This window comes from Contarinia nasturtii, unplaced genomic scaffold, assembly GCF_009176525.2.
Source record: "Contarinia nasturtii isolate CC-2019 unplaced genomic scaffold, AAFC_CNas_1.1 Cnas_scaffold_533, whole genome shotgun sequence".
NCBI classification, from domain to species: Eukaryota; Metazoa; Arthropoda; class Insecta; order Diptera; family Cecidomyiidae; genus Contarinia; species Contarinia nasturtii.
The window spans coordinates 2,424,388-2,495,628 of NW_022197885.1; the positions used below are offsets into that span (position 1 = coordinate 2,424,388).

Sequence of the window (71,241 nt, forward strand, 5' to 3'; positions counted from 1 at the left end):
GATTTCATCGAAAATCCAAAGGTACCTTCTCTCCATCCGATTTTTTTATGATTATTTTTAGTTGTACGTGAATCAGTATCGCAGATATATTGGAAAGATTCAAACCAGAAGTGTTGGAAAAATTGTATTCAAATGAAACAATAGTGGTGCGAACGCATTCCAAACTTTATACACTCTTATACATATACATTTTCTAAGCACTCTTTGAGTGTAATATGTTTACATGTGTTATTGTGACATATATTGAATTATCAAGAATACAAACAAAATATTCAATACAACCAAATTCGTCCTGACTTTCATTTATTTCCATATCAGAAGATAACCTAACAAAGTAAAATCGCTCAATGTACCATTACCAGCTATCTACCACATTCCTGAACACTGACTTTAAACTAATAGATCGACACATCGAACATAACTCCCAAGTAAATTGACAGTTTATTTTTTGGAGCTTCATTTCATCGTTTTTTTTTTATTAATGTCTATTTATACAATACATGAAATATATGACCGATTCGCCTTATATTCGTATTGTAAAACTTTAATAATTTGCAAAGTTTAAAACTTTTTTCTTCTTTGTGATCTCTTTATCTTCTGTTTCATCTTTTTATTTTTTTGGCTGTTATTTTTCGATTTGGAACTAAATATAGAAAATGTACGTACATTAAGCACAAATATCACTTTTTTTAAAAATTATATTATACCTTTCTGGTAGCGAATCTATTCTTTTCACATCATCATTCAACAATTCCAGCAGCTGTTTTCTCGCTTCATTATATTTCTCATCGCTAGGATTTTCTCTATTTTATTAACAAAAATTTGATTGAAATAAAATTTGTATTAAAAATAAGTTATTTGAGTCATATATCATACGTGCACTTACGAGAAATGTTCTATTCCACATTGCAATATTGATCCACCCGGAATTGAATCGTAGATACCTTCTTTGACTCTAAAATTCAAAAACAGATTGGTTGGCATTCAGAACAAAGCAATAATAAATCATATGGAACTTGACGACATATATACCTATCTTTAATTGCAGTTTTTTTCTCCTTTCCATCATAAACGTCTTTCGCCAACACTGCTGTGCCTCTTGTATACATAGAATATTCTGGTAATAAAATTTTGTTCGTACTAAAATTATAAAAAAAAATTCCTTAATTAGTTAATTTCCATGTGCAAAAGAAATGATCAGCTATTATAAACCTGTCTAAAGCTGAAGCCGCAACAGCTTTTCCTGCATGCACAAAGCTTTTTGTTTTAGAAAACTTTCTCACTCCCTCTGTAACACTAAAAATGCCATTTACATAATTTTTAAAAACTGAAAAGCTTTAAAAATGTCAATTACGCTCGAGAGGTTCCAATCGCAATTTTCGCCTCCATGGGCACCAATGGATTTTCTAAAGCGTAGTCTAACCCAGTTTCTATCAATAAATCGGTTGCTTTTCTGAACAATTCATTATTATTTGGTGGCGGTGGTGGTGGTGGAGTAGGTGGCGGCAAACACGAAATGATGCCGATACAGCAAAAAAGTATTGATAAAATTGGAGTTGTTTTCATGGTTTCAATCGGTGGCAAAACTCAACTAAAATATATTGGAATAGCGGCCTATTTTTATATTCAATTCGCTGCGTAAACTCCAATATTTAAGATTCGTCAAAGATTATCATGTGAATAACGAAATTAGATGAAAACAGTTGCTTATGGCGTTATATGACAATATAATAATATTTTTTTTTACATAAGCTAAGAATTATCTGAAAGATAATTTTACGCACAAATTTCATTTTTAAAAGTGTAATGTAAAATGTCGCTAGCAGAAAAACATTTGTTTTCTTTTTCATTTCGAAATTTTGCAATTTCATCTATCATACACAATTTATTCCCCGAATTCGTAAAAAAATGCCTTTGAATAACATTTAAAAGTATTTCATTGAACAAATATAATAAAAGAAACATATTTCACTGTTTTTCACAAATAAGACGTCAATCAACCGGTGTATATTTGTATGAGATTGGAGAGCTATTTTTACGGGAACTTTTTACCCGCGCCATCTCTAATTATGTCAGTGAACTTGATTTATAGTTCTGTAGCATTGAAACGAACATGGAAACGAAGAAGAGGAGAAAAAACATCTGTGATGCATACATACACATATTCTTTCATTCCACTAGCATACGTATCTCACTGGTCATCTATGTAGCCGTGTTATTGTTGTTGTTTTTTCTCTTCTTCGATTCAATGCAGTGGAACTAAATTGAGTTGAACTATGGAATGAGAGATGGCGCAAATGAAGGGCTTCCGCATTTTAAATCTTCATAATACGGTCCGCTTGACGTCAATCCTTTGGAATTTATCATTTAATATCGTTATAAATTTGAACAGCTGGAAAAACAACTTGACTTGGTACTTAAAATCATAATATAGTATTCAACTAAAATTTAAGGCTTCTATATACGAATTTAATCAAGTATAAAAGAAATTCAACGTATCTTTTTAAAATTAGTAGTTTGCAACGAACGGACGAAACAATGAAGTTTTATTTAATTTTCACAATCATTTATTGCTGTATTGGTAGCATTTTGAATGCCCCACCACCCCCAATCAAAAATGAATTGGTGAAGAAGGCAGCAGGAACGGCAGTCGATACCGGAATAGACTATGTATTTGAAAACCCATTGGTGCCAGTTGAAGCGAAAGCTGCCATCGCAGCAGGAAAAGCGTAATGAGAATATAAAATTGTTTTACTTTTTTTTATTGTATTAAAAAAGATGCTTTTTCCACCATCCAGTATCGTGCACGGAACAAAAGAATTTCTCAGATCAAATAGCTTGGTGAATGCTGGAAAAGCTGCAATGGCTTCAGGCTTAGAGAGGTTTGCGATATGTGAATTATTTTTAAAGGTCAACAAATTAAAAGTATCAATTCTTCAGTACCAACAAAGTCTTATTACCAGAATATTCAACTTTAACCAAAGGTGGAGCTGCACTCGCAAAAGATCTTATTAGTGGAAAAGGCATGTCATCTTCATTTAAAGAAAGGTATGATTTTATGTTGGATCATTAAAATATGAGTTTGTCTTAATGCAAAATGATTGCGCCATGAGTGAGTAAATAATCAATTTTAATTTTCAGATTAAAAGAAGGTTTAATTGATTCTATTCCTGGTGGACAAGTAATGGACCTCTGCTATGAATATTTTAAGTGAGTGAATGATCACGCTCTTTTTATCTAAGAAAAATAATTTAAATGACTTATATTTTCCACAAACCTATATTTTACAATATTCTTTTTGAATCAGCCAAAATGACCCTGAATATGAAGAATGTCGAAAACAACTCTCATTTGATATGGAAGAGCTTAAAAAATCACTTCCAGGAAGGTACGATGTTATTATTTAGTAATTTTATTTCAATAGTATCAATTTTCTTCATTTTCTCAATTAGTTCAAAGCCTCAAACAAGTCAAAGCCAAAACAAGAAATTGAAGAAGCAAAAAAGTAAAAATAAAAAGAGCTGGAAGTAATAGAGTATTGAATGAATAATCAGTTTAATACATTTTCACCACTCATTCGATTTAATTCCTAACTACGTTCAAAATTCATTATCCAATAATCAAAGCACTCAATTGTTTTTTTTTTAGACAATGTAATTCAGAAATGAAATAAATCGACATTTTATCTTAATAACGTTTTTTTACTTGGTTCCTATTGTATGGAGAGATTGAAGCCTGAAAAAACTGAAACAACTTAAATTTAATAACAACAGTTTTCTCCAAAAAATTACCACAAAATAGTTATGATCAAATTCCAATGAACATTTATTTATAATTTTTTGCGTTACACGTGTACTTTCATACAAACCCAAAAATGTTAACACAAAACAGTCATTGTGCTACTGAAAGTGTAACTAAGAGACAAATGAAACGAATATTCAACAAATTTTTCTAAATATTATCTCGTCGTTGATAATAAACGTTTAATAAGAAAACTGTTTCAACCAAATAAATTCAAATATCGATAATATTTCTTTCTAGTTCATGCTCTAAATAAAATTTTTGTCTTTGGCCAGTAGTTTTTATTAATTCTTTGATTAGAAAAATATGTTTTTTTTTTTCATTCAAGATATTTCTATTAAATAATTAAGAAAAACATTTTAAATGTGAATATGTCATTTCATTATGACAATTTTTCGACCTATCAATGTTGCTTCAATCCTCTGGATCACTTTCGGTTTCTGGGGCCAAACAAGATGTGAAACTGTGAAAAATTGGAAAATAAAAATGTTTGCTTATCTAAAAATAAAATGATTTTTTTAAATCATACTGTTTATGAAAACTGGAACAAGTTCTTTGCAGTTTTGCATCTTTTCTTTTCTTCTCAAGAGACGTATTTGGGCTCAATCTAAAATATGAACATTTTATTGATTAATATCAATTGATATTTAAGTTTTAACAAAATGTTTACATTTTAACTTTTTTCGCTAAATCAACACCTGGAACATTTTGTTTCAAAGCTTCTTTGCCGCTGGAAATATTGCATTTTTTTTATGTGCAACAATCAAAATAAGAGGAACATGAAAATAGATAACACACCTTTCCGTAATAACCTGTTGGGCGCTTTTTCCATCTAATAAGTCTTTTCCTGCATCGATTCCAAGCGTCAACGCCTGTCCACCTGGAAGATTTTTAACCGTTTGTTTGCCTCTAAAGACGGCGAATTATTATGAAATGATGCTTTTTATTTTTTTTAAACTCATTTTCATACCGGTGTAAGACTGAAGCTTTTACATCCTTTCCGTCATGAATGTCCTTGACAAGACCAGCTCCATTTATGAACCCATCAGCAACACCAGAAGAACTATTTTTTTTACGCTTTATTTTATTCTTGCAACGCTCAAAGCTAAAATCAAATTACCTAGCAATGCCTGATTCAATGGCAGCTTGACCTGCTTCGGCCAAGTTTCCAGTCTCATGGAACTTCTTTACTCCTTTAACAGTACTGTGGAATGACACGATGAAATGATTTATTAATAAAGCATAATACATTCGTATAAATTTCATATGGAAATGTACTTACGCCTTGGCAGCCGTAAGTGTTACAGGATCTACTGCAAGATCTGCCCCAGCTTCAACAAGCGGATTTTCTGCAATCTGTGTTGCCGTTTTCACTGCTTTTGAAACTAAATGTTTCCCTTTGTCTGCAGCTTTACTACCTTTACCTTTGCCCGGTGTTGGAGCATTCAAAATGCTAGGGATAAGGCAACAAGCCACCACAAAAATGAAATAGTACTTCATTGTTCCGTATTAATGAAATGTAATTTGATATCAGATGTCAGCTCACTTTTATATCCATTGCGCTTAACGATAAGAATTCTCATCAAAACACATTATTTTCCACTGTGTATGGAATTCCATTGAAAAATATTTGTATTATAATTATTATGTCAATTATTATCAAGAGTTTAAAGAAAAGTATTTTATCTGCCAACTGTTTATACGTATTCATCTCGTATTTTGAGCAATTTTAACACGATTATTCAATAGATTCCTTTGTTGTTTTTACCTCAGAGTAGCATATGTAACATTTTGCAACAAAGAATAAAAAAAAATACATAATTTTTTCGCATTAAACGCTTCGGAAGAGGTCCAGTGAATATTTTATTTAGGAAATTTTGATATTAACTCCTAGTGTTCTTAACATTTTATAAAACCCTTCTTTCGAATATTCGACAAGAGCAACAATCATGACTGAGAGATTTCATATTGTAAAAACGCCATCTGGTGACGTGTGCGAATTGTGGTTGAAAACAACCGATATGAAAATTTAGTCAAGACACCATCCAACAATTCCGTCTTTGTAACTACATACATTGATAACCACGTCAACAGATGGCGCATTATTGTGCGATGTTTTTCTCGCCTATATTAATATACAGGGACTCATGGTGGTTGGACAAGAGTTGACCTGCTTTAAATGACGATGCCTATGGTCTTTTTCTTAATGACATGATTTTTTGCAGAGCATGAATGTGTCACTCACGTAGAGCGTGCTTGCTGGGAGCCGCTCCTAGCTATGAATGTGTTAGTGTGACTAACGTTGTTTGTATTAGTGTGTGCTGTATACCAATACGAACTCAGGAGCGGCTCCTGACAAGTACACCACGCTCTTCGCTAAACAAGTGCGATTTCATACTCTGATTTTTTGTCGCATCTGCTTCAACCATCAAGATGCTTTTATTAATATTCAGTCCCCTCATTTGACGACATTTAATGAGAAAAAAAATGTGCGGTGAAATAATTGAAATTTTAATAAGTTTTTTTAAATTTCGTATTCCATTGTAATTGGATTAGAACACGTCATTATTGAAACGGTTTTCGAAAATTGCTGTCTTATATTAAAATTTACAATCTTGCATGACAATTTACACCTCTTCACAATTTCTTCAAGAAAGAAAAAAACTTGGCCTTTTACATTTCAAATTGATCTATATTTCACGTATATATTCCATAAAGACCACAAATGTAAATGAATATGGTTTTGTGTCCACATTTCTTCACTATTTCTTTAGTCCAATTCTTGACATAAAACCTTTCTTCTTTCTTTCTTCTTCTTCTTTTCTCTTTTGCAGTGGGTGCGATCTAAAAGATTAATTGTAATCAATTGTTGTGCCATAAATCATTGATATGTTAGTTTTGGCCTTACATCCAACATTTTTTCTTTGACTGTATTACTACATCTTCTCGCGATCTTAAATGCGAATTAAAATTGGTTGAAAATATCTATCGATGTAACTCAATCATCTTGCTTTAATACTCACGTCGATATGTTTGAGTTTGTCTTATCTTTCAGTGGAGATCTTGATGATATTGTCGGTTTTACTGTACTTCCCTTACCTGCAGTTGGTTTACTTGGTGTTTCTTTCTTCGCAGCTGGCTTACTCGGTGTTACTTTACTAGCAGCCAGTTTACTTGGTGTTACTTTACTTGCAGTTGATTTACTCGTTGTTCCACTTCCTGTAGGCTTTGTTTTTGGTTCTTTTTTTGGAAGGAGATTGGTCACACTAATTGAATAAATTCATATTAAATTGAATTGATTAAAGGGAAACTTATCTGATACTATATTGATTTTACATATTTGGTAACGTTTTAACAGCTTGGTTCATTAGGCCTTTTACCATGGGATTATTTCCACCGTACTTTTCTATAGCTCCTTCACCACTATTTGAATAAAAAGTTCATTATTTCCACTCTCACATTACAAATGATATTCCAATTATACATGTAAAAATTGTTCTACGCACTATTTTTTTATTACTTCATCTGTCTTTCCATTCTTAATAGCCTGTCCCACTTGAATTGCCTCCACAATTTGGTTTCCGTTTGGTATATATTTTGTGATAGCGTCTTTGCCCCTAAAAATGTTTGAAGTATTTTGGTATTTGGATTAATTGGAAGTGAAGAAGAATTATGTGCATATGCCACACAACATACAAATCATCCAAAATCTTTTCAGGTGGATCTCCTTTGCGAACGGCATCTGCGACCTGAATTGCTGTAAACACTTCTTCTCCATTTGGAACATATTTTTTAAATTTCTCGGTGCCACTATAGGTGATTAGATGTTTCATTTGAAATGGTTAAAAATGCCACCAATTTAAATAAATATACACAACTCACACGTCCTTAATAACTTCCGATACGTCTTTTCCATTTTTAATATCATTTGCTACCTGAGCTGCCGTTAAAATTGCCTCGCCTTGTGGAACATACGCTTCGAAAGCTTCTTTGCCTCTGAAGAAAGTGTGATATGAGACAATATAATTTTAAACACTAGAAACATTTATGAAATATAAACAACATACAGATCTTTTGCAATATCCAGAGCTGACTCATTTTTAGTCATAAATCTGTTTGCGCAGTTTAAACCCTTCGAAACAAGAGCCGCTTTTTCTTTTCCCATTTGAGCCTCTGGTATTTTTGTTGTTGTATTATAACAAATAAACTATGTAAAAACAACTGTGTGTTCCACTTTTATAGACGTAGAAGTCGGATTTTTATTCTTACCCAAAGCCTTTTGTCCTCTAAAGATTCATTATTCACATTTAAAATCATTTTTATTTATTTAAATCATTTACGTACAGTTTCATAGCGGATTCAGACACAGTTTTTCCCTCATAAATGTCCTGTATGAATTCCATGCCTCCCGTGGCCAAACCCACAACAGGGGATAAGCTAAATTATTCAAATAAAAATATTAGAAATTCAAATGGAAAAAGTTTAATTTAAGACACATCACTTACCTATTCAAACCCGATTTAGCACCAGCTACTGCTGCTGAGGAAAAGCTTCCATTCGGCTGCGAATATGCGCCATATGCATCCTTAGCACTTTAAAATAGATAATAATTTCAAAATAAAACTTCAATTTAAGTATTTTTTTTTCAATTATTTATTCATTTACGCATTAAGTGCAGCCCCAGAGCCCTAAAAGTATAACAAAAATGAAGAACAATTTGATCAATACAATGTCAAAAATTTATTAAAACTAACCGGAAAAGCAACATTCGCGCCATAAGTAATAAGTTGGTTTGTGACACTTGTTGGAATATAGGAAACTACATTGCTTAAGTCCGGTAACGCCACACAATTGTTCAATACAGAACAACAAAGTATTGCCAAGATCAAATGAAACTTCATTATTCCGGCCGTTTCGTAAATGAAATAAAATGAAACGTTAGACGTTCTTTTATAGCAGTTTTTAATTTATTTTTACAAGAACAGAACTCTTTTTTGCAAATTTATGTCGAAATTGAAATTTGAATCTTATCAATATTTATAAGTTCAAATCGCCATTATTAATACAAAAGAATCATTTCGGATGAATTTTTTTTGAAATGAATGCTCAGTCTTCAGAATTCTCGGTGACAACATATTTGCTGAAAAATGACGATTCAATTGTTTAGCAAAATGATATTACAATGGTATCATATTATCAATAGCTCCAACTGCAATACATGTGCAATATCAAAGTTCGTCTAAATTACACCAAGAAATTAAAACTCCTTTACATCATGTGTTCATTTAAATTACATAGGCAACAACAAAAGACGTTTATTGGAACAAGATACGTGCGTCTGTTATAATCCACAATAACCTGTATAATATTCAAATTTATTCGCGTCCTTTGACTCATAGAAATAGAAGATGACGTTCACTTCTTTTTAGATTTAAATCATTTAAATACATCGGGTATGATTTTAGTAAAAAAAGTTAGAAAGTAGAGTATTTTTATTTTTAGCTTCTTTATATAATCGATTGATATAAATCATATACTAGATGTTTAGATTTTTTAATTGTTGAAGCGATTCCATCGGAAATAAAGTCGCGATAATAGATCTAAGATTATCTTGTAAAGTTACTAAATACATTACACTTAGAAGAAACCTTAACTTTGGGAACGTGTTATTTTCACACCCGTAAGTTGATACACTTGATAATTTCATGCTAAATTTCACGTTGCATGTACAGGCATAAATAATGTTCCAAACATCCCATCAACTGGTTAATCTTCCAAAATTGGGTTCCACTTTAGACAAACCACGGCCCAGCCAGTTTGAAACCTTTGAGCTGAAAACAAAGCATTTGATTTATTTTCGATTAGATAAAACATTTTTAGATTCTATACCGTAAGCTTGATCTCTTTTCATTGCCATCATTAGATATGCCAGTCACCATATTCTCAATATGAGTTAATCCATTTTCCATTGTCCTTTTATAACGTTGGGCTCTTTTCACCCTAATTTTGTAAAATCACACAAATTCTTAAATATATTGTGACACTTTTGATTGCACTGTTTAAGGTCTTGTTTGTAAAGAATTCAAGATGAATAAAATGAATAAATTATTTTGACTTTACTTTTTTCTGGCATCAAGAAATGACTTAAGAGACGATGGAACAAGAGAGCTGTTCATTGCACGGTCTATAAATTTTTCTTCTAAATCTTTTGGTTCCAGCTCATCAAATCTCTCCATTACACCAGCTAATACTGGTTTGTGATCGATGGTCAGGTGCATAACACAATAAAAACAAATATATAGTATAAATAAGTAAATTTTCATTTTCTTTCCAATGCATGGAACCGTTATATTCCACGTCAATTTTGTAATTATTTTGTTCTTCCCTTTATCAGCTATCACATATTTAAACGCAAACGCGATTACGTCAGTACGCTTCTGTCGATTAGTAAAGCGAAAACAGACAAACATTTGCGGTTTATTATTAACCCATTTTCGTCAACCGGACCAACATTTTTTCGTCTTCTTCAGAATTTAAAAAAATCGTTTTGTGATGCATAGTTTTTGTGGTTTTGAAAATATGACTCTTTTGAGAAATTATTTTGAGTAAAATATCGCTGAAATATCATTGTTTATCCTGTCAAGTTGAATATATTTCAAAAGTATAAAATATATTTAAAAAAATCTGTAAAATGTGAGAAAAAAATCAAAACAATCTTAGAAGTGAATTGCATATAATTAACATTTATTTTTATTTACATAGTAATATGTATGGATGTTTTTGTTAAAATTTCTTATTTACACATTGTAATGTATAATAAGTCATGATCGTATATCCATACGCGATTTGAACAAAAGTTTCAATGCCAAATTTCTAATGTTTTTTTTTGTTTCAGATTTAATGTAATATTATTTTTTGCATTTTTGTACGGAATTTATTCCAGATGAGACCATTGAATGATTGTAACCCACCTGAACAATATTTATTGAACTTGTTTCTGGGGCCAAATTGAATTCGAACACATTTTGTGGTTTTTATTTTGGTTGAATACACTATTTTACAGCATATTTGGAACATCTGTAATTCCCATGTAATGGTCTATCATATTATTTGCATTGACTTCAAACTATAGCAAAAGAAGCAAATTGAAATGTTTATATGTTTTTTCGTTGTTTTAAGTTGCTGCTTCGGATTTGTCATCAAAGTAAAATCCTAATAATTAGAAAAAAAGCTAAAACAAATGTGTTTTGTAACGATGTAAATGAATGTGTGCCGAAAATGAATGGCAAACGGAATGAAATAAAAACCAAACAAAGCGTCTATTCATTTCAATTTATTTGTATGTGTATTAATTCTTTTTTTTTTCAATATCATCATCGAATTTTTGCTCAATCAAAATCTTAATCAATCTTCGCATATTTCTTGTCTAACCGTTTTGTTTACACATTAACATTCATCATTTTTTTTAATTTTTTTTTTCAATATATTTTTTATTATTATTTTCATTCTTTTTAATTACATAATCATTTTTTACTCATTTTTTTGTGTTGGTTTTCAAACTAATTTTACTTGTTGTCGTTTTTTCTACAATTTTTTTTTATTTCAAGGCATTCTCGTCAGACTTCCTAGTACAGATTATATATTTTTTTCTCCATTTGTTTTAATTAAAAATTAGTTCAATGGTTTGTTGTTGTTAATCAATCCATCTTAATTTTATTTTGAAATTAATATTACTTATGTGTGTGTGTGAATCAGTGGCTGTGAATGTATATGAGAGGGACACCGTTTCATCGATGTGAGCGTGTGTACGTTCTCTGTGTGTATTTATATATGTATGTATGTATGCGTGGTTTCAAACACCGTTATTTAACTGATTCTTCTCTGTGTGTGTGAAAGGTACGTTTTCTACTCGTTTAATCAAGTGCACAATTTTATATGATGTTTCTGGTTCATATTTTTCTCCATATTTTTTGCTCCCCATTAATGCAATCATTTTTTTTCAAAAACAATAAATCTCTCTTGCGCTTGATGTAAACGTAGAACCGTAAAGATTTTGTTTTATTGGACAAAAAATGCAAGCAAGATGTTTCAATTTCTCCACTTTTTAACTTCTTCTCTCAACCAGTTTACCATTTTTTTCCAAAGTTTCTTTTTATTTCACATTAAAAGTTTATCATTAAAACTATTTGATTTTTGTATTTACTTGCAAGTATCATTTTTTTCATTTTCAAGTTTCTTTTAGTTTCGATTGATTGACATCGATTTTCTGTTAAAGGTAACTATATATTTGTTTAATTTTCCATTTCTCTGTCTACTATTATAATAATGAAACAAAGAGCAAGAGTGTGGTGTATGTGAGCAACAGAATAAAAAAAAGTGACAGATCTTATGTGTGAGAGAAAAACCATCGCGGTTTTCTCAATGCGAATGCTTGTTAGGCAGTTAGTTTGAAAGTCGAAAATTGTGATTAAAAATTAGTGTATGAAAAACAGGGAGCTTGAATCCAAGATCGATTGACAATCAATCAATATATTGAGTTTCAAGACAAGTCTTTAGGGTATTTTTTTACGAATAAACTACAAAAAAACAAACAAAACCAACATTTAAAGAGAAAAAAAACATGTGTATCTTATAAACGATAACAAAGTCAAGTGAAATGATAAGTTAAACTAAAATGCAAAAATACAGTCTGAATAAAGCATGATAAAACCAGGTGTGCACAATGAATGGACATCGAAATAGGTCCGATTTAATAAAAAAAATGAAAAATCAAAATGCGAATGACCAACATTTCGCTATTGACTGAAGGAATGGGAATTTGGTGTAAAGAGGCTTAATGAAAGTGGAATTTCCAAAGCATATAGAAAAAAATAGTGGTAGTTAAAATGCACAAACGTGAACAAAACGTTTCATTTCATTGAGCCTAGAAATAAAATAACTGCGGTATTTTACTTCGCACTTGTTCTAATGTGGTCTTTGTTCGATTTTCTATTTATAAATATAACAGTGAAAGAGTTTGTTAGTATACTTTCAGTATTTCAAAACAGACGATGTCTCAAGCCAACTGCCCAGCTGTTGCTATTGATGGCGGCTGTTCACCAGCATGCGTCTTCGACTACTGCATTGAACACAGCGGCAATATAACATATTGCGCCTACGATATACAATGGGTAAGGAACATTGTATCACAATATATCGCAACTGCTTTCAATGCACCAGTCGAATACGCATGTTAGTGAACAGAAGTCATCTATAGCTGATGTTGCCATCAATCTGTTTTAAAATTGTTAAACCAAAACAATATTGTTGCTGACTTGAAATATGTTTCTTCATAGATTTGTTCATCCATTCTTTACAAATGCGTTTTAATTATATCGGTAGTTTAGTAGCAGCTTTTAATGGAACCATAGCTATTCATGTTTTATTTAATGTTTTATAAGTAATAAGTCCATAGCTCTTATCAACTGTTTTGTTTGTTTTTGCTTAACATAAAGTGAATCTTTGCATTACATATTACATTTTCTCTAGATAATTCGCTTTATTTTACATATCATCCATAGACTTCTTTTTTTTTGTCAACGTGAAATAGAATTAAATCTGTGAGCTTATTTGCTTTTGTGTATGTGTGTGTGAGGAGGATCAGTGAACTGTTTTTTTTGTTGTTGTTGTTAGTGATCATAAAGATAGATAAATAGATAGAGAGAAAAGGTTTTTTTCCATTTGCTGTTTTTTTATATAAAGAATGAAAATGAACGACAAATATCGCCTTAAAAATACATTCATAGTTCAATAGTAATTACAATAGTTTTTTTATATCTTCTTTTAAATTAAAACGAGAAATTATAACGCAGTTTATTACAATGTTTTTTTTTCTTTTCAATTTATCTAAAAAATAAAAATGCTTGACGATGCAACCAAGCGATACGACTCGATTGACACGTCATTGTGTGTGTGTATGTGGGTGTGTGGGTGTATATGTGTTTGTATATTCTGCAAACATTTGCAAATTCAATATTAATTTAGTAAATTTAAATGTTATTATTCATATATCTCAACGTTCATCATGTGTGTGTATTTTTGTTGTTGTAAATCTAACGCATTTCCAATTCATCTATAAGATTAATGTTAGTCATTTTCATTTACTTTATTTTTCTCTCTTCATTTATTTACGCGACAATACATAACTATAGATTAATATGCAAAGTGTAAATATAGTCATTTTATAATATAATTCATATAATATATATGTATTTGTATGCTCTGGTAATCCTGTTTCCAATTGTTTCATATATTTTATTTGTTTTTTATCCCTTTCTTCGTCTTCTTCTTTATCAATTTTCTACATGCGTTTTGTGTATGTGTGTATCTGTGTGTGTGTGTGAATTTTATTTTAAATTAATACGATTTACGTTTAAAAATGATTTTAAATTTTATAGGTACATCTCGCGTTCATCGTTATTATCATTATTATATTCGTATAGTTTTCTTTTCCATTATAACAATTCAAATTGTTTTCATTTCGAAAGCAAATTCGATAGGATTTCTTCTTTTCTTTCTTCATTCATTCAGTATTATTTAATTTCTTTACAATTTAATTTTTGTTGTTATTGTTGTTGTTTTTTTTTTTTTTTAATGTGAGATGAGAACAAATCGATCATTGTACTGCCGGTGTGGATGTGTAAATATGTGAAAAAAAACTCAAGCATTTTTCGATGCGCGGCTAACATCTATATAATCGATTTTACATTCATAAGGTTTTGTGTCGGTTGATGTTTTGAACTGGTTTCACTGTTCGTTGAATACCACCGCTTTACCTTACGCTAGCCGAATTCAGCACAAATGGTACGTAAAACATTTTACTTTCAAGCAGTAAACTTGCAGCTGCTTGAATCTAAAAGAAGAAAATGACAGAGAATGTTTATGTAAATTGTGCAATTTTAAGCTGTTATTTGTTGGAGCACAATTATAAAAAGTGTACATACCTCAGGTATATGAGCTAACAATTCACCAAGTCGACCCGGATTATTTGGTGATGTGTGCTGCAAATAACTTCGCAATACTTGTATATATCGCTCCTGAATTCCTTCAAGTTCAACTTCTGTAAATATCAATCGAATTCAAATAAAATTGCACATTTAATGAATGAAAAATGGATTATTGTTGATTTTTTTACCTTTGTTTAGTAGAATATACACTTTAAGACAGACATATTCCTCCATTTTGAGCTTGATGCGTCTGAACATGATTGTGATTTGTGTCATCTTTTCAACCATGTGTCCGACATCCAGTCTTAATTGCTCCATTGAGATGGGATGACCCATTAGCGTAGTCAAGCATGTTTGTAGTGTTAACAAATGCGTGTTCACCTATGCAATCAATTGGTAGACGGTCATTTTATTGAGTTTTTTTTTTCGTAATTTTATGAAAAATTTACCTCGTGAACATATTCAGGATCGTCTTTTTCCAAAAACGGCGTTTGACTTTGATGCTGTGCACTTTGAATGATTTGAGCCGTTGATTTTTTGCCATGTAGTGCTTGATAAGCGGCTGTTGTTAATACTAAAATTTCATGCCATTTATCGGTCAATAATTTGGTATGAATTTCCACTGGTATTTCCAAATAAAATGGTAACTTTTTCGTCCACGATACCAACTTATGAACTATTGAATCACCGATGTTACATAATTTATCACCAATTTCCGATTTATCTTCCAGAAATTCTGGAAAATGTGGCAGTGTTGCAATGTCTTCCATTGCATCGAAATCAATTAATGTTTGAATCATGCTCATCGCATGCTCATACGAAACAGAACGATCTTTTGATGAACTGACCGCATTATCGAGACGATGTCGCAAATGTACAATTTCACTTGGATTGGTTAGAGCCGTTTTTAGAATGGTGCCATTCAACAAATGCGATGGGATGTTATTGACAATATTCTCCGTTTTTAAATTGTTTATCCGTTGCGATGCAAGCAACGAATTTGTATCACCGCAAATCATGCTGAGCTTTTGTTGTTGCTGCTGATGCTGCTGCTGCTGCTGCTGCTGTTGTTGTTGTTGTTGTTGTTGTTGTTGATGCTGTTGTGATTGTAGGTGTTGTGCTTGTTGTTGCAACGTTGCGGCTGTATGATTCACTTTCTGTCCAGACTTCTTGTGTTTTTTATATTTCACTTTATACAAATTGTATACGGCACCGCTGTTTCGCCCACCAGGCATACGATCTTCTCGCACCGCTGAAATTTACAAAATACACAATTTTTAGTTCAACGCAATACATGTATAAAACACAAGAAATGAATAAAATTGCTTACCTTGTAAGACCATGCCCTGTTCAATGCACTTTTTAAATCGACAATACTGACATCGATTTCGTTGCGCTTTTGTTATTTCGCATGTACCATCGGCAACGCATGTGTAGACTCGTCTATTTTGTACTGTTCGTTTGAAGAATCCTTTGCAACTGTCATTTTGAAAGAAAGTTTGAGTTAGTTCACGGTGCTGTTTCAAACCGGCTTGCACGGCAACACTTACCCTTCACACGTTATAATTCCATAGTGTAAACCAGTTGCTTTATCCTCACAAATCATACAAACTAACGGTTGTTCGTCGTCTTCTGGTGGCACTTCTTGTTCATTCTGTAATTGTATAAAAACCATCCAATAATCGTCTCGATTGTTCATAATTCGATGTAAATATATGTAAATTACCTTCATCGGTTGTGATGGATTCGACCATTGTTGTTGAGAGCTTAAATTCAAGGCTTGTATTTGTTGTCCACTGGGTAATTGACTGTAATCGCCTGCCCATAGGCGTTCCATATTTAGTGGATTTTGTGAACGAATTGTTTGCTGCTGTTGCATCGATCGCATTTCATTTGTTCGATTTTGTCCAAGACTCAGCAACAATTGGGCCGCTTCTTCGTTATTCGATGGTCCAGCCAATTGTATCTGATTATGATTTTGTAGATTAATTGAATTGGATTGTGATGTTTGTTGATGTGGTGGCTGTTGTTGTTGTGGTCCGGTTTCAATGCCCCATACCATAGTACGAACACCACAACTTTCACCCATTATAACGGTTGGTGTGTTGCGTGGCTGTGATGCATTCGGATTTGTCGTTGACACCGATGTATGGCCAGAATTTGAAACAGGCGATCGTAATGGTATTGGTCCACCGATAATTTCCGGTTTAACGCCATTTATGCGTGTATTTGAATTCCACATGATGCGATTTTGATTGTTTGTTTGAATCAAACACGGTAATTGAGCATCATTTTTAACCCGGAATAAAATGGCACCATCACGTCCGGGATGCTGTAATTGAATCGATGGATGCAACATTTGACCGGTTGATGTGACTGGTGTAACGGTTGTGATCGATTGATTCGGCGCCTGTGAATGCTGAACTGATGACATTGGTAACGATTGTGTTTGTGGATTGATTGACAGATTTGGAGATCGTTCACGTTTGATACGATTTGGATTTGGATTTGTGATGGCCGCATGCAAATTCACCGGGAATATGTAATTTTTCATCGGCGGCATTTGATGTTTGTTTACATCTTGATTATTTTGTATTTGCGGTGAAAAGGAATTTTTCGAGGCCGACATTTGAAGACCAGCCCGTGATGATGGTGGTTGATGTTGTTGTTGTTGTTGTTGTTGTTGTTGTTGCGTTGTTGTTTGAACAATTTGTACCTTTTGCGGTGATAATGGATTTAGTTTGGAATTTGTATCCGTGTCAATTCGTTGCAATGTGGTTGATTTTGTGTGATTTAAATTCGTCGTCGTATTTCCGTTACCATGGCCATTGCCATTGTTGCAATTGCTTAGGCTGTTACTCAAATTGTTATTGGTCTCAATTGTAACAACGGTTGGTACGGTATTATTTGTATTATGTTGCATCGATGGCATACCTTTTCGATAGTCTGACATCGATGTAATGGCAGTCGTTACTGAAGTTGAATGGTTGTTTGCATTTATGCAATTGTTTTGATGCGAATTTGCTTCAGTTTTAATCCGCAACGGGGTAACTAATACGGTGGCATGCGGTGACATAATTCGTTGAGACGGTGCATTAAACGAATTGATTGTAGATTTTGTGGTTTGCGGTTGAAATGCTTGTTTTGTTGGCGATGGCAAACGCTCTTCTCCCACCAATCGAATCACACTTGTGTTAGGCATCGAATCATTGTTATTGTTGCCGTTATTATTGTTGTTATCGTTAATATTTTCATTGGGCGCGATATGGTCACGGCGGTCATTTCCACTGTGATTACTTAAAAATACACTATTATTATTGGTACTGTTGATCAGCTTGATGCTTTTATTCAAATTCATATTTGCATTCGCTGCAGCGGCCACTGTATTCACAATCGCATTCTGCTTTTCGGCAATGGACATTTGAATGGCTTGCGTTGATCCGCCGGTTGACACGTTTTTATCATCGATTTTTGTTGCGGTAACGGTTATACTACTTTGTGGTGATGCTTGCATAAATGTATCCGAACGCACATCAGTCGCTAATGAAAAAAATAAAATAAAAGAAAAAAACATTTTTTTTTGAGTAAACACAATCAATGGAGTCATTTTCTTTTTCAAATGTTTTTCTTCTTTCTTTTTCAAAGCCAACAATTTGAGCTGACTGCAAATATTTGAAGAGTGGAACATTTCCCGAAAATACTTTTTCCTGAAAGATCGTTTTTTTTTTTCTTAGAAAAATTTCCGAATTCGGAAAATGTTCCGGTATTCCAAATATTCTCATATTTGCTGCTATCTTAACAGTTACTTTAGAGTTAAATATCAAATATATTTGACAAGTCGGTGAAATCTGTTTAAAATGATAATGCAACCAACCCGTACTGTCTGTTGATGTGCTATTGTAGTCGTTATCCAGTGCTGCTGGTGACACAGAGTTGCGATTTTTCTCGTGTGATTGTTGGCTGTGCAGTTGTTGAGATGAAACAGATCCACCATGATCGCACATTTTTGGTGAAAGTGGTACTATTAAATCGGGCGAAGAAGCATTCGTATCGGCTAATGATTCACCATCACTGCTGCATCGAGAATCAACTTTTCTTCGTTTCAATTTCAGATCCTGAAATAGGCTCATTTTATCGAGCTCGCTATACGGGCTTCGGCTTAGTGTCATAATTCCTGATTTCCGTTCAAAAAAAGATAGAAAAAAGCACATAGAACAAATTCTATTAGCATTGCGCATATACAATTCAATATTAGCTAACTGTAATTGGATTGACATTATTTTTATTTCTTCAAAGATTTAGTCAAAGCATAAGAAAATTCCAGTTGTTTCTAATTTTAAAATGGCGTATGGTAAATGATATTATTGGCATCTATTTTACTGGCTATGCAAAATCGAACGTTAACATGAGCAATAACCATTCAATTTGAACGTTTGTGTCAACGCGATGATGAGTCGAAGTTTGAGTATGAGTTAAATATTTGAAATGCAAACGAGTGGAAAACAATTCACTATTGAGCTGTTTTATTGAGTTCGAACTCAATGTTGCGCAGGTTCGTCGTTTATTATTTTCTTTTATTAGGAGGATAGTATGTAATAGAAAATTGCTGCTTTATTATCCATATTTCTCCGTTACAGAACCACAGTGATATTTGTGTTGAAATCAAGTTTTTTATTCATACATGAAGCGGGTATTTTACGCAATTGAGCAAGTGCAGCATGCATTACTGCTGCTGCTGTTGCTGTTGATTATTATGTTATATGTTTCAATGCGATTGCATAACTTACGGGAAAAGTGGAAAATTGTCTATACACTGATGTATCGCAGCAACAACTAGTGCGTGCAATATAGAAATTGCATACGAACTTTCATGCCGTTATTACATTAATATTGTGGCGTTTATAATGGCGTAGAGCATTGAAATGGACTTATGACAATATCTGTAATTCTTTGGCGCTACAATTCGATTTTCGTTACTTCTTTCGTTTCTGGTTTTCGAATGCAAAAACACACGCACATATATCAACATAACTGCAATGGATAAAGAATTAAAGTGGAATGCATCGTAAGCTTTTTGTACTTCAATTTATCATTTTAATTTGAATGCTTGCATGCGTACACAAAGCCAGGGTAAGTTATCGGTTTTTGCATTTACTTTCGTCGACTTATCTATTCGGTGCCGTACGAATCGTGCACGCATCTACACTCGTATAAGAATTAACGCTGTAAGTAGCAACGACAATGACGAACAAAAACGTGTGATTCCCGTCGCCAAACGAAATGTATGTCATACTTAAATATCTCTTTTCGTCATTTTGATCGTTCTTTAGTTCTACGTCACTTTTGTCGCCTATATTCAAATGTGTGTGTTTGCGTTTTTTTCTTCTTCTTTTTCTCATTTTCTATTGTATTTATTATTATTACTGCGTACATTTTTCCATTCGGTTGTGTTCACTATTTAATTGCATTCGCAAATATGTGTCACGAGTTAGCGCATATAAAATCCTCTTTTGGATGCATTTCGTGTGCCGTATTGGAGCGTATATTATGCAGTTAATATAATCGCAAAGCTTTTGCGTATGACAAACAAAAAATAAGGGGCAACGGATATCATACACAAATGGCGTTCTAAATTTAATCGCTGATTTCTTTTGAACTTCGACAATGACTAAACGTTTCCTTTTCTTCCTCTAATTTTTTTTTGCTCTTCTTCTTCGTCGTCGTTGTTCCACAATTTCATCAGAAATGGGTCTGAGATCGGTTTATATATCAAAAGAGGCATGCAAAATTATAAGATTTGATCGCCAGTAAAAATGACGCTCTCTTTTTCACTTTAAATGTGTGAACAGATTTGATTGATGTCGAAAGTGTGTTTATATTTTTCATTTGTTTTGTGTATAACATAAGATTTATGTTTAGAGAGAAATTAGAATAGAAGAAGAGTTCGAAAAATAAATTAATATGGGAAATATGGTGTTTATTTTTGTTTGGAATTGTTTCGTTTGGTGATGTTTCAGTTTTAATTAAATAAAAAAAGCTTGTGAACGTATCATTTGATAATCGATTCTGGCCACTTTAGATAGATTTTAAGCAGTTTTTCGAATAATTTTTTTCAGTCATTTTCGATCATTTTTGAAGATTTTTTTTTTTTTGAATTTTGGAAACACATATTTTGACAATCAAAATGAGAGTATAAAACGTTCAATATGATTCACAAACTCTTTTCATTAATTAAAAGGGGAAATAAAATGAAAAAGAAAAAGAAAATTATGTGTTGCAATTAAAACTTACATGATCTATTTTATATATATTTTTTACATTGATTTTTTGTGTGGTTTTTTTTATTGATTTATTTGGTCATTAATTTATGGTTCATTGTTTGTTTTATTTTCCAAGAAGAGATGAAACGATGAAATCCAACAAAATGAGAAACGAAAAACAATACACCAACGGAACCAAAAAAAGTAAACAACAACAAAATTTTTAAATAAACTGAAATGTATGACAGCTTCCAGAGTTTATTTTTCATGAATTAATCGCTATAATTGAATGTGTTTTTATTCTGATTGTATTTCAAAAAAAAAACAAGTTTCGTGTATCTTTGTATGTGTGTGTGTGTGAGAAAGGGGAAGAGGGAAAAATTTTGAGTTGAAATATCGTTCGAAAAAAATGCTCGCGATTATCGAATTTTGAATTTCTCTTTTTCTTGTGTCGATCATATGGTGAATTCAATGAATGATTTCGAATCTGATTTTTTTTTTGCGAGTGTCCAAAATTAAATAGCCAAAATAATGTGCCAATTCATCATCAAGAAATCAATTTTTTGGTGAAATGGAAATTTTCTTTTTAGTTAATTCATTGTCAATGACCCTTTTGATGAATTAAAACAAAAATAAAATTGAGTCATTCCAATAAATTAACAGCAATTTATGTGGTGTGTTTCGAGAATGCATTTAAACAAAATTGTGTGATGGTGTGATTTAAATTTTCTTTTTGAAAAAAAAAAATGAATTTTTAGTTTTGCAAATTTGTTTTTGTTTTTTTTTTACAAAAAAATTTTGTTGGTGTTACCTAGCGATGTCATTTTTACTTTATATACGAATCGAAATGGTCTCGTTCTATTGAAGCTTTTAGTTCTTTTTTTTTAATTTTTCAAATTTAATTTTCGCAACGGAAAAATCTAATCCAAAATTTTGATGACCAGGTTCGTGTGTTTTGGATTTCACAATTTATTTATTTAATTTTTTGTTTATAAAGCCTATCGTTTAATTTTTTTTTGTTCTTCAATTTTTTTTCTTTTACAATCCGAAATCCTCGACCAAAACGAAAGAGAATAAATAAATAATTCTGTAATTTTATTTTGAGTTTTTTTATGTCTCAATGTCTTGTTTGTTTTTGATGTCGTCGTTTTTTTTTTGTTGCACTTGTTTTCAATTTTTATAATGTTCACATTGTTTCGTTACTGGGTTTAATTGGTTGTGTCTAAGTAACTTTGTTACAAGATCAATCATGAAATCACTGGATATGGGTCAGTTTTTTTTCTTTGGGGTAATCACATAGGTCCTTCTATTTTTCTTTCTCTCTTTAAAAAAAATCACAAATTTCCGTTCATGTTTCCGGAATAAAGTCAAGTAATTTAATTTGATTTGAATTCATTTTAATTTTTGTTTATCGTCGGAATACCGATTGTCTTTATCTCACATGTGCCTTTGCTGTCAATCACTTTTTCTACAAAATATCAACACAAAATCGCCGAATTTGCGATTAACTTATCAAACTTAGTGTTTCATGTTTGTTGAATGCGTCTGTTTCAAGCATTTCCGTTGGCATTTGCGTTCACACGGAACTTATAAATTAATCCAATAGTTAAATGTCGGTAACGATGTGTACAATTTCTTTCCGCACATTATATTTCCATCATGCTGCAAATGCAATCACCAGAACAAAAATTGTTTATATTCAATAGTTATGGTAAAATCCTCAACAACAAAAAATGCATAAATCAGCTACAAATTGTTTATTATTATTTTTTTTTAATCCAATAGACAGTTCAAATCAAGCGAAACGAAAAGCACGCTTTACAGTGAGAGAGAAAAAAAAGTATACACCACGATCAAGAGTCAAGCACATAAAATATTTGGACAAAACACAGCCGAACAACAAACTACGTGCGAACTCTAAATCAAGTTGCACTTTAACAAAACCAGAAACAAGAAACACACTCAACACTCGGCTCACAAGCTCTCTTGTTGTCGTTGTCGTCGGTGCCTGTTCGCTGTGTCTATGCTTCTCTTTTGCGCTGTCGCAATTTGCAATCGGGTACGATTGTCTGTGTGCATGTGTATGCGTGCGTGTCTATATGTGTGTGTTTGTGTCGATGTGAGCATATATATCTACTGTACGAACATTGTTACTTTTGTGAAAAACTTTCACTTCTGATCATGAACTGAGCGCAGCACAACATGAGTCTTTACTTCACTCTCGCTAAACATACGCGCGCCACTCGTCAATTTTCTTTGGTCTGTCTTTTTTGTGCTTTCTTCAGCTTCCACTGTCTCTCTTACTTTCGTTCAGATCGATACCGCCGAATGATGATTATGATCAATTCAAATGTAATTACTTCACAGTGACTTTCGCTGAGTTTTCTTCTTCCGATTCTATTTTTCAATGTTTTTCTTTCAGTTTAAATGCACTTTAATGACTTTTTCCCCGGTGGCCGAAGAATGATTTTCCGTTATTTTTTTTTTTTAAATGATGATGATCACTTTTTGGTAACTCTGTTTTTATAAATATTTGTTGAAAACTTTGATCGATCTTGTTTTCGGGTTTTTTTCTCTTAAACTTTTGTCGATCACATTTTTTCAAATATATTATATTCTTCGAATGTCTTCACAAATATGTGATGATTTTTTCGCCCAAAAAAAGAAATTAAACATTCTTGTTGATAAAATTGATAAATTTCCGAATCACTTTTTACCAATGATTTAAACGATCAAAACACATGAATATTCACGAAACCGTTAACAGAGTGATAACAGTCATTCGATTGCATGAATTCGAGTTCGCGAACAGTTCAAGTCTTTTTTTTTGTCTTGTGAGGGGAAAAATTTACCGATGAAAATCGTGCGCGGAAAATTTTCCACCAAATTATTTCAACAGTTTAATTTGCCGTTTATTCGGTATTTCTTTTGAATTTTAAATTTCCTCTCAATGAATCAAAGGAAAAAAATTATTTTTTTTTCTTTTCAAATCGGTATCGAGCATAGTTTACATGTATGCGCGCGACTCGCATCAAAGTAGGTTACTAACTGAACTCCAATTTAAGCAGAGTTTAATCGAATGTACGAAACGAACAAACGAAAAAGCAAACATATCCGCAGATACACCAATACAGTTGTCCGCGTGAACACAAACACTCACATATACAGAGACAGCCAACAAACGGTGGATACATAAAATGTGTACTGAACTTTTATTTGAGTTCTACTATAGCGGCACGGTGTGAAAGAGGGAGAGAATGAGTGAACGGGTCGGTGAGACTACATGCAAATAGCGCGTTGAACATGAGAATTCCGAGACGAGCAAACGACATATATGTATTTATTTATATATGCGGATGGCCAAGAGTAAGCGAAACGCAAACAAACGCATTTGAATGGTTTACGGTGCCGCATATCAAGCATTTATACATTGGCACCACATGCACATATGCTAACATAAACACATTTTCATCTACATAAGCTTCTCATGCTAGATACGTTTTTCCCCGCTGTGCACAAATGCTGATAGGAAAAGCTAAAGCATAGCGAGATAGAGATGGAAGTTCAACATTATGTACATAACAAAATGATCGAAACTACATAAGAAAAGTGGCTTTTTTCTCACTCTCTTCTATCGTTATCCCTTGAAGATGCTGGCGGAGTGTGTAGTTTCCATAAAATATGACCGCTATTGTTATTACTTTTTTTATGATTTTTCTATCGTACATTGCATTAGATCACTTAAGCATAATTCTATATTTGTACAGTGTGTGCGATCTGTTTCGAAATTGTGCGTAAGCTACGGAAATAGATAAATTTGTTGTTATTTTTTTTTCTTTCATAGCAGTGCTTGGAAGAAAAAGAAATAAAACAAGTTCAATGTGATGTTCGCACTACATGAAATTTGCAATTGAAAAAGTCTCTTTTTTCTGTCATTGTTTCTGTCTTCAATTTGAAAAGAAACAATGGCTGGATACAAATTGTAATATGCGTGTGATAACCATACACCTGGTTGTTGGTTGAGAATGTCTGTTGTTTTCATTTTCTTTCATTTTGTTGTTGTTGTTGTTGTCTTTTGTATAAAAGATCAACAGAAGCGAATTTAATATGACTGAATTTCATGGAAACCAATTGATTATGCGGATGGTGATTTTGTAATTACATCAGCCACAATATGATAAAAGACCACACAATTCTGACTCAGAAACTTAATTAATTTTACAGGAGAACGCATACAAATGCGCGTAAAATGTAGAACATTCAAACATTAGATAGACTTGTGTAGTACAACTCAGTGATATGTCTGTCGTACAATTAACTGTAATGATGACACAAACGAAACATTAAGTCAGCTCGTCAAAAAAAAAGCGAAAGAAAGAATGAACTGAAAGTCGTTCATCAAGAGAAAGAAGATTAGATTTCATCTGTTCGTATTTGTTTAGTACTCTCGCATCTTGAAATGATGTACTCTTTCTCTCACTCTCTCTCATTCTGTAAGTCTTGGTGTGTTTCGTTGTTTACAATCATGGGCGTATATTCATGTATGTGCTCTTTTTTTGTTTATTTCATTGCATTTGGGGACGGTGCGATATATTGTACTAATAGAATTGTCGTTAAAAAAATGCTAAGTGCAACGAATGATCGTCATCATCATTGCCTTCATCGCAGTCGCGTTCGTTGATTTGAGAGTTTGTCAAATGCCATTTTTAAAGTGTATGCATGTCTAGTGACCTATTGTTATTCATAGCAGCGTAAAATTTAACGCAGTTGTGCGATGATAAAATTGTTCACTTTCTGTTTTGTTATTTAAACGTGTCTAAATGAAAAGTGAAAATGACTTGTTTTTGTCCTACTTCATTTTAGGAACGAATAAATGGCATAAATGTTCCTACCCCGGGTAAAATCATCGCAATATTTATACAATTGCTATTTTCAGTTATGCACAAATGGACCATTTATTGTTGTCGGACGTCAAAAAATAGATTCGATGAACCACCAAATATGGCCATGCATATGGAATAGAGACGACTTGGAACATATGCTTGTTGGCAATTAATAAACATGCATTACGTGTGCACATATTCTAATAAAATGTTACTTAATGTGTGTCGTTCTGCAATAAAATCGACTGATATTCAAGAGGGACAAGGCGACAGAGAGAGAAACGACTTGCAATGCAGTACCGAGCCGAGTTTTTCTTTTCGTTCAACTTTGTTTTTGTTTTTGCTCGTTGCAGTGACAGTTAGAATGTGTTGGTGTTCTCTTCAACTTGCCCTCTCTAGGCCCGTGCATAATGCAACTTGAATTCATCATTGACTCTGGCATTTAATTGCAATTGCAAAATGATTGTGTAGCTGTTCTTATATATATATGCATGCTTCATGTGTCGCTTTTGAGTATGCAATTCTGGTTTTTATTGCAAACGATTTTTTTTTATATAATAGATACGTTTAACAGCGACGACGGCTACGACGACCGTTCAGACATTCCACATCGTCGTGGTGCGGCGGCATTAGATTTTAGTTTGAATGCATATACATTATTATTTTTATTATTATGTGAGTGCAACAGTTTTCGATATACATGTATATATGTTTGATTTCATAAATATTACACAAGAGATAAGTATAATACACACGGCTGCCGCTAAATTTCGATTTCATTCGTTTCGACCCAGAAAATTGAGAAATTACGCTTAGCGCATTCACTTATTCGTTCGCATGCGATCTCTCGCTTGAATCGATCGAGTGCGCTTTTAATCCGCGCTGGTAGTGGTATCTATTTGTATCTTATCTATATTTCTTCATTTTAAAACGACAGACGAAAATCAAATTCAATGTTCAGAACTTGAGTATATTCTATACTGACGCTCTGTCGATCTCGCCGTATCAATTCGGAGGCGTACATAAAAGCATTATATAGATTTTACACACAAATGACAGTATTTTTACAAAAGCGACCATCCCCACCATATAGCGCATCTTATTCTACGACCAAGAAATAGAACGTCAAATAGTACAAGCGACAAAACATAAGAAGAAAAATGAAATCAGCAACAAATATGACAATCACGACTGCAAATCATTCTACGCTAAACATTTTCGTTTTTTTTTTTCGAATAGATTTTCCTTTTCAGTTGATTTGTTGGATTTTTTTGCGTTCGCGTGTGTATCACTTTTTAGCAGCTTCTTAGTTCTAGTTTAGAGCGATGTACTCATACAAGCGAATGACTTTGAATACAAAAATATGTGTTTTTTGCTCTTTATGTGACACATATGAATAACACAAGCCGTTGTACTCATTCTATGCTATTGGAGCGAACACACTGGTATGATGCAATCCATTTCAGTTGATTTTAGAAGAAAAAAAACAACATTCATATCATATTATGATGGTTTTCAACGTCAGTGAAGTTCACGCAAGAGAAACTGAATCCGAAAAAAAATGAATACGTTTCGATTTGGAAAATGGGTTTGGTTATCAGAAACTTGACTCGGGCGCTAACTTTCATCAGTTTATTGTTTTGTTTTTCTATTCTCTATTGATATATTTGATTGAGGACTGTTGTTTGTCACTTGAAACGAGTCTAGGACGGAAAATGTGATGCAAGATAACTGAAGTAAGAGAGAGAGAGAGAGAGAGAGAGAGAGAGAGAGAAGAAAAAACAATTACCGATCGTCGGTTTAATGTGATCATGTTGCCATTATGTGCGCGGTTTCCACAGAAATTGTCGACACTTAAACGGTAGTAAATAACATACAACAAATGAGTAACCAAGATTGTTTCGTGTGTGTGTTTTGGCATTTCTTTCACACGAAAGTCGACATTTCCGTACGCATGATTTGTGCTCATGATGATTCCATTCTCGAATTTTGATTTGCTCGCTTAACTGTGTGCCACGAAAAACAATGGCCAACAAATTGTATTTGGTATGGTTTGTGTGGTGTTAGCATATACAGACATGGGAGTGCGCAATCAAACGAAATGAAAAGAAGTAAGCACGACCTACGTTGATGGCAATGATGACGATCACGTTCGTTGGCACACCACCAGCAAACCAGCAACATTACATTGTGTTACCACGATTACTATGTTTCGGTTGCTTTGTAACTGTTATTTTTTTTCTCACTATCTTCATTCTTCTCGCTTCTTTTGTGCTGCTTTTCTTTTGGCCTTTTCGAATTTGCGCGCACCGACTGCTTGAAATGAATGAAAGCAAAAGTATTTTGTTATGTTTTTTTTTTTTTTTTCTTTCTCGTTAAGTTTTTTTCTTTCTCTTCCTCTTCTTTTACTTCTTCTCTGCATTTTATTTCTCCATTGTAAGTTGTCTTTTCCTGAAAAATATTAATTTACTTGAGCACAGTGTCTGCCACAGTGTACAGCATTGAAACTAAACGACTGAACGATCGAATTGCATGTATGGCAGCACAAAGTGCTGAACGAATGGGGCATTTGAGTATGTGCGCTACGTCAGAGAAAAAAGAAAGTTTTTTCTCTTCAATGCGGAAGAGTTTATTGTGCTCTCTTGTATGTGCCATTGCTGCTATTTTTCTTCATTCTCTTGTTCGTTTCTGTGTTGAATGTGCGCGCCTCTCTTAAACGCGCGCGCACACGCACGCCTCACACACATCGACTTGTTTCGGGTAAATCGATCGCATTTCTTTCCTCATATGCCATTGTTGTGCTGTGTATTTCGTTTACTGTTATTTATTCGCATACTTGCACCTCTGGCTTGAATTATGAATTTACCATTTATTTTCTTTGATTTTGACGTTGAGATAGATCGGGAAGCGTGTGCAAGCAATAAATAAGCACTTAAAGCGGAACACAAAACAGAATAAGATGATACGCGTATACTTTAGCCTCACCAAACCATCAATGGCCAACAATTTCAATTTTCTATGAATACTTTGAAGAAAAAAAGAGAGAAGAATGAATCGCAAAAAAAGGGCCAACGACCATCGACAAATGAATTTGCATTAGAAAGTCGTCATCGTCGCCTATGGTGATATTGACCGCATATTTTTGTTTATTTATCGATGGAGGTAAGGTTTTTCTTTTGCTGTTTACATTTCTTTTCCGCTTCTTTCGTTCATTAAAATGTGATGCTACAGAAGAGAGTGAATTTTGATCCAATTAAATGTTAACAAAGACCAGAGCAATGATCGAGCATTTTAAAAGTGCGGAAAAACAAAGTCACGAAATAATATATCGTCTTTTATGTATCGGGCAAAACATTTGCCAAAGCATATTTTAATGGGTGATTTTACTTTTACCGTAGCATTCCTGATTCGGAAAGGTCAACCACAAGCCATGCAAAGAAAGTAAAAAAGCCACAAACAGAAATGTGTGTGTATGTGCACAAAGCAAGAGAAACTAAAATGGCATTTACTGAAATAATGTTTCCTACATTCTCTCCTTTTCACTCTTTTGCCACTTTTCGCATCGCTTATTCGCACGATTAAGCATCAGCAAAAATCTGTTAGATTCACTCGGTTTTTCCGGCAAATTATTTTCGTTTTTGTTCATATCTGTCTTTTTGCATATTGTCGTTGAACGAAATCTTGATGACTTGCCGGCCTGCTCATGTGTGCCAGCAATTTTATATTTTGACAACAAATCATACCGTATGGGGTTGTACACCACAAAAGAGTGAAAGACAAAATCGCAACGTTGTATTGTTGTTTTTGTTTTCTGTTGCGTTTCAGAAATGTGTCATTTACCTCATTCATTTTATTTTAGCCGAAGAGTATCATGACACGATCAAACTTTTACTTTGAAACCTTTTGTACATTTGCAGCCATTCATGTGAATTTAGTTGAGTTTATATCATATATGTGGATAAAGGAAGCAGGAAACAGAAAACAGATTGCGAAAAGTAAAGGTATACCGTGTGGAATGAGCAACGAACACACGAAAAATGAAATAAAACTGGGCAAACGAATAATATATAAAAGCCAATTATACATAAATCGGTAAGAGTTCATTCAACCATATGGCATATACGGTTTCTATGTACAGTAGTTTATGGATATAAAAAAGAGCGAGAGAGAGAGTGATTAGAAAGAGAGGAAAAAACCGCTTGATTTATTCAAAACAGACATTACATTCAGATGATTTCGTAAGATTACTCGACTATGGCGTGTGCTATTTTGGAAATATTAAAATTGTTTTCACAATGACTGATATAAACAAACAAAAAAAGACCTAACATTCATAGACAATATAATCAATAAGTGGTGTTGATGAATAAAGATATTTGATTACCGTGTTTCAAATTTTCGATTTCAATAGCAACCACCGATGTTGACCGATGACCAATTTAAATTTGTCAATTTGTTTTTAGTGGCAACAAATGCAAGATCTGCTTTTGATCTTTTTTTCGCTGGTTTTTTTACCGTTCATTTTATTTCAGGTGAATCACGTAAATTTCTGCAAATAATCGACATATTGAGCATATACAAAAAAACCGAAGAATGAATGTTCACACACGAATCATCGCTTTACAACAACAACAACCACTTTAAATCTGCTACAAGTTTAAACACGGTTAATTCAATGTTATTATTGTCAATGTTAAAATTTATCGTTAAATGTGCATTTGCCATTTCAAGTGTGTGCTTTCGTCATCGTATTTAAGCAGTTGCTTATTTGGTTAATTTTATTTTGATCGACAACGAACAACACACACACACACATACTCAAAAATATTCGAAAAAAAGAGCCCTACTCAAGCTCTGAACCACGTATTTAGAAAGTGCGCAAAAAATGCGAACGAGAAATCTGAGCAAGGCAGCAGCAGCAGCAGCAGCAGTAACAATTCGCATTATATAAAGTTGGTGAAGAAAAAAAAAAAACAAGCACAACGCGCATTTATGTGCGTAATGAGTTCAGTGTGTGGTTTAGAAAACCTCTGTATCAACGACAAAGTAGTGGTCGTTCGATTTTGATGCATTCCTTTGGCGATATGCAATTTTGTCGCTGCAACACTTTCAATTTCATTTGAACTCTTCGCATGTAATCATCATTTTCTCTCTCACCCAGATATTATCTGGTTAAATATTCGCCACCCCTCCTCCCTCACACAGAAATAGTGTGCCGCACATTTTAAAATACATCCACGATAATATATGCGCTTCTGCCACAAGCAATTAACGAATATTCATCGTATCTAACGTGCACGAATGCTGACTATGTATGCATGTATGCGTCACACTTCTATATTGACTTTGCTGACGCGCTCGATGTCGATTTTGTGCATCTTAATTATTCATTCGGCACAGTAAACGAATTCAAAAGCCTAACCTACCGTACATTTTGTTTTTCTTCTATACAATTTAGAATTCTCGCATCGACCGCTTTAAAAATGATGAACATAATCACGTTTGAAATGCATTCGCATATTATTAAAAAGCTTTCAAATCAAAGATTTTCACGCCTTATCTTCAAAAAATCATTAAAAATGATGCTTGTTTTATTTCGTATCCAACAACAGAAGAAAAACACAATTTTATTCAAATACACCGAAAGCTCTCTATTTCTCTCTTGAAAATATGCAACGATAGACTAAACAAATGAAACGGCAAAATGTTCAATGTTTGTTGTTGTTAGAACGCATACATCGGCGCATCGACCTAGCTCAGGGCTTTCAGTTAACTTGCACAACGAATGCAATTAGAGAACAGCAGTGGCAGCAGCAGCATTAGAGAGAGAAAAAATGTCTACGATATAGTCGTTTTTTTTCTATCTTTTACACATGGTTGACGTAATTTCTTCAATAATCTCTCAATACTTTATGAAATGCACGCATGTCAACTAGTCAAATATTTCTAGTTTATTGAATATTCCGGGCGAATCGAAACCAATTTAATGAAATCGACCAATATATTTTTTTTATTCACTTATATATAAATTGCTTGTCTTTTTTCTTGTATTCTCTTTATCCAGTTATACAATTCAAAATGTTTTCGTTGCAATATCGATTTTGAACGAGTGCATGTCATTTCATACACACATCAAGCCAACGAAAGAGACATTAATCGGTCTAATAGTTTAACCAATGCTTATTTTTTTTCTTCTTACTATTTCGATGCATTTTTTCTTTTGTGTGACGGTGTATTATGTGCATTGGTTGCTGCTGCAAATTGTTCGACTTATCGGAATTAATATATTGAACACGTTGTATCACATTTTCTTTTTTCTTTCGCTGGCATTGTTTTCAGCATTAGCTGCAATTGCTGTTGTCGTCGTCGATATGATTATTGATGTTGTTGTTGTGCATTAAACGTGGAAATGTAGAAACATGTTCGTGATTTTAAGCTCGTATTGGTGTATGCATTGTGGATGTAGATGTGGCCGTGTGCGCATTCAATGTGGATATTTGCAAATACCAATACACCGAAACGAGGAGCGATATTTTGTATGATTACGCGAATAGTTTCCACAGTGTCCGACCTCCAGGTCTTTGACCCGCATACTGAAAGTAGGTTATTTTGTGCGCTCACTCTACAGCACAATCGTCGACAACACAACGACGACGACGACCGCAGCAGCAGCGTTGTCGTCTTTGTTCATTCGTTTCTTTCATAACATCGAAGCAGAGCGTGTATGGCAAACGAGAGAAGCGAATGGCAAATAGCAGCACCGACTACAACGACGACATCAAATGCTCTATCCAATAGATTTCGTTATTTTCGCTTTTAAAGTTTTTTTTTCGTTCATAATATTGTTGTTGTTTTCTAGCAATATTCATGTTTCTCTCTCTCTATCTCTCTGTTCTATTGCAAATAAATACATTCAATTCACAATAGTTATACAACGTTTTCATTTGGCGTTAGAAACGCATACGCATGCATTTAAATCGAATGCACTTACTCGGTCTGCCATGAACTATTATTAATTTCGTCTCTTTGTTATATTAATAGATAAAATAGCTAGTGTATGCATTTTGAATGCATGGCTCTGGGTCTAGTGTTGTTGAAGTGTGTGTGTATTTGGTCGTGCAGTCGAGCATTCGGTGCTCTTCGATGTGTTACATGCATACCAGATTTCATGGTTTTCGAATTGAAATCACTTTTTTTCGTATGTGCCTATGAAAAATGAACATAAAAAACAACAACAACAACATTAGCAGCAGCAGCTATGTGTCTGGCGATGTATGTTTTTTTCAGCCACACCAAAGTCTTTATTTTATTCTCTTCTCTCTCTCTCTCTCTCTCTCTCTATCCATCTATCTATGTGTCTTGAAATATTCCCATTTTGTGGATGCAATTGACTGTCATTTTGTAACACTGTTTTCTAAGCGCGTTAATGCGTGCATAAATTGTTAGTCTTCGATATTGACTAATATTATACCACCAAGTATATAAGTATATATCTTAACCATTTGTATAGTTTTGTGCATCGGTCTTGACGTCGAAGACTCGACCCGCACTAAACCAGTGAAGCTGTGTATTTTATTAATTTTTCTATTGGCTTTGATATTGTGTTTGCTTGTTCGCGCACACCGATGCAATTGTGCATTGCATCCACATTCTATTTCACACGAAAAAAAGAGCGCAAACACACAATTCTGAGGCTCCATATATTCGTTATCAAATTCATGAACTCATGGGCGAAATATGTGTGTTCATGGTGGGGCATTAGCATTTGCTAAACACATTGTGATGGTAAGCTCGTTTTTTGTTCGTTCGTTTATTTATTCGTTGCTGCATTCACAAATTTTTTTATTAGGCAAATCGTTAGAAAAGTTAGTTGAATGCAAATAGGTTTGTGTGTATGCGTTTCGTTCATCCTTCATAGAAATCGCATGCCATAGACGACTATCAGGTCCATGGTCTAAGCACACAAATAAATATGGATTTTTCACATCGTTCTTGCCAATGAGCTTTTTCTATTTGCCACACTACTTGCACTTTCATGCACACTTGCCTATTCAATGTATATTATTTAATCGATGCAATGATTTCATGAGTGCAATCGAGACACAGCGCTTTTTTTTCGCTGAATTTGTTGTTGTTGATTGTTTTTATTATTCTATGGTTATATATCGTTGTATTTGGTGAACTACACATTTTCAGAATTTGTAATTTTGGATTCAATAATCATGTTTTTATTTTCGTGTTGTTATTTTTTTTTTATTTCGCGCTATTGACCTAGGATTGTCAAACTATACAATGGCTCGAATTTTCGCTGTAAGCAACAATAAATAAATTGAATCAAAAGATATACAAACAAAAGCCAAAAACTGTTTTGCAACTCTTTTGAAAATTGAAGTAATAACAAGCATTCCACAAAAACCGAAATATATAATATTACGTAATCAATTCGATTGACTCGAAAATTCGACGGAAATTCGAATGATAAAATAGCGAAGAAATTCAAATGTTTGACAAAAAAACAACAACATTAAGTAAATTCGAATGCGATTTGCTAGCGTCGCTTAAGAGCAATATCGAGAGTGAAAAAAAAGCGGATCGAGAGAAGCAAACGTGCGTTACCATTTTGGAGTCAGTTCACCAACACGATCAATGTTTTGCCTGCATAAAATAATATTATGTGCGAGAGCCAACAGAGAGAAGAGGAAAAAGTGAATAAGAAAAAAAAACTCAACAACACAGAAACGCGCACCGAAACAACACTTCAATTCAAATGATATTCACATTGGCCTTGAGTCTCATGCATTGTTGTTTTTGTGGTTTATTTTTTTTCTGTTAAAAATCGTACAATTTTCGGCCGATTTCGTTGCAATACGATAAAAATGCAAGCGCCGATGATTATGATTGGATGGTGTGACCGAAGAAAAAAAAAAGAAGTCGAATCATTTTTCTTTGGCATTTTGTCATTTATCGCAATTAGAAATGGGGAGCACACATAAAAGCTTTTTTCTTGCGATTAATGTTGGAGTGATCAAAATGGAATCATTCGTGCTGGAATTTGCTTTTATAGAGTTGTCATTTATTGGATCCCTTTGACCGATTGGACACAACAATATGTATAAAGAGAAATTGAAAGCTTTTCGCATGAGTTTTTTTTTCTCTCTTTTGAATTCGAATTAAATTCAACAACGTGCACAAAAAAGTGAATGGCAACATCGGCAGCAATAACAGCAGCTTCTCGGGTTCAGTGTTAACTTTATGTAACGACAATATAACTTGTTATGAAAAATTGTCTGTCTATGTTGAAAGAAGAGAGGAAAAAAACAACAACGAGCTGCTTATATGAGTGCGCATGTGGCTTTTACCGTTGTTTTTGTGATTTGGCCGAATGTTATTTCTGTTTCGGTTTTAGCCGTATGTGTGCTTTTTTTTATTCGTTCATTATTCACTCTACTCTATTTCGTGAATTTATTTGTGTGTCTTATTGTTAATTCTGTTATTATTGCTGTTATCTCTTCGCCTGCCTATCTTTTCGTGTAACTGTTTTTTTCTTCTGTTTTTCATTTGCAATTCACTGTAATTGTGTGTTTTCGAGAGAAAAAAAAGAAGAAAACTGAATGAACGAAGAAAAAAACCTGATCGACTAACTCTTTTTTTCTTTCTCACTCTCACACACATTTTCAATTTCATTTGTATACAATACACATTACATATTGGTTGCTTTTTTTCTCTCTCGTCAACGTCTTCTGCTGCTGCTTGCTGCCGTTTGATTTGTATGCGTTTGCGTGTGATATCGTGTAGTTTGCTCATTACTTGTTACATCATCACAGGCATTCAAGCTAACTGTGACTAGTGAACTTCAAAAACCTTACGTAGCTTAATATAAAAAAAAGGTAACGTTGTGAAAGCGATTTTATGCTGATTATGTAGGCTGTTGCTCTACTCAACTCGACCGATGCTGCTATGTTGGCCGGCTGCTGTAGCACATAGCGAAAATCATCACATGCTGAACGTACAAGATCGACGAAATGATTGAAAAGTGAGCGATTCGAATTTCGTTGTCAGTGAGATATCATTGTTTATTTTTCATTTAAATGGGCCATTAATATATCTCTCGTTTTTTTCGCGACTGAAACACTTTTCTTTGTAAATGTGTTTGCTATTGAATGCATGATTTTAAAGGTAGTGTCGATCTCATTGCGAAAAATGTCAGATGAACGAGATCAGTGATCGTAAACATTTTTCTATTTTTATATGGGTACGATTATTTCTCAGCTGAAGTTTGAAAGGGTGTCGAACTCTCTAGCATACTGGCTATTATAGATGGACACCATATATCACCTCTTTGCATTCCAATGTGATTTCATGTTTATATTTTTTTATGAGCTCAACATTTTGAAAGAGGCACACAAAACTGATGTGCTATTGCACATCGAATGATCGTGCGTTCAAAGGCCTGACGTGCTTAAAAATCAGATCTCATTAAATGATTGCAAATGACGTCCACATTTTTCAGTATGGGTGTTATTTTTCATATTGGTGCACAGTTTCGTCATCACTTTTGTTTTTCTCGCGAACACTTCGCATACTTTCTAACGCCAAAAAACATTTCATCAGAACGAAAATAAAAATAGTGGAGAAAACATAATGAAAACGTACACGGCATACGGTGTTTTGTTTTCGTTTTTTTTCTTTTTCATAACAACACATGCACACGTTCCAAATTAAGAATGAGGAAGAGAGAGAGAGAATAAGTGAACGAGAATATTGATAAAGGAAATTTCAAAGAAATAGTAAAATAGTAACGAATAGACACATCGCTTGATTGATATTAGTGTGTTGTGTGTTGTGGCTGGCGATTGTGAAATTGTAATGTGCAATAGCTATTCCTAGCAATACAGAAGGAGAGAGTGAAGGAATGGAAAGAGACGAAAGACAGCGAAACAATATGGGCTAGAATTAGATTATATAATCGATGTATGGGTCTTCTGAAATTATAGTCTCGCGCGCTCTAAGCGTGAATGCAAGTGATGGCAATAGAAACAGCAACAGCGCTAGTAGCATTCGGTTAAATATAGAGTGCTACTGCTATGCAATCGGAGAAAATATGTAACAGTTGTAAGATGAATGCGATGTTGCGTTCTCGCTGCTACATGATCTTCTATCGAGTATACCATATTGTCTGTCATGGTGCTCCTTCGCGCTCCACACATACGAATATCGAATCGCGTGTGCTCTCTCTTGATTGTTGCTTTGTTTTTTTTCTATTTACTATTTGTGTTGTTGTGTTTTTTATAACTTCAGTTTTGTAACATGCTATTTTGTTGCTCATCACTTATTAAACTACTTTAGATTATATTGTATATTGAAAGCGCAACACTTTTTTTTTCTTCAAAAAACCGTTAGTGTGCTTTGGCGTGCACGGCCACTTCAAAATACATGGATACATTTTCACAATACCATTTTCTACAAACGTTGCCGTTTTTTTTTCTCTGTGTTTCGTTCGACATTTGTCTATTTCACTTTTTTTCACACTTTTCGTCTCTTTCTCTAGCCTCTTCCTCTTCTGCATTAGTTCGTTGGTTTTTTTTTCTATTCATATTTCTTCGTTACTTTTTATTCATTGCCCACTAAACTATACAGCTTTATATTTAAACTGCTTAACGGTCGCATACATACATAGACGAGGCAAACATTGGCAGCGCGCTTTGCACTATACACGTACATGCAGTGGTGTGTGTATAGATGGGAAAAAAGTGGAGCAGACGTTGAACTCGTTCGTTCATTTCATTTTATGTTGTTAATATACATCATTTTCTACATACAGCTACTTTTTTTGTGTGTTGCTTCTCTCCTTTGCTTAGTTCGGCTTCACAGTATACCAGCAAATTTATAATGAAATATGTACACATAGCGAAATGGATCATAATGTACTCGAGTGAAACAAAATTTCCTCTTCTATTTATTAGGTTTTTGTTCAAATGCTGCCTGTGTGTTGTCGGTATCTATATTTTATTGTTTTTTTTTTAAATTAATGTTTTTTTGTTCATTGTTTATTTTTATGTGTACACTCTTTTTGGATTCTTCACACTAATTTCTTTCGGTGTCGATAGATCAGTCGTTGTCATCGTTTTTAACACATAACCAAATTACAATGTCGCATTTAGTAGTATTTATTCATCGAATTGTTGTCGTTTTTTCTTTTCATTGTTCGACTGTTTGAAACCGTGAAAGTATTTGAATGTTAAATGATTTTTGCGATGATGATAAAACGACAAAAAGAAATGACAAACAGGAAAACAAAATCCAGAATTGTATTATAACTTTCTGAACGCTTTTTGAAGCGTTAGAGAGAGAGAAAAAAATATGTAAAACCGATCCGGTAACGGACGCAATGACAAATTTAGTAGGTTAGTATCGTACAGATGATAATTATAAAATCACATATCGAAAACCGTTGCGGTTACAGACAAACTATTCATTTCTCTTGCATTGTCGGAAATGACCCGAAAACAAAACTCATTCATCTCTCTTTTTTGGATAGTTGATTTAAAAAAAACATGAACTCTTTCCCCGTATCACATCCGAATTGAACGCCTCTTTTTATAGAATTTATGTCATTTCAGACAACAAAATTCTCATATTTTATTGCTTTCAGCCATTGTAAATGAATAATAAATGTGTGTAGTATAAAAGCTGCAATTAGAAAATTATAATGGCATAATTTCGACCGCATACCACTTTGAATATGTGTGTAAATTTATTTATTCACAATCCTCAATGTAATGTTATATTTGATTTGCCCTACAAAAATTGGAATCTACATAAAACAACAAAGGATTTGAATCTCAAAATATGATATTAGTATATGTGATTTGTCCATAAATTGCATGTTTTGTACACATCAACTGCATAAATTCGATTCAATAAATTCGAAGAAAAGAGATTCGAAGAAAAACACTTCAACTCGTTCATCAATCGATAAAATTTGTTTTCGTCTCAAACATATTGATGCATGTTTTCCATTTTCATTCAAATTCCGACTAAATTTAGTTTCCTTATGTTTCCGAAATCACTTTCACCGCACCGCATAAAATTCTATGTGCGGCACGAAGCGTTTGCTATTTGCGGAAACATATTTAAGTTGTGCCATGGTATTCCGTGTGACTTCATCCTAATTAATTCCTATATTCATCGGTCAATGTGCTGTCGGTTACGTGGTATAACCAGCTCGATTTATCATAAATCAAGTCTTGCAAGACATCTCTCTCGGTATAATAGTCAAAATGCAACTACGATTAAAACTGAACTAACCAGATGTGTTTGCGCTCGAGACTTGATTGCGGAAGAGTTTTTAAAACGGTTTGGTGAGATAAAACTTTAAATGATTTTACTAGAATCGCTTCCGCATAAAATGTGTGTGTTTGTGTGTTTTTTTGTATTGCATGCACGATTCCATGATTTAATGCTATCGCGTAACATCTAATAGTCAAATAAGTAGAAACAAAACAGAGAGGGAAAAAAATTGAGCATAAACGCTCTTTGAAAACTATGTGAAAATCTTTAATTGAACGGGCACCATGACTGAGATAGCGAAAGACTTCCATGTTGAAAAACATTGCGCGGCAACAATGTGTAGAGTAGAAGAAGAAGAGGAGAAATAAAACGGCGAGCGAGCGCAAAATGCCAATTGAATAGGTAAATCATGCAACATTGAATAGTGAGATATTTGCACTGGAAAATCGAATGTAGAGAAATACGAACAAAAAACAACATAAATTTTGCTAACGAAGCACAGTACTACTGGTGAACGACCGGTGAATAGCAATTTCATAAACTTTTTTTTTGCCTTGGGTCTCGCTCTTTTCATGTGCTTCACTTTTTTTCCTCTCTGTGTGAATAAATAGAGAGTGTGTGTGAAGGAATTTTTTTTTGTGTTTGACGCTGGATTTTGTGTACATTGTGTCCGAACATGTCATGTGTGTATTGGATTGGAGCATCGCCTATCGGAGAAAGAGAAAGTGAAAGTACCGTTCGAATGAACAAAATTTACTAAAAATAAACAGTCGACGGTCGATGACGACAACAACGACGAACACGACGATCAACTACAACAAAAAATGTATAAATCAACTGACTAAACTTTAAGCTGTACACATAAAATGTCATTATATCATACTTGAGAGACACACACATAAAGTACAGTTGACTCAGTTGACGGCTGTGCAAATGGAAATATAAATGAAGGAATAAGCGAAAAAAAAATACATTTATACTCAATATGAAATGGCATAACAAACTAAACCGAAAATCGAGTTCATGAAATATCGACGACGAAAAAAAACAGCAACAAAAAATAACAACAACAGCAGAAACTATAACGGAATACATGTCTGTATGATACGTGTAACACGGAAAAAGATTGTTTGCGTCATGGAACCCACAGCACAGAGAGAAATATATATATATATAACACAATCTTATATTGACGATAAATAATTACATGGAGTTTGTTTATCGTTTCGAACATGAACTGTTTCTAGTTCTGTGTGATTTGGCTTAACGACTATTTTCTTGCCATCGAAATGAATAGCATTTTCTTTCAAAATTAGATCTATGCTAATTGTTAATATGATGCGCTTTCGATTTGCTACAGTTTGCTTCGATTCAAGACGACAATGATGTGTACACCATTGACAAATCTTTCGAAAATTGGCAATTCGATTGAATTGCATAATATCATCGCATCCATATAAAACAATTTTCCGCAACAGTAATTTAATGGTTGCTTGTCTTTGTTGTTATACATCTTATTACCTCTTCTCTTTTTTCTCTCATCTGCTTGGCTTTGCTGCAAAATCAATGATCGAAACATTTGCTCGTTCACCGATATGCACACGGCAAAGTAAATCGGTGACGATGCGATTGGAATAGAAATGTTCGCAAAGCAACATGAAAAATGAATCGCAAAACACGAAATACGGAAAAAGAGAGTGAATGAAAAATAGCAGCAACAACAACAAATGCTTCAAGCAATGCTTAAATGTTTGACGATCTTGCGATTCAGTTTCGTTTACTTCACGCATAAAAAACCAGATGCATGTAACCCAATGGCCGATTGCACATTTACTGTTACTCACTTACTGTGTAATAACACAGAATGCAATAGCATTCGGTGCGCGCTGTTACTTGATGCCGCTGCTTACTTTGTTTCTTCTTTCTTTTTTCTCTTGCATGATCTCTGCCTCGCAGTGCCTGCACTATGTTCACAACGTATTTTTGTATTTCTTCTATATAAATCTATTCGAGGTGCAGATGTTTGCCGCAAATGGCATCAATGTAAGCGTACAGGTAAGCTTATGTAATGTACCACATAAGATGTCTTCCTGATTTTGTACAAACTTTTTTCTACGTCAATATAACCACATCGGTTGCTCTTTTTTTCTTCTGTCGTCTTTTTTCCACTTCGTCGGAGACTTTTACATCTGAATTCACCAAGGAATAAAACGAACAGTGAACGAATACGAAAAAGAAAAAAATTATTAATGTAATAAACCTGAAATACATATCATACGATAACGAGTTGAAAAAGGAAATGCAAAAACAAGTTTGACGCACATGTGAAAAATACATATATATATATGGTTTTAAGAAAAAAGAGTCACTTCAAAGACTCACTTTCACACAATGCGTGCATGCACAAATTGTTCGCATTCAACTGATGAGATGAGAAAGCACGAATCGTGTGAGCAAAGGAAATGGTAAAAGAAAGAAAGAAAAATGAGAGAGAAAAAAATGTTCGCGCATATAAAGTAGCCAAAATCGACTCATCGCCGACTTTAATTACAGCCAAAACATTGTTATTTACATTGAAATTGCGTTAATATCATTTCATGTGTAGATCAAGTGAATTTTCCACATGCAGTGCTTGTCACATTGTGCAAATGTCCATGAATAATCATCGATGAATATGAAAATTTTATGCAAATTGTCATTAAAATGGATAATGCAATTGATTTTTCGACAAAGTACAAGCGACTGTTTGCCATGATAATGCACATTTTCGGGGCAAGTGGATGGATTCATGAACCGAAATAATCGATAATCATAACAATAATGATAACAGTCAAACAGCTTAGGCTGTGCTTGGTTAAAATGCATACGAAATGAAGGCAAAATAATGAAAGTGCGTATCTTGCACCAGCACAAATGGCCATATAACAGTATATCGCGCGCGACAAACGTCAACTGACGAAAGTGTCGGTAAGTGGTAGCGGTGCTACTAGCATACATAAACATATAAAAAAAACGGAATGTGAGGATGAATAAATATAGAATTTTCTGGCGTTTTTTCTTTGTTCATCTGATTCGATAAAATTTATCGATCGTACAGTTGGTTTTAACTTGTCAAATGTTTGCGGAATCGAAAAATAGCAATTGACCAATGGCCAGTGTTGTGGGCATTATTTTCCCTTATCGTTACAAAACTGGGCAATAGCACAAATGGAAAATATGTATGTTCGACATGCAATATACCATATCATATTCAAAGGGAAAATAAAGCATTTCACACAAATACATACTCTATTACTATAGCACACTCGTGCACACCACTGAAACTCACACTTTTTTCCCTTCAGATGGCACACACACATACCTTACCGCTTACACACTGTTGTGCGCGGCTGCCAGGTTGCGTTCGATGTCATTTTTGCAAAGTGAATATACATACATCGAGCAAAGTCAATGCACCACGTCAGCATTTGATTAAATGTAGGTCAATAAGTGCAGCTTTTCATTTATTTATAGTTAAAATCGTACAACGCGTGAATACAACATTACAAAAAAAGTGGCAAACAAATGAGAGAAGAAGAAAACACCGAAAACCAAAATGCAAAACTTCCCCAACATACATTTCAGGCATGTTTTGTTCGTGTTTCATTCTCGCAATCGCATTACGTGTAGGAAACTACAATATATTCACTAAGTTGCACACGGGAATGCGATGCATATTGCACTTTACAGTGAAAAATCGTTTGCATACCGTTTTCCAAGATTTATCGTATTTTTCTTTGTCTTCGTTTCTGTTTCTTTCTCTCTCTCTGCCTCTCTTTCCCTATCTATTTTTTACGATACGAAAATTGCATTTATTTACATAATATTTTCTGTAAATTGCTTCTTTTTTTTTCTCACATTTTATTCTTGTTGTTGTTTACATTTGGAAGCTTAATGCGTAAGTTTGTAACAAATTGGTTTCATTGCTCTTTTCCTCATCTAGACTGAAAGCTTTTATTTCTCCAATGGTCGCCGATTGAATTGAATTATAACTATCGGGAAAATGTTCTTTATTACAGATGTATTTTGCATATTTTTTCTGTCCTCTCTTCTGGTATTACTACATATCTTCCTTAAACAAAGTAAAAAATTGTTTTGCTTGAGGAAATTCAATTAAATTTTCACAATAAAAGCCACCTTTCCATCCATATAGGCTGTAATAAAAGTCGTGATCGGCAGAAATGCAGACAAATGAACAAAAAAAATGCACAAAGTATCAAACGGTTAAAAGGAATTGAATAAAAGCCAATTATTTTTTAACTTCCGTATAATTTGAGCATGCACATTTAACGATCACATATGGATGTTATTTAATAACGTTGCTTGATACTGATTGCACAATGTTAAATGTTCGTTTAACATTGCATTTATTAGACAAGCCGTACCCACTTATTTGCTTCAATGCTTCCTTCTTCGTCGACATCGACGTCGTAAATATCGGAGATAAACCAGACAAACATGGTAAACTTGTACACGAAAGAATGATGGAAAACAAGCCGATTTACGCGAAGACGAAAGAAAAACGTTAGATGCAAAACACCATGATTTCATCATTAAAAGTTGCAAATAAATGCCAAGACCAGGAATATCTAACACAACAGCATTGCTCAATCATTAGTACGATCGAAAACGAAATAGAAAACGATGATCTATCTTCTTTTTACATTATTTAAAAAAAAAAAAACGTTTTGTGGCGCTGTCGATTTCATTGAAATCCTAAGTTGTTCTTTTTTATGATTGTGGCAGTTTGCATGGATGATGTGTGTGCGTTATATATTCGTTACGTTGCAATATGTATTGGATTTTTGTTTCACAAGGAAGAACGAAGGCAATGAACCAAATGTGGGATAAAACACAAGGTATATGCCGAAAGACAATGCACCGAACGGTGAAAAAAATTTGAAAATACACTCCATCGAATCTCTATGGTGATTGGCAGGCAGGCAAGCAGGCTTTTTAATACATCAACATCTATGTACGGAGTACACACACACCTTCGTGTTGGGCATACTATATTCATGACAAGCGAGACATGAATTGTGTACTATTGAAATATAAGCGCCAACACGATCATCATGACAACATCAACAAATCTTGTATGCGAGTTAGGGAACTTCAATAAATAAACAATGAAACAAACGAAAAAAAAAAATTCAATTGCGAACGAATGAAAAGTACTCCACACCACCGCTCACAGCGAAATAGATATGCTCACAAACAATTGAACAGCGAAGAAGAAGAAGAAATGACGTTAGTGAAAGTAAAAAAAGGTGTTTTTGAACTCTCTTCGCCAGTGAATTTTCATCATAATGTCGATTTGATTTCTGTATTTTGGCACGTTCGCATACAATGCGAACATTTTACGACACAAATAAAAAGAATAAATCGGCACAAACATCAAAATAAAAACTTGAATGAAAATGTGCGAGCGAGAGAGGTAAATCTAATGCCATGATGAAATTAAAAGCATTTTATTCAGCGTGCTTAACGAATTGCATTATTAGATGTGCACAATTTTCCATAGTATATGTTCGTTTTCCGCCTGTTTTTCCGTGATCTTATCTATGTTTTATTGTATTTGAAGCACACACTTCATACATATTTAATTGGTAATGCTTGTTTATGCATTATGTGCTTGATCTTTACGGTTTTGTTCAGTCAACACAAAATGACAAAATCACATTTTATTTTGAAATATGCGATCGTGTTAAGCGATTTTTGAATGACGCAAAAGCATAAATCAATCATGTCACTTTATTCAACTCTCTGTGCGTTCAAGTTGTTTCAATGCAATTTGGCATGACTGTAATTTTTAATTGTGCACGATGCAATTCGGTTTTTCACCAATATCGATAATTTATGTTGATTTCAATTCACCTTTTATTGTACGCTTTCTCACTCTTTGCCTCCTTCTTTTTCTCACGTGTTCTTCATATGTTCAATTCTCGTTGTGTTTTATGCCAGATAGAGCGTATACAATCATCTGCAGAATAAAATTGAAATCAACGCAATAGGCGTATAGTTATACACTTCCTGTTTATCTAATTTCAGTCAGTAGTGCTCTCTATCGCATAACAGTAACCGCATCATGATTTGAGAGAGCTTGTTTTTCAACATCATTATCTTCGACTGATGGCATGCACATAACTCTCTCTCTCGCACTGGTGTGTGGCTTTACTTTAGTTCGTTTTCACTATTTCTCGCACACTGCATTTCTAAATTTAATTTTGTGAGTGAGATCGTCTCGTGTCAGTCTCTCTAATAGCATATCGTTGCCATTTTCAAATTGAACAATGCAGTAGCATCTCCTATGTACACAATTATGCAATGGATATTATTGGAAAATTTGGCGTCGTTATTCTCATTAGAATATTTTCGACGATCACGATAACTTTCGTAAAAGCGTTTATTTATTGTTGTAAAATTGTTAGGTGTCGTATATATGCACGGTTTGCCGCCACATTTATTTTGCTGACAGCCCGTTTCGAATGATTTCTTTTTCCCTTTACCCCCGTTCCTTTTGCTTCGTTATTATGTTGATTTCTATGCTTTGATGGTTTGTTGCGATTATTGTTGTTTTTTTCGTAACTAAATTACGCTCTAACAATACTTTCGGTCGGTATCGCATAACAAAATCCAATTGAGGCAAAAAGAGAGAGAGAAAAACAATCTGACCATGTACACGGTGAAAATGAAATGCAACTTTGCATGCAATGTACGGCATTGACTCGATGAAAATGTACGACCTAACAGAAAAAGAGATACGAAATGTAAAGCGAATCATCAAAAGTGTTTGAAAGAAATGGAAAAGTTGCGCGCTGAATGTTGCAATATAATATAATACTATGCAAAAATCGTTTGCACAAATACTTTGGCGAAAAATGTGAGTATACCATATATTTGTGTGGGTGAATTGTTTGCTTGCACTTTTTTGCTTTTGTTAGATAAAAGTTCAACACGTAATACAAATGTGCAATATGCATATATCGTTGAAATGGGAAATCCCAAAACATTCTTCATTCAATTGATTTTTTTCTTTGAAAACTCACGTCATTTCTCTCTCTCTCACACACACACACCACATTTCGTTTCTGCTCTCCTTTTTTCTAACAATCCTGCGAAAGTTTGATTTTAGCTTTAGTTTTTGACTACTTTGGGAAATTATTACTATCAAATGTCGGTTGATAAGTTGAAGGAAATAATGTTTGAAATTTAGGTTATCAAACAACATTGTAGAACGTTTTTTAAAACTGGTGGCTTCATTTAAAAAAAAAAAGAGAAAAAGTTTCGTCCCTTCGTTATCGCTGAGTTGGATCGAAAGTGTATGTGATTCAATTTGAAATTCATAACTAAATGAGATTTATGTGTTCGAGGATTGTATTATAGAAAATAAGCTTTAAAAGTGCTTAATGAAAATTGAGCCGGAGGCATTTATAATCCAAGATGTTTGCATACAATATCGTTGTCATGGCATATCAAGTGCATCTAAAGTGGTAGAAAATTGTTTTTTGTTTATTCTGCAAATAAAATATGTTTCCCTCGTTCTATCCCCTCAACACATACAGCGACTCTATCTTAAAATGTATATATCTACTCCATGCGGAGATAGTACATAAAAAAAGAAGTACCGTAGCGTTGGAAGTAAGAGTGTTTGATAATAAATAGAAAACTTGTTAATTATTTATAGAAAATCTCTTTTGAAAATGCAAGTATTTATTTTTCGCATAAATTATAAAACATAAAATGATTTCTATATATGATGGCATTTTAAGTCGTACACTGCACTGCTCTTACAGTGTACATAAATCGATCTAATGTCCATTGCAATAATTTCATTTTTGTTCAGTTTGACGATTCACAATAGATAGATATATTTTTTTTAAAAATACTATATGCAGTGTTCTATCAATGTCTAATGATACACAAGTATTTTTTTTAGCAGCAACTAAGACGTCCACGAAAATCAAAACCAAATACATTGCATTGCACATATATTGAGAACATGTTATTGATATTAAAAACACGCAGCTTTTTATTTCTTTAATTCAATTTGTTTTGAATGCGAACGTAACAATAACAACTGCAACGTAATGTGTGATATATGTGTATCATTAGTTTGGTCGTTTGTTAAGAATCTGATTGTATGCGCGTATACTTCGTTCATCATAATTACGTGCATATAATATTGGCTTTAGCACACACATTTACACACACAATGTATGTTCCTTGGTTGGTTTTTTTTATCATACCAAGGTACATAACATTCAAGTATATATATAAAATGTGAATTGCGAGTGAGTTGGGAAGCGCAGGCGAACGCAGCAAAAAAGAAGTGAGCAGGCGAAGAGAATGTGCGAAGCGAACGTCAGTATTGTTGTATGAATGTGATAGTGTGTGCGGCAGTTGCTGTTGCTGCTACTGTGATATTCAAAAACACTATACGGCAATGACAGTGTATTTTCACGTTAGTAGGTCAAATGATTCCGGTCAATGGCCTCTTGGCTCTCGCTCGCACTCGTTCTTTGCGCTATGCTGTGTGTGCACCGTTTTTATCGGTTTCACTGAGTGCGCGCTATGACTATGACTGTGACTGTGGCATACACATGTATACATATTTCCACCTATACACGTATTATAGGATCGTTGCTGCTGCTGCTGCATACACACGGCATATCATTTCTATAGAGTTATGTGTACGGTTCATGTTGTGCGCTCCGTCAAACCAAATACACTCAATTTAGAGAAAGAGAACAAAACGAAAAGGTACTTTAAAGTGTATGATTTAAGAGAAGGAATAAATGAACGATGAATAGAAATAAAGAGAAAAAAATCAAAACATGTTATTTTCCTTTCTTTTGAGCGTTATATTTGCCTAAATGTGTTTACGTACAGCCTGCTCTGTCTGCCTGTAGATGTGTGTGTGTATGTCTGTTTTTTTATTTCTTTCTCTCTTTTGTTTTCTTTTCTAATTCGTTCAAAACTTACGAAATACGGCAAAAATTAATAATACCGCACACACGCAACTCAATTTGGCATTATCGCGTTTGGAATTTTGCATTTGTATGTGTGCTACGCGAACTCGGGACGCAATGAAATCAATTGGAAACGATTTAATTGTGATGCCACTATTTGCGGTTTTGACAGCATATTGTGGACTATTAAAATCCTCAATTTTATTGGAATATGTTGGATCGCCTCTGCAATAAATGCGACTATTGGTTACCGCATTCAATGTATTCATTGGGTGTTGAATGCACAGTTCAACAAACACCCAACCAATTTTAAAAATAGAAATAAAATTAACTTTCATGAGCTTTTTTAATTACATTGTATTGTAATTGAACATTGTTCACACCGCCGTTGCCATCGACAACATTACGACCCACTAATGAAATACACCATCTGCTTGATTTCTTGGAATTCATTGACAAATGGCACAGCGACACACCAAACAAAAAAAAAACACACACACACAATATAGTCACATTAGATCGACTATTTTAAAATCAGCAAAAAAATGTGAACGACACACTCGAAGAGATGAAGTATGGATTTTAATAAATTAGCTCAACGTGTCCATTGCCATTTCAACAGAAATGAACATTTTCGCTGAATCATTTCGTTTTTCAAACGCTCTCGAAATACCAAAATTAATTATGCAATGTCGTGCATTTCACAATTTACTTGCAGGGATTCAATGAGGAAGTGTATAACCATTTTTGAAAAATAAGCAACATTTGAGAATAGAAATTTGATAAACAAGCGCACAAGATCATTTTCAAAAATAGCACTTGAATGGGTCATGTTATTTTCATCAGTTACTTTTCGCTCCAAATATTTTATGGTCCTTAAGTCATTCTCTCATTCTCTCTCTTTCTTCCTTTTTGTATATGTGACACAAGTTGAACTTCTCAAATTTATCATTATTCTACATTTTTCTTTATTCGAATCGAAAACAGTGTTGTCACGGATGTTGTTATTTCAAATATTTTATCGAAATACGTCTTAATAATAATAATAAAAATCAGCCTGGGTGACAATCAAAACAACTCATTTTATCGTCACACACACAAACACATGTTCGCTGAAATAATTTCATTGCGTGTCATATGTTTTTTGTCATCGTCAATTTATATTATTATACGTGCGACTGATAAATAAAGAAAACGACTGATGAATCGCAAGTATATTTCAATAAATGAATAAAGTTAGAGCTCTAAGTCGAGTATATGATACCATTTTGACGAATGTTATCACTTTATCGATCGTCGTAGTTCATTTTTAATGCAACTTACATATACTTAAAAAAACACTGACTGATGTCGTAGCGCAAAAAAAAACTCTTTCATTTGTAGTTGAAAACTTTTACTTTTTACATTGTAATTGATGCATGAATGTTTATAGAAGTGTTAAATGATCGTGAAACGCTACAAATGTTTTTTTTTATGTTTGGTTTGTTTTACACAAACAAAAATACCATGCGCCTTTTTTTCAGTGTGTTTAAAATAAATTTGTTCATGGACACAATTTCAATATGTTTATTTAAATGATAAAATGTTTTTCAATTTTATACAAATATGAAAAATGTGTTTTTTTGATGACAATTTTTGCCCTGTTTCACGATTTTAATTGTGCCTTTGAACTTTAATGAATCGCGAACGTTATTAACCCATTTCATACAGAACATACACAAAGAATCAAATTGATTTATGCTCCAGTTACTACGATTGGCCATTCTTTCATTTGAAGAAGATCAACATTCTTAATTTTCAGTCAATTACAAATAAAAATGAACAAAAAACGAACTACTGCAACTTTCATTCGGGCGGTTGATTAAAGTTTTTACATTGTCAGCATAATTGACGTGACGCGCGTAAAGATGAATGTTTAACGTGAGCATGAGCAACATTTGTTTTATATTTCGAACAATTAAAGAAAAATGATGTTTTCCGCAATTTCCACGTGCATTTGTCAAAGTAAATTAGTTACAAAATAACGAGAAAACGAAAAAAGAGACAAGAAGCAAAAAATACGTAGAAAATTGAGGGTAGAAAAATGCCGCTAATTGCTAGCAGCATTGAATGGAATCGATTTATTTTAATTTCGTCTCCTCGGCACAAAAAGGTCTACCTCAAAAATTGTGGCTTTGATTTTTTTTCATATGTCCGTGCCTTGTAAAAGGATTGCCAATAAAAAGAGAGAGATATGAGGGGATAGGAAGAGGGAAAAATCGGTTGAAATTTCAGTGAACCATGTTTAAAGGCGTATGAAGTATGAAAAAGAAAATTGTGTCACATGTAGAGCAAAATACAAACATAAGTAGGTGAAGTCATACAGTCAACCAACATACTGTTGCAATGAATATCCTGAGCTTGAAGGGTTGGTGTGCATGTGTGATAGCTACCTAGGTATAGAGTGTATGCATGTAATCGAGGAGGATAGAGTGTGCGGTTGTACATTTGCATAAGTTCGTTTTGAATGAAGCGGAAATGAAAATATTTTCCAATTGTGGACATGATATGCAAGCTCTACAATAACAACGATGACGAAGACAACGACAATAGCAAGAGCAACCACTTTCGAATCGTACCGAGTAAGGAAAATTGTTATTGAACGAGCAAAAACAAATGCCAAAGACGAATGAAATGCAGAATAAGAATGACGATGATAGAAAACGTGCATGAAGTCAGTAGCAGCAGCAACGGCAGCAAGAACAGCGGCAGCAAATCGACACGCTAAATACTTAGTTAGTTATAGCAGCACGTTATCTCTAACTTTAGTTGCATTGTATGCATGTGTGTGTTTTCTGCTGTGTGCTGTACTGTGTAGTGCAGTTTTACATTCAGAATGCAGAAATTTTGTGTGCGCGCGACAACGACGAGAGAAGAGAGCGGGAGAAAGAGCGCCACATCAAATAGCATTAGCAATAGTTCAAGAGAAAATGTTGGCCTAAATGCTGTGCATATTACGTATTCGCCTCTGTGTCGTTTCGCTGCTATATACGAGCTATTGTGCACATAACCGAGCAAGAGCTCTCTGTGCATTGCTGACAAAATACACCAACAAAACATTAAATAAAATATGTGTGCTGTGTGCATCGAAGAAAATTTCTACAAACTCGCGCACAATGCAATTGCACACACAATACACAACTATTGACTGATAGCACTGAAAATATACACTGATGTACAGCGCGTACAGATTTTTATATAACATAGAGCACATTATATGCGATGCACTCTATTGCAATGGCATCGAAATAGAAAAGTGGAAAAAATATTTCCTTGGAAAATAGGGTTGAACGTACTCGATGTTGTCCGAGGTCATAGAATCATCAATATCATTGTGTGCGTTTAAATAAAAGCTTTTTGAAGAAAAAATACACGAAAAAAAAAGATGAACGACGATGTGCATACACATTTTGTATGGTTATATGTGTATACGGGTGTTTGACTGTGCATACGACGTTTTGTCGTTTGTGTGTCAGGCATCAGCAATTGCAACTTATGCACAAACCGCCATATCCGAGTTTAACCCGTAAACTCTATACATGCATATATTCTCAGCGCACAAAATGCATTGATTTTTATCTCTAACACAAAGAAAACAGAGCACACTAAAAACTATACAAGGGAAAAATGACAACACGATGAAAAGCACATGAAATATAAGTAAGATAATACACTACTCACACCATGACAACCACCCCTCGTAGCAAACGTTTCATTTCAACGTGACTAAATCAAACAATTCTGACGTTCAACATTCATATCAATAACAATAAAAAAAAATCCAACCGATCCAATCTAGATCAAATTCGGATTTAGATTCTAATGCATTTTTAATTCAATTGAAACTATGCACATATCCAAAAGAGAAAAATGGCACCAGTGTCGCATTTGATGCAATTCTGAAAATTATGTATATATTTAAAAAAAATCGGCTATTTTGAGCTTGAAAATTATCGAGCATTGCTTCTTTCATTTGCATGTATCCTCAATTTAATGGGAATGTCCTTTTGTTTTTGTAACCGAAAAAAAAGTTATAATTAAAAAGAAGAACGAAAAAAAACATGCATATAAATAAAATAACATGCATCGACTATTTTTAGTCGAAATTTTTCATTAGTACGCTCTTGAAATGTTGTATGCTTATGTTTTGAAAAGCAAAAACACGTGCAATATTTCGTTAATTGATAAACTTTTATTTTATTTTTATTTTAGTCCATTCGGCTAAACGAATATTCGGATCGTATGCGATTTGGATGAATGGATGATTGGATGAGCAAAGCGTTTGTGTAGACTATTCTCGATTTTTCTTCAATTCATAGTTTTCATGTGTAAATTAACAGTAACCGATGTGCTCATTCTTGCACAGTCAACTCATGAATGATCGTCATGCCTTTGGCGGAGAATTCATATGTCGTACGAAATTCGCAATTGGCTCAACACATACACTAACAATGATGTTCGAAAATAGGGGAAATGAGTGAAAACTCAAACATACCTAGAGTGGAAAAATGAGCATTTTTCACCAACATCCACTCAATTTCTGAGTCATTCCAGTACATATTTCGGTAGGATAGTCATGTTGCTTACTTAATCATTTGCTACCAAAAACGTGCCATTTTTCAAGATTGATTCATTTATTTTTCAGATTGATTTTTTTTTCTCGCAAAATGCGATATAATCAAAATAAAATCGAAATCAAACTCGAACAAAAAAACAATACCACAAAAATGAGTCAAACGATTCAAAAGCCGGCTACACTGTCAATAATGTTTGTGAGTAATTTTCCATATGCGAGTAATATTGTTGCGAAGAGAGCGAGAGCTGCGAATGAGTGGATACGAAGCGTGCGAGAGAATGAATAAATGGAGTTATTGTACTTATCGATGTATATAAAACGTTGGGTTCGTTGAGTATATAAAGGAGGCTAGTTTTATATACTCGTAACCATATGAGAGAATGTTTTGAAATGAAATTAAAGCGAAATTCTACTTCCGCATATTGATGTACGCATCATATCATCATCATTGTCGTGCAATATACAACGAATCGATTGTAGAATGTTTCACATTTTTGTGAAATATTATATTTAAACGAAATTGATTTATTGCGACTCTTGCCTTTGAATGATTCTATTTTTATTTAAAATAAAAAATGATTTAAATGCATGAGATGTCTCAAGTGAGATATAATTTTTCTTGTATTTTGCAATTCTTCGAATCGGTCTGAGGCGGCCAAAGACATGGCAACATAGTATCAACAATTGCAACAACCAGAATATCTAATATTGCATACAAGCACGCGTGCACACCACAACAACAACAACACCAAGAAAGCAAACCCGAATATGAATCGATTCGAGAGCAAAGACGAAGATAGTAAGGAGAAACAAAAGGATTTACAATAGACACACTGAAAGTTCAATCACACGCAATGCGTATTGCTGTACATTGAACTTGAGAACGAGCCTCGGCTCATCTGAATGTTTACACTGATTACTCTTATGTAGTATCTGACTTTAAAACATTGTGATGCGTGATGATGTGATGTGAGCAGAGAGAGAGAATGAGAATGAAAATGAACATTGTTTAGGCGTATACATTCTATAACTTATCTAATTATTATTATCAGAAATGATGAAGCAAACGAAATGGAAATGATGATGAAAATGAAAATGAATGAATGAAGATGAAATAAATGGCATGAAAACGATATGCTACTACAGTCATATGAAAGGAGCATTTTATCAATTCTAAAACATTCAGCTAAAAGGGTTACAAAGTGCAAATACTTTCATTAATTTGGAAAACTATGAGCATTGCAGTGTATTTGGTATGATTTCATTTATTTATGCATTTAATACCATACGTATTGGTCATTAATGTTTCCTTGCTCTCTCCCAATTCGGCACATTTATCTGTTTGACAAAAGAAGGAAGAGAAATGATTTTGGTTGTGAAATGAATGTTCGCGAATGATTTTCGATAAATGAAGAATTTCATGTGCCACAAAGAAAAACAAATAAATACTGATAACAAAACAAATGAAAGCAAATTGCAATCTGATTTTCGAAAATTGCCAGTGAATTGTGATCTCTCAATTAATAAATTTTGTGGTTTTTTTGTTGTTGTTGTTCTTTCATTTTATTTATTGTGCATTGTTGTTTTACGTGAATGGCCCGAATGCAAGGCAATGTGTTCTCGCTTTTAGTGTGCGTGCGGCACTGGTTTACTTCCATTCAGTTTGGATACGACAGTTTACGTATTGCTCCTGAAAACAGTGTTGGTGCATAAGTGCCATGGTATGTGTTAGGGTTGAGTTGAATAACCGTGCTCGACCCTTAGCATGAGTCATTAACCTTATGTGCTCCATTCATGAAGTGAAACATATTTTTCTCGATATTCTCGTTTTTTTGTATTCCGATTTCTTGTTCGTTCTTTCAAATTTGAAGGGAAAAAACTCTTCTATTTATATCTTATTTTTGATTGAATTTTGCCGTTTGATTCCATTAATATTGGAAATGTCAATGATTCATCCCAAATGATATTAATGATTTTGTGATTGCAGCCATAAAAGATCCACTTGATATGCTCAAATAGAATTTTCTGATACGAATCTCAAATGGTTTCTATGAATTCGGTGAATTGATTCTAATTACATGGAAATTATACACTGACAAAATTCTACATAATATGGTTTGGTGATGTGATTTTTTGCTTGGTTGTGTTGGAATTTCTATTGCTTTGACACTTTATTTATAAACAAAAAAATCTATAAACTACAAAATAAGAGAAAATGAATAGATTTTTTTTACCTTTTAAAAAAAGAAAAATTCCACTGGTCGAAAATCCCAAAGTGTGACAATATAATCCATATCATTGATAATATATTTTTTTGAATATGAATATATTTTTATTCAATCATTGTACTCTGTTTGTGATTGTTATTTTCTTTGTATCCTTATTTCTTCACACTTAATTCAATTCATACACTTCATCGTGTAAGATGACACTATAAAATGTCAATGTTTTGCACCGCACAATTTAGTCATATCACACTTCTATCGAGATATTCTCTATTTAGTTTTGTAATTTGAAACTCATACACTTTGGTTAAAATACCATAATTTGGCTTGAAATGTGAATCACTCTCGCATTGCGATCCGTACCATGTAAACAGGAAAAGTTATGATGAAATATCTACATATCATTAGAAAATAAAACGAAAATAAAAAAATATATCTAACGACAACGCCGGTTGATAATGAATTGTGAAACACTATTTTTTGGACATTTATTTGTTCTTTTTTTCCGTTTTCTTTTTCGATTTCTCATAATAATAGAGTAATGCGTGCATTAAAGACCGGAATTCTTTCAAAACTATTGCTGTTGGTGGCGTTTTTATTTTATTTTTTTTCTCTATTCTTGTGTATTTGAAATACACACCACACGTTGGCTTTCAAGTACGTTTGTATCGTTGATTTTTGGGCTCCCTTCTTGTCATGTCAATACATCAGAATCGGTATCCGAAGATGCACTGTGTAATAACAGCAAAACATTTGAAAGAACGGAGAAAAAAAAAAGTGCGCACAAAAGGTCAACAACACCCAAAAATTATATAAAAATCGATGAGTTTGTAGAAATGTAGCGTTCGTTTATGCGTGTGTATATGTGATCAGCAGAAGCAGCCACCACATAATATATGAAAATTGTACTATTCCGCGTAACACACACATTCAAAATATTAAACAAACACAAGCTCAAAAATCATACCAAATGAACGAACAGATCTCGTTCACATACACGCACACATACACTCTTTCGCTCTGTTCATTTCCTTTTCCCGCCCATGCATGTACATACATGTGCGTTCTTGCTCTAACCAATCGAAGTTATTTTAAACAACCGATGTCAAGAAGAGCGTATTTTCCTTTTGTTTCATTTCCATTCTCACTCTCATGCTCTGTGTCTATACAAATGTCTACACACATATGGATGTATGTACAAAATTGTAGAAGGCAATGCCCTTTGCTGTTCTGCTTCGTTATTTAACTCGACGTTTTCTAGGCCATTTCGTTGGCCGTGAAAAATTCACCATCCAATGTGAATTTCTCTTCTACTACATCATCATCATGTCGGCTGTGTGTTGTTGGCCGTTGTCGTTGTTCTTGTTGTTGTTACTATTATTGGTGGTGGTGGTGCTGCTGCTGCCGTCGTTGTAATCGACGGCGTACAATGCTCTCTCTCACTTCACTACCGAATTGCGGAACACACATCGAAATGCAATATGTAAATTTGTGATAAGGCGAAGCCAGCAAAGAACACCAAGAGACGTAATTGTGTGTATTGTGTTATTCGGTTGTTTTTTTCTTTTCTCGTTCAATTCGGATGGCGTTGACTCCCAAAATAGAAATCACGTTAAATAAAAAAAAGAAGTAGAAGAATAAGACACGAAGTGAATCGGTTATTTTGGTGGCAATCACCTTTATGTCGTAAGACGTCGTCAACAACAAGAACATCTTCACATTTTAATGATGAAATTTTTTTTTTAATTTCTCTCACATTTTTTTTTCTCGCGAAATTCTAATTTTATTCAATCGCCTTTCGCTTTCGACATTTCAGAAGATGCACAATAGACAACTATTTCTATAGTTATCTTGTGTCGCTGAGATTTTCAAATTTAAAGTGACATTGTCCTTGAATAAATTTATAGCATTTTCGTGAAATGTCGAAAAAAGCGCCATTCGAAATATACATATTCGAGAGACTGGGAAATGTAACCACTTTCTTTCGTTTTTGCTTCTCACTTGCCGTTCGCTATAGGCGAATGAACTTGCGTGAACCCACTCTCACACACTTGCGTACGTTCGAACAACAATAGCATTCCACTGTGTACTTCTTTCTCTCTTTCTCTAAACATTCACGCACTCACGACACACACGTACACACACACCGTGTAAAAAAGCCTCCAACCTCGACCGGACACTAGTTTGTGGTCAATTTTAATTTGGACCTTGCGTTCTCTAATAGAAACAAAAACAAAAATAAAAGCAACTATTCTATTTTCGAATGATGCAGACACAACGCATACTCAATTGTGACTTTAATTTAAAAAAAGAAGAAAAATCAAATAAAGTCTATGAGAGAAATGCACTGCAGTGACACCAAAATGGTTTTGGCCTTCTGAATTTAAATTTCTTTTTAAAATAAATAAACACTATATTTTTAAATGGCGAATGCGATTGTTTTGTCTTGGCTAGAATGACACAGGAACGCACAACGAACGCTACAGAACGTCATTATCATAAATTCATGCCAAACTATACGGTCGTAATACTGTCCACAAAATATAATAATAAAATGTCGTGGAATTATTTTGAGCAAACAAAATGATATGACTAATTTCTCTCTCTCTCTCTCTCTCTCTCTCTCTCTCTCTCTCTCTCTCTCTCGTCGAACCAAATCTCAAAATAAACGCGCACTCATTCACGCACACACCGCACACATCATACTCTTCTTTCTTTGAAGTTTGAAGAAATCAACATATATCAGAGTCGAGTTCATTTTGGCATTATCTACTCGCTTTTATCGTTAACTATTCAATTTTCTTTTATTTTATCTCGTCGCTACTAATTTCGGCTATTGTCAAGAGCACTTGGCAGTAAATTGGCAGTCCTAAACAATTGTGTTACCTATAGTCTTGTCAAGCAAATTTTTTTTTCATTCAATTTTGCCGAATCAAGTTCAACAGAAATAACTATGATTTGCACTTTAAAACTCTTCACATAATCGATTCGATTAACAATAAAAATGCACCAAATTTGTCCGTATTTATAATACGTTCATGTGTCAATTATTGCGAAAAGTATGCGAAAACCGTTATATGAAAGCACAACACGTATCAAACATAGTGAGCTGGTTTTGCAAAAATCAGCGAAAAATTACAAACAATTGATAATTTTCTAATACACTCGCGATTATAACGACCTTTCCGTTTGACGACAATGTCGATGATACAACTCGTTTAAATTAAGTGCGCTTTTGTTGGTATACAATACATACAAATCGACGTCACACAATCAGTCGAAAAAAAAAGAAATAATAAATTCCATTGAACACACGCAAGAAAGAAATTTGTTTTAAAACGAATTCATTTAACAAAGATACACTTTTAATTGAACTTACACTGTCAATCACACAATAAATTTCAACTTTTATTTATTTTATCATTGTAAATTCGTAAAATGTGTTTCTATTTTTAGATTGTGCATGTCTTTTTTTGTGTTTTGGACACTCCGGTAGAATTTTTTTTTGTTTTAATCGGTAGTTCTTGACGATTGCCTCGTCGATAAATCGAGACAAACCATTGTTTTGAATTCAACTAACGTTTGGTGTATGTTTAGCAACGGTAACAGCGGCAATGAAACGACTCACAATTCTTTTCTCAGTTTCTGTTGTATGACGATATATATATATGTGTGTGTGTATGTTGGATGTGGTTTTTTCTCTTGCTCTTTTCTCTCGTTCAAAAGTTTTCTGTTTTATTTTCCTCTCTGTACAACAAAAACAACAACAACAACAACAATTTTTCATATGATAACATGCGCGCATGAGAGAAAGATTGTCTTAAAACAAATCAAACGTATAGTAATAGCAACAACAATAACACCGAAAAAAAGACCGAATACCAAGCGTACACACTTCGACTAAATGCGCGCTCACTTTTCTCTCAATGTATGTTACTACACAATATAAAACAGTCCGTTTGTTTCGAGGTGAACGACCGAACTTTGTTATATACTTCAATGGTATGTGTACGTTAACTACCGCTTTGCAGCGATGATGTGACATCTGTACGTGGTATGTATGCGCGATTGAAAGAGAGAGAGAGCGCGAGAGAAATAGCTCAGCAAACTAACTCATTTCAGTACATGCGAGAGTGTCGAATGAGCAAGAACGAACGAGTAATTTGTGAAAAATACTCAAAACAGCTGCATTATGATTCTCCGCATGTTTGAACATTGATCGCATAAACTATATGCTTTGAATTGGGGTTAAAACCGTAAACAACCAATTTACTCAATGTCATAATTTGGCTCGAATCAAAAGATTATTCTCTTCTTGAGTGTTGTTCGAATGAGTTGAAATTATTGAGCAAATGTTTTCGAGTGAGAATTTGACGGCACGGCAGAGAATTGAGCAAGAAAAAAACCACACACAGAACTGCCGATATGGGTTTCATATCCAAAATTCACGTTTTGATATGGAGAATCCAAAAATTACTCATCATTCGACATATGTAAACCACGTTATATAGTCATTGTGCCAACGACTTCTCAGTCGTTACCATCGCTATGTAAAACAGTAAAGCGTTTTTTTTGTTGTAGGCCCAATGATGTATGGTCGCGTACCGAAAACCAACGAAAAAAAAACCCAGATACAATATGAAATGAATGAATATGCGATTACGTAAAACGGTACACACACAGAAACACACCAGTTCACCATACGGTAACAGTTCACCATACGCGTTGGTCGGCTTTTTTACTTACACGCAAATATATATCCTATATACAATATCGTTGTACGGAAAAGCATAGGAATAAATTAAGGAAAACAAAGAGATAGAGAGAGATAGAATGATGGGCGCATCATCAAGCAACGGCAAATGGAAGATTTTTATCTTTTTATTCTTTTTTACTTGTCGGTCAAATGTGCCATAACCTGTGCATGATACATCAAAAGAAATCCACAATTCGCTTACACCATTTACAGTAATACATTTTCAACGTCATAATACGTAACTTTTTAACGAACGACCAACGACGATGACAATGAATCAATAATCCACTTTGCGTTCATTGCTTTTATTAACATGCTAATTCATTAATAATTTACACATAGCAAATGCAGCAAGTCGTTTTGCTTTAAGCAACTTGTGATATTCGACATTGTTGTGATTACGATCGTTAAAATGTTGATATTAACGGTCGAAAAATTCCAGCCCAACACGAATATACAGACTGAAGAAAACAGAAAATATTTACCGTTATTTCTACATGCTTTTTTTTGCGTAATGTGGAATATGTCGATGGGTGTTTCTCAAAAGCATTGCCTCATGTTTCGGTGACAATCGCTGACTCGATTTACTAAATGTGTTTTACATAATAAGGGGTGATAGTAACTCTTAATCTCAATTTAATTCTCATGATTAACTGTAATTATTGTTTTATTTTTACTTATCAGTAAGTAAAAAAGGAAAAATTCTCTGAAACAAAACAAGAAACACTTCAATTCCTTTCGCTTATTTTCGTCTGGGATTTACCGAGCAAAATAACATTTTCTTCGGTTCTTTGATGAAACGGAAAACCATGACTCATGATTTCATGCATTTTTATCGCGATTAAATTGATTCGACGAAATGAAAATAAATAAAGTCGTTCATTTTGCTTTTCCAAGTTTTTATTTGATAATTTTTATCTGAAGATATATGATTATACTTATATACAAAGTTGCACTTCCTGTTTTTATTTATCAACGAGCTAAACTAGCTATATATGCATAATATGGTTTTACAGTTTACTCTCGGTTTCGGCCAAAATTTATTCTTCCATTTACTAAAATTAAAAAATAGTGTTTTCAGTAGATAAATATAAAGTGCCAAATATATTCGCGTTTTATAACAAAAAAAAATTGTTGATTTTTAATTCCGTTTTAGTTTATTCATTAAGAATTGTGTAAATCTTTTTCTTCTGTGTAAAAATGTATTTATAATAGGATATAAATAAGTCAATTAAATCTAATGTGAATCATTGCAAATAAAATCAAATTAATACATGCATTTTAGTTTCTTTCAACAACAAAAAAACTATAAATAATCTTTATTTTTGTCGAATTTCGACACTTATGTATGTGTCGAATATAATTTTTTTTTTTTTTGATAATCATCATTTCAAAATAATAATTCAAAGAATTTACTTGTTTAAAAATGCGTTAAAATTTGAAAGTTTTCTATCGTCATTGACGAAATCATCTTATAAAATTAAAAGTGTGATAACACACGAAAAAAAATGATAATTATAAATCTTCTTTTATAGAACTAATCTAACAAAGAAAAGGAAAAACCCTTGTTTTGCTAGTCCCCTTCGTAACAGAAAAAATATATGTGTGTATGTAATTTGAGTTGCTGTCCAATTCCAGTTAAAGAGCAAATAGAAACAAAACAAGATAACAAATTGAATCAAAGAAGAAGAAAAAAATGAGTGTGTAATAGATAAAGATCAAACGTACGCTAAAGGCTTTATCGTTGCGAATACGATGATGAAATTTAAATGAAAAAATATATATATTGTTTTTATAGTTTTTTTTTTAAACTGGAATCATATTCGAATACTCATTGTTTGCACTGTAAAAATGAAAGACTCATGACTGAGAGAGAGAGAGATAGAATGAAAAGAAGTCAACAAAAAAAACAAGCAATTACAAATGCAAACAAAGCGACTGTATATCAATGAGTGTGCTGATGGTAACACTCAATAAATGTGCTGTTATCATGACAAACGATATGATGTTTGCACTAAACATTCTTTGAATCGATTTCGGTGTTCAAATTAACAATGTTCGGTATGCCATTTGCATCGATTTTTAATTGGTATGCATTTTCGGGTGGTAGATCGCTCAGATTTTTCGCTGTTTTAATATGCGTTACCGGTGACACATTCATGACGATGTCTTTCATCACGACACTGCTGTCATATGTGTTGTCAAAATGTTCGGCCGGAATTTTCTGATGTGATGTCCGGTTTGGCGGTACCCATGGATCATCATCATCCAAATCTAATGTATCGATTAGATCACCAACTTTATTAAATTGATTGCATGATGCATCTGTTGCATAATTATGCTCATTATCTTCGGTTTTGCAGAACAAACCAAAATCGTTGCCCATTTCTTCGTCGGCAACAGCATCACCAAATTTCTCTCTTGAATCGAACAACAACGATCGACGATTCTGTTGCATTTGATTCTCTTCCATCATAATATCGGTTGGCATTGCACCGTCGTTGCCATCTTTGTTCATTTTTAAATTTGGAGCCGCAATCAATGCCATGCTCATCAATAAAACCATCAAACATGTTGCGGGCTGTACACTCTTGTTGCCACATTTTGATAATAAACTTTGCATTTTCTTCATTTGATTCACAAGATTTTGATTTTGTGTTTGCAATAATTTAATACGCTTTTGGAGTGTTTGATTGTCATCGGTGCATTTTTTAACACGCTCTTCCAATCCATCAACATATTCCTTCTTTCGTTTGCGTGAATCTTGTGCGGAAATTTTATTACGGATCTTTCGTCGAATTCGTTTTAATTCACGTTCTTCGTGCTTTGTAAGCGGGTAATGGGCTGGTAGTGTGATGCCTTCTTTTGCAAGCAATCGCTTTTCTTCACCGGACAATACCAATTTCGGATATTCGGATTGATGTTCAGTCTCACCATCTTGTTCACTGTCATTATTCACATCATCATCATCGTCGTCGTCGTGCACAAACATCTCTTCGAATTTATAACTTTCACAATCTGATGGTTCTGACATTGAATCAATTTCTGAAATAAATTCAAACTTTTAGAATTTTCATCAAACGGTTTGACATGATCATAACTCACCATATTTGGGCTCCAATTTGATTGGTTTGTTGACGATAATTGCATTTTGTTTGTATTCTTGTAGTAGATTTGATGCGGCCATTAGGATTTTTGGAGATTTTGTCAACGATGATGGTTTGATAATTTTAATCGAACGAATGTCAGTACCATTCTTCAATGAAAATGGAAGAATGATTGATTTCTGATTGGGTCCTTTTTTCACTTGAACCAATTTACGAATACCTTTAACGAAAAAACATTATCAATCAATATGATAAAATCTTATCATTCATTTATAAAAAAAAGTATAAATTTCATACCTGAAATATTGCCGTTAATTTTGTTGATAACGATTGAAGTGTTGTTTGCAACTACATTTTCACTGATGATTGCACCGTTTTGTTGTTTAAAAACGGGTTTTACATCGGACATTTGAACTACATTCGTTGGAGCTCGTTTAATATTTTGAACATTTTGTGTTGAAACCGTTTGTTCCGTTGGTTTGGTTTTCAATTGAATCGGAGTTGCATTTTGTTTAATGAACTTCGGTGTATTTGATGGTGATATTTTAATGGATTTCTCCAAGACGGCTTCGGGTTTCACTAGTTTTGTAAGTTGTAGTTCTTCATCAGCCAATTCTGGAATGATTTGGGACGACAAAAGTGGCTGCTGCAATAGATCCGATCCGATTTGATCGAAATTCATGTCACTGAAAATGAAACGAAACCATTTATAAAACGTGTATTGCAATGATGTGATGCAACGATGAATCATCATTATGAAATACTTACAAGTCAACATGATCACTGGATAGGCCGCTGTCTGAGGAGGAGCTTGAAATCAAATTTTGTGGTGGACTTAGCATTTGATCAGCAATCGGTTTCATGCCCAGCATATCGTGGTCGTTTTCTGATTCGGTGCCGGTTGATGTTGGTGATGACATATAATCATATGCATCGGTCCATGTATCCATATTCAGGTCGCCCAAGTCATTAAAATCATTTAAGAAATCAGTATTCAGTGGAAATATACTATCGATATTCCACTCTTCGTTCTAAAATTTTACAAACAAGGTGAAAAAACACATTTTTTAGATTCATTCGAATGTGACCATATTAAGCAAATATTGAAACATATGGATGGAGAGAAGTGTTTTTTTTCTTCTACACACTCCAGTTAGTGATAAGGAAGATGAAAAAAATAATAATTTCTGTTGAATTGCGCAAAATGTTATCGCTTTTGAATATTTACACGTGTTTTACAATTTTATTGCAATTTTAAAGGTTAATTTATGAGATCAAGGTGAAGCAAAAAAAAAAAAAAAATAAGTTGGAAAAACTACGCTTTTTCTAATCAAATCATATTCCCAAAATAAAGAATCATAAACATTATCTCGAAGACTCATTTATTTATAACGCTTGTAAAAAAGGAACACACGCTGCAATCATAACATATTGGAGTCGGAATCCCATTCTACGAGTTATCTGGCTGTTTCTAAGAATTTAACAATCACTAAATCAACATCATTTTATTTCCTCCGGCGACATTGTATTCCGACTAAATCAAATTTTTTTGAATAATGTCGAAATGACATTATTATGTTGAAATAACATTTTGTCGAAAAAATGTTACTCCGAATACATTTAAGTATAATTGTATTTTCACCGAAATATGTACAATTGAGTGTGCGTTGAAATTATAAATCGTTGCGAAAGCATATTGAATGAAATAAACCGAATACAAAGAAACCTCAAATCGCCTTCAATGCTATTTAAAGATATTAGCTCATAAATTACTTGCAAACTAGCACAATAGAATAACAAATTCTGCTGTTTTTTACCCTTAAATTTCGTAATTACCTCAATTTTCATTGCATTATTATCCACGTCAGCAATGTCAAATGGTTTTTTATGTTGCACATTCACCGCGCTATCGCCAGTAGCTGTGTGCAAATCAAAATCTTTCATCGCAAAGTCCATTTTCGTATAACTTTTTATTTTTCGTCTGAACGCTTTTTAATCGATTATCTATGTTCCTTTCTCTCTTTCTATAAGTTTTTTTTTGCGTTTCTTTCTTCGTTCGTTATTCACTCGTTCACAAAAAATACACCAACAACACAATCACCTACAAAATGAAATGATCGCGTGCACAGAAAATTCTTTCGAATGTATTTTCGAATAATCATTGATTTTATGAAATATGATTTATTTAATTATTTCACACAACTTGTATACACACTCATTGTTAAATGTTAATGTATTACTGGAAGGTTCTTCAAATGAATACGTTGAATTGGGTTGAAATTACACTGCATCGCTGTCAAATTGGTAAGAGAGCGCGCTCACAACGGTGACATACGGTAAAATAATAATAATGAAATGTAGAGCAAATCGTTTTACTATCGAATACACGTATTTGTGTCAAACGCTCAAAAAACCACAACACTATTTTAAATTCCAAAATGTATGCGATGATTAATAAATGCCCTTTTAACTTAACACACACACACACAAATCTTTCACTGATTGCTGGATGAATTGCTGGTTCCTTTGTTTTTATTGATAAATGTAATTATCTCAAATGTGTGTTTTTTTTATTCGGTCGGTCGTGATAGTTGATTCATACAAAAATATGGTGTCGCTTTTGAGTTCGTCGCAAACGGCGAACGTACAATAGCTTCGTATTTTTGCGAATGAATTGTACGGCGAAAGGTAAAGCTGATGCAACTCCTTTCGAATTTTGGGCCAAATTAATATTTTCGGCCAATTTTCTTCGATTCTCTCTTACTCTTTGTACGGTGAATGTATAGCGAAATACGCAATAATGGAATAATACAATCACTTTTGTAACACACACCAGACGGGTTTGGTAATTACCGAATCCGATTCGTATACGTGGACTTGCCATAAACAATTTTATAGCACAACATTAGGTCATGTTTACACAAAGAGAGAACCTATTATTTGAATGACAATTGTCATCACTGACGAAATACCAGTATTGTATCTATTTATTTATTGGTAAATTGATTATTTTCAATGTAGTTTTATGTAAATAGTGATTTTTTTTGTAGAAACATACGGAATATCACATTAAACATGTACAATTTTGATAGTATTGAACCAAATGTTTCACGAATACGAATAAAGACGGGTTTACACGTGACACAAATTGTTTGCGGCATAGAGAATGCTCAGTTTGGTTCGCCATATTGAAGAAACTGAGGCACATACATGAGTTGACTATTGATGTGAATGTGTTGGTGTACACGCATACAGATTGGCTGAACTGGAAAAACAACATGTTGCTTCGTATTGGATGCGTTTGTACAGTTGAAGATGTGCCTGCGTGTGATGGCAGCTCTTATTAAATGACGGCAGCATACAAATACTCATACGCAAAGCACACATATAGTGTTAGTATGTAATTGCATGATAAAGTATTGAGTAAATTTTGACATATTTACGACACAACAGCCGTACGTATCGGAACGTACCCATTGAATGTATCACACCTATTAAAAACGATTGGAGTTGTGTGTATTATTTTTTCTCTCCCATTGCAATGGAACGCTGTATTGGAATTTAAAGATTTTTGAAGTTTCAATGCTCTGAATCAGCGTAATGAGTGGCATGCCACGAATGAATAAACAAATCGAGATAAGCGAAAGAAAAAAATGATTATTTTTTCTAGAAACAAAACAAAAAATAGCTACAACGATAACTAGTATCGTTTAATTCCGTTGACCATAGAAGGAATTGTTGCGAAAAAAAATCGTTTTTTTTTCTCTCGTCCAATATCTCAAGACTATGACGTATGACGAATGCCAGTGTAATTGCACAAGTGAAATGGCAAAAGAATTCCATATATCCATTTGAAAACAAGTACATGTATGCATATGCGAAGTGTGTTGGCTCGCGCACATACAAACAAATATTAAGAGAGTGTAAGAGAAAAAAAAAAGAAGCAATTTCATTGAGATATTTTAATATTTGCGAATATATCCATATCGATATATTCGTCCGTGGGTACCAACATACGCATACCCACACTCACATATTTGTGGCCACACATACAATGATATAGAGAGTGCCACCAGTGGCAATGCCGAATGACGACTTCCATAACGAAGCACATGCACGCATACATCGATGGCATGGGGCAGCCTGTGTATGTTTTATGGATGTTTTTGTGGCTCTTTGATTGCTGCTGTTGCTGCTACATTACTACTGCCTCGGTGCTATGTGAGTTTCGTACACACAAACCCAAGATGTATCATTAAATTAATAATTAAAATGGCTGAAGATACATCATTTAACAGTCTTTCGTTTTGATTTCGCGTTTAGTTCGTAACTTGTTTAAATAAAAACCATTTCTTGTCGTATATTTTTTTTATCTATTTGTTTGTTTGTGTTTTTTTTTTAATTTTATTTCAACTCAAGTGAAAAAGAGAGAGATAAAAAAGGGAAATTTATCGAAATTGGTTATGCGAGTGAACACTTGAAATTCCAGTGAATACGATAAAAAAAAATCAACAAATTCGTGAAAAGTGTCTCAAAATCAAACACCAAATTCACGAAACCAACAAAAAAAAACACACACACACAAATTTACAACAATCCGATATATTGATACGGAGCTTAAGCACACAAAACGATTAAAACGTGAGTTTCAACACGACAAAAAAATAGAGTGAAAAAGTGTCGCCAACAACAGAAAAATCGCCTGTGTATAACACACAGAGAAAAAGAGACAGCCAAACGTTCCTATAATAATACATAATTGAAACAACAACAACTTCCCGTGAAAAACAATCAGCAACACCAAACAAGTACACAGCAAAGCAAAACGTTCTGAAAGCAGAAGAAGAAGAAAAAAAGAGTGAATAAGAATTATATTTGAATGGGAAAACAGCCATTTGATTGTTGCTTTGTGTCAAAAAATTCAAAGCGAAGCAGAATAATAAGTTCGGTCGCTTCGACATATATATATATATCAAAAGAAAAGTGTTTTACGAAAAAAAAGTGGTGTATCGTCGTCATCGTCGTTAGTTTTGGTTGTTTTGTATCGTGAGCAGGTTGCGCAAAAGTGGAACAACAACCGAAAACAAAGTTTCATCAAAATACAACAAAAAAGGTGATGTGACTATTTAACTTAATGGTTCTACGAGAAAACGTCAAAACATTTGTGTTCCCAAAAAAAATCCAAACCAAATCTAATAAAATGAGGATTTTGTATTATTTTGTTTTTTTTTTTTTTTTCATTTGTCACCTATTAAATACGGTACATCAAGCCAAAGTGAAGAGAAGGCTATTGAATGCAAGGCTCTTGTCGTCAAATCAAAGTCATTAACGAAGCGTAAACAATACGCATTTTTGTTGTGATGATTTTCTGTTCTCTTCGGTCGATTCAACGTAGGCGAATCACAAGTGTGATGTAAATGACATGCGAAAGTGAAAAAAAAAAAAAAATTAAAATCCGTTTTGAACGAGTTTCGAGATTGTTTCTTTTTTCCTTGTTAAGTGTGTGGTGTATTTCATAGATTTTTTTTTTCATCTCTCCTACTGAACATTTTTGACACTCACAAATCATTCGCTTATCATTGATGTGCGAAAAATGGCTGGTTTTCACAATGAACCAGCATCGATGGGGCGATGAAATGTTCAAGGCGTTTGTTTTCCTCTCTCTCTCATTCGCTCCAAATTCTCAGCTTTCTCAATGTTAACATCATCGTCGTCGTGTCGTCACCGTGCAATGGTGGAATTAATTTTAGAAAAGATCCAAAATTAAAATGAAACGAAGAAGAAAATCATCATCGTTAAGTACATGCATAAAGATAAATTGAAAATGGCAATGAGCGATGAAAAGCAAGCAACGAGAAGCAAAAGAAAAAAAAGGGTAAAAGCGAGAATTGTTTTGTGCCATAGAGATTTTACATTGCGTGAAAAATGTATCCACCATATAACACACACAAAATGCCTTTTTTCTCTCGTTGGATCGAAGTGAATGAGTGCGGAAAATATAACAAGCGCGTAATTTCATCATGCATTGAGCTTTCAAGTGTGAACTGAAAAAAAAACATACAAATCCATTACTCTGTACGCAGCAAGAGAGAGTGTTAAAATGTTATTTTTAGAATTTGTTTTATTCGCGCAGATAAACAGTTACAAGAGAAAACGTTTTGTTTCATTTTAGTGTGTTGGCGAGATATTTTATCGCTTCACTGTTCTCTCTCATTCTTCTGTTTTATCAAATTGGATTATAATTTTCTCCAAAAAATGAAACAACGAATGAATGAGTTTGAAATAGTTTCAAAAAAATGATAATTTCTTGGACAAGAACACATAGGACAGGGGGAGGGGATTTCCATGTGCACGAACATAAAATTGATGTGAAGAAAAGCGAATATCCTCAACTATTTAGCAATAATGTTTACCTCATTTTATGCGCTTGCACGCAACACTTTCTTCCTACCGTTTCTTGCTGCAATAAAAAAAAGCTACAAAAAAGTGAAAAAAAAATAAGAAAAAGGTTTTACCTTCAAATTGACTCATAAATAAGTCCTTCCGTGAAAAGAGTGCATGAAACGGCAGTGAAAAAAAGCACACCAATGAGCCACACACTAAAAATGTGCGATAAGAGTCATTTCCATCGATCACAAATGTATTGAAAAACGAAGTAATAATACAGTGTGTCGCCACATAAACCAGTCAAGCATGTGTGTTTTGACAATGTCCAAAAATCAAACAATTTCCAAAATGATAAACAAACGTAAAGAATAACAAAGACAAATCGCATTCATTGTTGTTGTTGTTGTCGATTTTATGTTCCTTTTGGTTTTATTATTTCTTTTATTCTTTTGTTTCGTTCTCAGATTGAATTTCTACTATTATCAGTGGTTTGCCTGGGCAAACAAACCAAATGATAAAGTCTTCTAATCATCGTTGTCATCGTCTTTGTCGTTGTTGTCGTTGGTTCGTTTGCACAATGCACATACGCTGGTATCAAATCGAAATTAGCTCGACCTACAACAATTTGCTCTGATAATAATGCATTGCTCTTTTCGTAGCGTACGGTTGCGTATATATATATATGCTCACGTACAATGTATTGTGTATGAGCAATATGTGAAATGACATGCGCTTCAATTTATCGTTTTGTGTACGATTTTTTCTTGATTGATTAGAACAAATGCAGCGATGCATTCATTCAGTGTGTATGTTGCACACAAATCGTTTTAAAATGCTTCTTCATCCACACATGTCAACATAGAATTTCTCAATAGAAATAACGGATGCATTGGGATGTATGTGTGTTTGTGTGTGCAGACCCATGCACCAATAGCAATCATACGATGGCGATACATCGAAGGGATTGAGAATTGCATATGAAAATATGTGACACATAACGTGCTTATTTATGGATTTCAACACTGGATTTCCATAAATACACACTGAGGCATTGTTATCAATATTGAACTGATATTTTCTGGCTTTCGCAACAACAACAACATTAACAAATTCAATTCAAATAATGTCATTCAATGCTCATCTATTTATACTTTATGGCACATAATTTGTGTGCTCTTGGTGACTCATTCAATTTTCTCTCTTGATTGGGTCTATCATCTCATTGTTGTTGTTTTACATTTTATTTATCCAACGAGTGATAATTGGGTGCACTGACGGAACGAAACGGTGTATGATGATAAAAGTTAAGCAACGAACAGCACAGTCACATGAACATTTTGTGAAAAACAATTGAGCATTGAGGCTAGCACAACAATCGATTTCTTGTTGCATGACATTATCGTTTAGGGTGTTGTCATGTTCACATGTATTATGTGTGACTGCCTCACTATTTCGTGTTGATTTGTTTTTTCACGATTTCAGTCCAGAGTAAAATAACAATTTGAATTCGTATCTCACATATGTCCATGTCCGCATTTGTGCGATCAAATTAAAGTGAAAGACACAGAAGTCATACGAAAAAAAATAAAGAAGAAGTACACACATAAAAACGAAGAGGAAAAAGAATAAAAGAGAACGACGCGGCGACACAAAACGAGTAGAAAAAACAAACAGCAAAAAAAATCGTTATTTTTTATCATCATTTTTAACTATATTCAACTAGACGTAGTAGATTCATACAAATCACTGTTGCTCTCTGTTTCATTTTCGAAAATTTCCAAGAAAACTGAGTGAATAAGTGTGCGACAACAGTTCGTCATCACATTCATAACCCGTCACTTAAATTCTTTCGATCTTAATGAAACAATTTTTGAATGTTCATATTTGGCTGCATATTTGACTGTTGAGTCTGACTTGTTTC

At 33.7% G+C, this 71,241-nt stretch overlaps 7 protein-coding genes and 1 long non-coding RNA gene across 14 annotated transcripts in view; 2 read left to right on the forward strand and 6 right to left on the reverse strand.

Annotated features, from left to right (window-relative positions):
• Positions 1-271: 271 nt before the first annotated feature.
• LOC116339838 lies at positions 272-1,711 on the reverse strand. Its single transcript, XM_031765906.1, has 6 exons — positions 1,355-1,711; positions 1,213-1,296; positions 1,033-1,140; positions 887-955; positions 708-803; positions 272-643 (listed from the first exon to the last, which is right to left on the reverse strand). The coding sequence occupies exons 1-6, from the start codon at positions 1,564-1,566 to the stop codon at positions 562-564; spliced, it is 651 nt and encodes a 216-aa protein (XP_031621766.1). The 5' UTR covers positions 1,567-1,711; the 3' UTR covers positions 272-561.
• Positions 1,712-2,466: 755 nt separating this feature from the next.
• LOC116339794 lies at positions 2,467-3,691 on the forward strand. The gene is made up of 6 exons (XM_031765843.1): positions 2,467-2,729; positions 2,799-2,882; positions 2,941-3,048; positions 3,142-3,210; positions 3,308-3,388; positions 3,453-3,691. The coding sequence occupies exons 1-6, from the start codon at positions 2,539-2,541 to the stop codon at positions 3,529-3,531; spliced, it is 612 nt and encodes a 203-aa protein (XP_031621703.1). The 5' UTR covers positions 2,467-2,538; the 3' UTR covers positions 3,532-3,691.
• Positions 3,692-4,059: 368 nt separating this feature from the next.
• On the reverse strand, positions 4,060-5,330 carry LOC116339701. Its single transcript, XM_031765731.1, has 7 exons — positions 5,084-5,330; positions 4,922-5,005; positions 4,772-4,864; positions 4,600-4,710; positions 4,472-4,531; positions 4,331-4,408; positions 4,060-4,264 (listed from the first exon to the last, which is right to left on the reverse strand). The coding sequence occupies exons 1-7, from the start codon at positions 5,299-5,301 to the stop codon at positions 4,216-4,218; spliced, it is 693 nt and encodes a 230-aa protein (XP_031621591.1). The 5' UTR covers positions 5,302-5,330; the 3' UTR covers positions 4,060-4,215.
• A 1,142-nt stretch (positions 5,331-6,472) lies between these two features.
• LOC116339737 lies at positions 6,473-8,726 on the reverse strand. 2 transcript variants are annotated; one of them, XM_031765771.1, is made up of 14 exons: positions 8,556-8,726; positions 8,467-8,489; positions 8,307-8,393; positions 8,146-8,238; positions 8,071-8,087; positions 7,869-7,974; positions 7,684-7,797; positions 7,498-7,611; positions 7,308-7,418; positions 7,138-7,224; positions 6,946-7,067; positions 6,825-6,915; positions 6,710-6,754; positions 6,473-6,645 (listed from the first exon to the last, which is right to left on the reverse strand). In XM_031765771.1, the coding sequence occupies exons 1-14, from the start codon at positions 8,700-8,702 to the stop codon at positions 6,564-6,566; spliced, it is 1,239 nt and encodes a 412-aa protein (XP_031621631.1). In that variant the 5' UTR covers positions 8,703-8,726; the 3' UTR covers positions 6,473-6,563. The 2 variants fall into 2 exon arrangements, with proteins under 2 accessions (XP_031621631.1, XP_031621630.1); XM_031765770.1 differs by having other exon boundaries at positions 6,825-7,067.
• Positions 8,727-9,257: 531 nt separating this feature from the next.
• Positions 9,258-10,185, reverse strand: LOC116339864. The gene is made up of 3 exons (XR_004201031.1): positions 9,922-10,185; positions 9,691-9,801; positions 9,258-9,632 (listed from the first exon to the last, which is right to left on the reverse strand). It is a non-coding gene; the product is annotated as an uncharacterized LOC116339864 (long non-coding RNA).
• A 3,177-nt stretch (positions 10,186-13,362) lies between these two features.
• On the reverse strand, positions 13,363-58,680 carry LOC116339409 (hormone receptor 4). 4 transcript variants are annotated; one of them, XM_031765264.1, is made up of 10 exons: positions 58,450-58,680; positions 55,080-55,464; positions 18,661-18,960; positions 16,513-18,326; positions 16,337-16,440; positions 16,117-16,265; positions 15,236-16,038; positions 14,975-15,167; positions 14,784-14,899; positions 13,363-14,692 (listed from the first exon to the last, which is right to left on the reverse strand). In XM_031765264.1, the coding sequence occupies exons 3-10, from the start codon at positions 18,953-18,955 to the stop codon at positions 14,612-14,614; spliced, it is 3,555 nt and encodes a 1,184-aa protein (XP_031621124.1). In that variant the 5' UTR covers positions 18,956-18,960; positions 55,080-55,464; positions 58,450-58,680; the 3' UTR covers positions 13,363-14,611. The 4 variants fall into 4 exon arrangements, with proteins under 4 accessions (XP_031621124.1, XP_031621123.1, XP_031621126.1 ...); XM_031765263.1 differs by lacking the exons at positions 55,080-55,464; positions 58,450-58,680 and adding exons at positions 21,078-21,082; positions 21,858-24,088; XM_031765266.1 differs by lacking the exon at positions 58,450-58,680 and having other exon boundaries at positions 55,080-55,470.
• A 2,028-nt stretch (positions 58,681-60,708) lies between these two features.
• Positions 60,709-65,791, reverse strand: LOC116339596 (probable basic-leucine zipper transcription factor J). The gene is made up of 5 exons (XM_031765568.1): positions 64,770-65,791; positions 63,702-63,964; positions 63,231-63,619; positions 62,932-63,153; positions 60,709-62,871 (listed from the first exon to the last, which is right to left on the reverse strand). Exons 1-5 carry the CDS (start codon positions 64,887-64,889, stop codon positions 61,841-61,843), a joined length of 2,025 nt encoding a protein of 674 aa, XP_031621428.1. The 5' UTR covers positions 64,890-65,791; the 3' UTR covers positions 60,709-61,840.
• Positions 65,792-67,154: 1,363 nt separating this feature from the next.
• LOC116339414 (unconventional myosin-IXb-like) overlaps positions 67,155-71,241 on the forward strand; it is a 13,821-nt gene continuing 9,734 nt past the window's right edge. Inside the window, exon 1 of one of the 3 annotated variants that reach the window (XM_031765272.1) lies at positions 67,155-68,046. The gene's annotated coding sequence lies outside the window, so the exon portion shown is untranslated. Of the gene's footprint in view, positions 68,047-71,205; positions 71,223-71,241 lie in introns of those variants that run through there. The other 2 variants (XM_031765274.1, XM_031765273.1) reach the window with 2 other exon arrangements.

Excerpts from the sequence above, each read along its gene's own strand:
- LOC116339838 (XM_031765906.1), bottom strand. The coding sequence starts at position 1,566 with ATGAAAACAACTCCAATTTTATCAATACTTTTTTGCTGTATCGGCATC. Across the intron at positions 804-886 it reads TGTGGAATAGAACATTTCTC|AGAAAATCCTAGCGATGAGA; the intron begins GTAAGTGCACGT and ends TTAATAAAATAG. Across the intron at positions 644-707 it reads ATAGATTCGCTACCAGAAAG|TTCCAAATCGAAAAATAACA; the intron begins GTATAATATAAT and ends TTCTATATTTAG.
- LOC116339409 (XM_031765262.1), bottom strand. Across the intron at positions 16,441-16,512 it reads ATCCATCACAACCGATGAAG|AATGAACAAGAAGTGCCACC; the intron begins GTAATTTACATA and ends ATACAATTACAG. Across the intron at positions 16,266-16,336 it reads GGAATTATAACGTGTGAAGG|TTGCAAAGGATTCTTCAAAC; the intron begins GTAAGTGTTGCC and ends TCAAAATGACAG.
- LOC116339596 (XM_031765568.1), bottom strand. The coding sequence starts at position 64,889 with ATGGACTTTGCGATGAAAGATTTTGATTTGCACACAGCTACTGGCGAT. Across the intron at positions 63,620-63,701 it reads TCCAGTGATCATGTTGACTT|TGACATGAATTTCGATCAAA; the intron begins GTAAGTATTTCA and ends TTTCATTTTCAG. Across the intron at positions 62,872-62,931 it reads CAAATTGGAGCCCAAATATG|AAATTGATTCAATGTCAGAA; the intron begins GTGAGTTATGAT and ends AATTTATTTCAG.
- LOC116339737 (XM_031765770.1), bottom strand. The coding sequence starts at position 8,702 with ATGAAGTTTCATTTGATCTTGGCAATACTTTGTTGTTCTGTATTGAAC. Across the intron at positions 8,394-8,466 it reads TCTGGGGCTGCACTTAATGC|TGCTAAGGATGCATATGGCG; the intron begins GTAAATGAATAA and ends TCTATTTTAAAG. Across the intron at positions 6,646-6,709 it reads TCAAAGAAAAAATGTTGGAT|ATCGCACCCACTGCAAAAGA; the intron begins GTAAGGCCAAAA and ends TTAATCTTTTAG.
- LOC116339701 (XM_031765731.1), bottom strand. The coding sequence starts at position 5,301 with ATGAAGTACTATTTCATTTTTGTGGTGGCTTGTTGCCTTATCCCTAGC. Across the intron at positions 4,711-4,771 it reads AAAGCTTCAGTCTTACACCG|AGGCAAACAAACGGTTAAAA; the intron begins GTATGAAAATGA and ends CGCCGTCTTTAG. Across the intron at positions 4,409-4,471 it reads TTAGCGAAAAAAGTTAAAAT|ATTGAGCCCAAATACGTCTC; the intron begins GTAAACATTTTG and ends TTCATATTTTAG.
- LOC116339794 (XM_031765843.1), top strand. The coding sequence starts at position 2,539 with ATGAAGTTTTATTTAATTTTCACAATCATTTATTGCTGTATTGGTAGC. Across the intron at positions 3,049-3,141 it reads TCATCTTCATTTAAAGAAAG|ATTAAAAGAAGGTTTAATTG; the intron begins GTATGATTTTAT and ends TTTAATTTTCAG. Across the intron at positions 3,211-3,307 it reads CTCTGCTATGAATATTTTAA|CCAAAATGACCCTGAATATG; the intron begins GTGAGTGAATGA and ends TTTTTGAATCAG.